The 70,162-nt window shown below is 53.1% G+C and overlaps 1 protein-coding gene and 1 long non-coding RNA gene across 3 annotated transcripts; one reads left to right on the top strand and one right to left on the bottom strand.

Moving 5' to 3' along the window:
• On the top strand, positions 14,170–22,389 carry LOC110257901. The gene is made up of 2 exons (XR_002340911.1): positions 14,170–15,850; positions 16,294–22,389. It is a non-coding gene; the product is annotated as an uncharacterized LOC110257901 (long non-coding RNA).
• On the bottom strand, positions 16,119–42,762 carry LOC110257900 (cytokine receptor-like factor 2). 2 transcript variants are annotated; one of them, XR_002340910.1, is made up of 9 exons: positions 42,402–42,762; positions 36,943–37,042; positions 34,575–34,738; positions 33,108–33,241; positions 30,938–31,100; positions 29,602–29,707; positions 26,921–27,005; positions 18,164–23,789; positions 16,119–17,914 (listed from the first exon to the last, which is right to left on the bottom strand). XR_002340910.1 is itself a non-coding variant. In XM_021080904.1 (8 exons), exons 1-8 carry the CDS (start codon positions 42,481–42,483, stop codon positions 23,517–23,519), a joined length of 1,107 nt encoding a protein of 368 aa, XP_020936563.1. In that variant the 5' UTR covers positions 42,484–42,762; the 3' UTR covers positions 16,119–23,516. The 2 variants fall into 2 exon arrangements, 1 of the variants encoding a protein (XP_020936563.1); XM_021080904.1 differs by having other exon boundaries at positions 16,119–23,789.

Here is a 70,162-nt window from a genome sequence, read left to right on the forward strand (position 1 = left end):
TCACACTTACAAAACTCAAAACCAAATGCGGGGACAGGATCTCAGCCACGTTGGCAAAGAGGGCAGTGGTCATTTCCTTAAAGATCAAAAGGGGAGAAAAAGGAAGCAAGGAGAGGGATTCGGTCAGAGAATAAAAGTGCACGTCCAGGAGTTCCCGCTGGCGCACAATGGGGTCGGAGATGTCTCTGCAGCACCAAGATGCAGGCTGCATTCCTGCCCCTGCACAGCGGGTGAAAGGAGCCAGTGTTGCCTCAGCTGTGGGTCAGAACTGCAGCTTGGATCTGATCCCTGGCCCGTGACCTCCATGTGCCACGGGGCAGCCAAAAAAGGAAAGAAAAAAAAATTGCATATCCCTCTGTCAGTGGCTATCTTTTGAGAAGAAAGGGGTACAAACATGGCCTTTTTCGATGGCTCCATCCCTTAGGAATAGACCAGGTTATAGGGAAGACTTCCTACCTGAATGAGAGTCTTTTCTTGGGAGCAATAGGGAATCTGAGAACTGGCCACTCAATGCTGGCCGTTCTCCCACCATCGTGCCAAGAACCGTCAGAACCTAAATGCTGGGCATCTGCCCAAAATGCTGACCAGGACCCTAAGGGGAAAGTAATTGTCTCTTATACACATCTACCTTCTCTGGACGTCAAGGAGAACCAGCGTTTGCAGAAAAGCTCTGCTCTTTCAGCCAGGGACACAGAGTCATTGATGCTGGTCGGCGGCTGGGTGACCTACACTGTTTTCAAGGCAGTCCTCGGCTAAATCCCTGCTGCATCTGAACGAGGAGCATCAGGCTACTAACAGCCCATAGCTGGAGCTCCCCGGGGGGTGGTGACCCATGACCACAAGCTGGGGGCTTAAAGCCAGGGGCATCCATCCTCCCCCATCCTGGAGACCAGACGTCCGAGGTCAAGGGGTCCCAGGGCCACGCTCCCTCCAGAGGCTCCAGGGGAGGGTCCTTCCTGCTCTTCCAGCTTTTGGGGGCTCCAGGCAGCCCTGGGCTAGTGGCCACCTCCCTCCAGTCACTGCCTCTGTCTTCCCATGGCTTCTCCTCTGTGTCTGTGTCTCCTCTGGTGTCTCTTAGGAGGACACGGTCCTTGGATGCAGGGCCCCCTCATCCAGGAGGACCCCCTCTCAGACCCTTCCCAGCACACTGTCCCTTCAAATGTTTAAGTCACTCCCTTTGCTTTGGTGATGCCCACGCTCTTGGCACTTGGAGAGCCATGTCCACTGGAGTGTCCCTTGAATGTCCACGAGAACGTTTTGCCAAATGTCCCATCAAGCGCCCTCCCACCTCCTGGAGGTGTGAGATGATACCCAGCGTCCCTCCCTGGGCCTTCCCTCACCTGTGCGCCTTCTCCTCATTTGTCTGTGTTTTTCTGGACGTCCCTCCATCTCTTTCACGTTCGGTTCACTCACATCAGCGCTCTGTGTTTTGCAGAAGACACAGCGCGGAAGCGGTGGGGTCTGGCTACTGTGAAGGCACATAGGCTATTTCACAGCAGGGTTTCAGAAGCTGGAACGGTGTTGTAAGTCAACTACACTTTAATTTTTTTAAATTTTTTAAACAGCAGGGTTTCTGTTTTATTTTTTCTTCCTGATGCCACAGGAAGGGCAACTTTCTTCCCAATGACGTCTCGGGAGGGGTGACGTCTTGGGGGAAGGAGACTCTGATCCTCATGCTCCTGGGAAAGGCTCCTTAACGACTGCGTGTATGGCCCATCTACACAGTGAAATACCCCCTTCACACATGACTGACTTAGGACTCAGACACCCTCAGGCAAATGGGCTGGACCAGGATATGTCTAGCTCTGCGCTACTGATATGGGGGATGCAGGATGCAGAAGGGGGTATCCTGTGCTCTGGGGGGGCGGGGGGAGGTTGAGCAGTGTCCCTGCGCTCCATCCCCCACAGGCCGCCCACCCGAGCATCCTTCCTCCAGCAGCCGTGACACCTGAACCTGTCTTGAGGCTTCACCTGCTGTCCCCAGGAGATGTCTCCCCATCCAAGAAGCCCTGTTGTCAAGGATGTTCCAGGTGGGGCATGGAAGGCACCCCGCCCCATCCCCGTGTCTCCCTGGAGTCGCAAAATACTTTCGCAGCGGGTCCCACTTTCCAGCCCTGATGCCTTGCAGCCCTTCCAGCCTCTGTGGAAGGGGAGGCTTGGTGCTGTCTCCACACCTCTGGGACCCAAATGAAGTTTTTGCACCAATAAAACAGGACACAGGGGTTGGCGTCTTAACCGCAGGGAGACTGAGTCCATCTCTGCCTCCCAGCATCTACCTGGGAAGTAAAATCCTCTCCCCGGCATGATCCACATGCCCAGGGCGAATTTCCCACTTAACACATCACCAGCCACCAGGGTTTGCAGAAAAGTCAAGTCTGACCAGAACCCCGGCAAAGAAAGCTTCCCTTTCTCGAAGAGCCTCCAGCCCTTGCATTTTTTTAAGGGGCTGGGAGGGGTGGGGGAGCAGAGCTAACCATAGAATACTTCCTTTATTTATTTTCTCCCCTAAACAATAAACTATTTAGCCAACGCCGTCCCTGGCTTCTCACCTTGGTGGTCAAGTCATTAATTATGAAGCCTGGCCGGCTGCTTTAGGCCTCTGCTGGCTGGTCCTGCTCGGGTGCAGAGAGCGGGCTGGTTGGAACAGTGCGGGGCTTGTCTGGCCTGGGGGAGGGCCTAAAAGGGCTACTGTGGCTGCGAGGCGGAGGGAGGCAGGGCAGGCAGGCGGCCTGGCATGACTGCGTGCTCTCTCTCTACGCCTGTGGAGGAGGGCGCTGGGGGGCTCCTGGACAGCGTGGATTTTGTGCAAGCTCATGCTGCTGGCCATCGGTGGTGCCCTGCCATGACTTTTCACCACGGCACTGGGGGCCCCTTGGGCTGGGGCGGGACGGCCCTGCCTTTTAGAGAACAACGCCATGCCTCCGAGCAGCCCTGTCAGCGCCCAAGGGAAAGCAGTCGATGGCAATGGCTGCCCCACCCCCAACCGTGCCCCCACCCGCCTCCCAGCTCCTTGTGGGCATTTGGGGGAGGCTCACCTGCCACCTGGACTCAGAGTCTCCTGTATCTCCAGTGTCAAAGTTTCCTTTCTGTCCCGTCTCTGTGCCATGGCCTCTGCTCCCGCCCCGGACTCGCCATCCTGTAGAAGAGGAATAAGCCCTGCACAAGCTCTACCCCTGGGAGCTGACCTCGGGGAGAACAGCACAGGCCCTCCACCCCCACCCTAGTCTGCAACACAGGACGCTGTGCATTTCCCTGGAGAAAAGGGGAGGGGGGGCCTGCCTTCCTGGGAGGGGCAGGGTCTGATCCCCCTCGGAGCCTCAAAATGCCTTGGATCCTATTTCAGAGAGGCACCTGAAATAGTGTCAGCATTTGGAGTTCCCTGGTGGCTAAGCCGTGAAGGACTTGGCATTGTCACTGCCGTGGCTCGGGTTCAGTCCCTCACATGGGAACTTCCACATGCCACGGGCACAGCCAGAAACCACTGCAGTCTTGGGCGACGTTTAGCCACCACCATAGGTACAGGACGAAACACGGCAGGCGGCTCTTCTTTAGCAGAGAGATGAGAGGCTGAGCATCCATCGTGGGCCAGTGCGTAGGCTGTGACCTCCTGTCTTCTCATCCCCCTCCCACACTTATGGGTCCGTCTTGACGTCCGTCCACGAGTGACAACTCAGGAGTCACGTGCCACCTTCAGCCACTCCCACACATGCCCGAGCATTTGCTGTTTTCATCTTGACATCACACGGGACAGATGCCCTGCCTGTGTCTAAAAGTCCCTTTTGCTGCTTCCTGGAAATGATCTGTCATGCCAGAGGGAATAACAAATGAGTGTTTGTGAACATATTCAGAAAGCTAATTTTCTTGACGTGAGTCTATTCTTCGCAGTGAAAGATTTAATGCACTGAGAACCCTAATATCACCCTGAGTGCCTCTTCTTCTTCTTTGTTTGTTTGTTTAGGGCTGCACATGCAGCATATGGAAGGTTCCAGGCTAGGGGTTGAATCAGAGCTGCAGCTGCAGGTCTACACCACAGCCACGGCAACTCAGGATCCATCTCAGGGGCCACACCTGCGACCTACACCACAGCTCACAGCCACACTGGATCCTTAAACCACAGAGCGAGGCCAGGGGTGGACCCCACATCCTCAGGGAGCCTGTGGTGTATTCTTAACCTACTGAGCCACAACAGGAACTCCAAAAATGTATTTGCTTTTTGTTTTTGGTTTGTTTTGTTTTTCATTTTTCTGTTTCCAGCCATACCAACAATTTATTTTTTAATTTTTTATTAGAGTGGATTTACCATGCTGTGTCCATTTCTGGTGCACAGCAACGTGATGCAGGCACACCCATAAAGACATGCTTTTCCTCATATCATCCTCCAGCGTGTTCCATCGCCAGTGATTAGCGCTGTACAGCAGGACCAAAATTTTGTGTATTTTGTTATTTTGTTTTCTTTTCTTTTCTTTTTTTTTTCCAGATGCCTCTTACTCATTCAGTCCTAAAGATCTTTCCTGTGGTCTTTCACGACCGTGCTGGATGTATTTTAAACTCCACCAGCCACTGAGATCCCACGGAAATTTTTTTCCTTCCCGGATACAGTTCATCATTTCAAAAAAAAAAAAAAAAAAAAAAAAGAAGAAGAAGAAGATTAGCAAAATTGTTGAATGGAGACAGAATTTCAGTTTGGGGAGATGAAAAAATTCTGGAGAAGGATGCTGGGGATGGGTTGTAGAATAAAGTAGATGTATTAATGCCACAGACCTGGGCACTTAAAAGCGATTAAGACGGTAAATTTTAGGCTATATATATTTGACCACAACAAAAGGAGACTGTTCCATGCAAAAATTCATTCGATGCTTTTACTTTTTCATTGACTTTCATTGTATATCCCGGGCTATAAAATGAACAAACCCTTAAATACGTGTTGCCCTGAGGATGCCATAAAATCCTACTTAAGAATAATATAAACCATCCTTTTTCCTGTGAGAATTCGCCCTTGCGAGGCATTCGGGCTGCAGGCTTCAACGCAAGCATTGTTTAGATCGAAAACCCTGACTTTGGCGGCAGCCAAGCTTTAGGAATTCAGCTTGTTCTGTTTTGAGTTTTCACAAAGCCCTATTATCTGGAGGGGAAAAAAAAAAAAAAAGGTACCGATTTCAGCCTTGGGATCCCCCAACCCAAGCACCCACCCAGGTCCTGTCTTGGCCCCACACCTGCCCCCCACACCACCCTGCCGTGTCCCGGAGAGCTCCAGGGCTGGCTGGCTCCGAGGCTGTTTCTTCGCATGCTAAGAAAACAGGAAACTTTCCGAAACCAATGGGCTTAAAGGGAAACGTGGAGATGCTAAAAATGCAATCATATCATTTTCACCAGACCCATTGCCAGGGGAGCTTGAAAACACCAGGATAAAATCTGCAACATTTTAACTGGAGAGGGTTTGGGAGTTAAGAAATTACGCAGTCCTCAGTGCCACCTATGGCGTTTGCCCATTAATGAATTTCAGCTGTATTGGGTAAATCACCCCGGACCCTGCATCTCAGAACCCGGCCAATGAAATCTAACACCCCCCTTGACTGTCGGGTGAAACATGGTGCCGGGTGTTTTTTCAAACAAGGAGGCTTTGAATTATCGACGTTTGCGGAAAAGGTGACATTTCATTTTAAGTGGTTTTTAATAATATATTTTTATGAGGCTTAATCCAATTGCCAATGTTCTCCTTCTTGGAAAAGCCAGCACAGGGACCATGGGCTTGGATGCGCCAAACCCAAATGTGCAGACTCAGCGGAGGGACAGACCTGGCTGGGTGTCCCTTGGGCCCCGCCCCCACGGGGCTCCGGATCCCGCCTGTGAAGGATGGCCGACAATTCTGGGTTTGCTCCAGCCTGGAAGGAAGATCGCGGGGTGGCCCCTGCGGGTCACACGCCCCGGGGAAGGTTACAGACGCTTGGTGGTGCCTGCCTCTGAGCGGACCGTGGGCAGCATCCAAAGTGGGAGTCCTGCCAGCAGCACCCTGTACAGGCTCGTGTCTGCCTCGGGCACGTCGGACTCCCGCCCCGAGAAGTCCAAGGCCTCCCAATTTGCAGTGCCCACCGCCCATCAGCAATGGTGGGGGGTGGGGGGTCACTTTGCCTAGATGCTTTCCTGGTAGCTGGCATTGGAGGAGACCAGGGAACGGGCACCAGGACACAGGGCAGAACATGGAAGGATCCATCAGCCCAGATGCAGACAGCCTGACTGTGTGGAGAGGGGGACCCCACTCGCCCTAGAGCTGCCTTAGGACGGGGGACCCCACAGGCCCTAGGGCTGTCTGTACGATTGGGAACCCTCCATGTTCTGGGACTTAGAACTGGGGGTCCTCTGTGCTCTGGGCAGTCTGTAGGATTGGGGACCCTCCAAGCCCTGGGGCTGTCTGTAGGACTGAGGAGCCTCCCTGCTCTGGGACTATCTGTGGGATTACGGGCAGAATGCCATGCATCCACCTGTTCACACTTCATCCTTAAAATGAGATGAATGCAAGCCTGAACCCCGAGAGACGGCGCTGATCAGTCAGCCACCCAGCGCAAACGCGGGGGTGGGGGTGAACTGGAAACACTGCGGAGCCTCTGCGAGGGGAACCCGCCCCCTATCCCTCTTCCTGCAGCAGCTCCTCCTTCCCCCCAGGAGCCTTGCTCCACTGCTTGGCTCCCTGCTTCTCCCTAATTCCACTTTCAACCCGACGGCTGCCGAGTTCCAAGTCCCCCGGGACGTCCTTAGGGCAAATCGCCCAACTCCAGCTGCCTGGGATCCGCGGGGAGAACACCGCCTCGCCTTAGATGAGACTGAGCTGAACCCCCAGAACGCACGGTCGGTCGGCGGGGACATCTTTGTCCCAACCCGGAGCCCCGGGGCTGTCGGCGGGCCGCCCGCAGTCACGGCCTCACCCGGCTCGTCTTGAGGGGGAGATTGGGTTCGTTTGGGACGACCCGATGCTCGGTGGGGCCCCTCTTCCACGGCCCCCGGTGAGTTGGGGGGGCCCCACAGGCGTGCAGTGGGCTCTCTGCAGCCCTTTCACTTTTCTTAAGCTTTTGGTTTTCTTTTGGTTTGGGGTTTTTTTGTTTGTTTTAACCCGAATGAGGTGGTTTTGAAACCCGCGGGCCTCTGCTGCCCCCTAGTGGCACTTTGGGAGTATGGTCCAAGGAATCCACCTAAAAAAATTTCTTCCCGTGGAACCAACTCTGAAATTACGAAAAACGGGGGCCGGTTCCTAAAGGGGTGAAGGTGCGGATGCCAGACAAATAGAAAGTCTCGGGAGCTCCTGTTGTGGCTCGGTGGGTTAAGAACCTGACTAGTATCCATGAGGATGTGGCTTTGATCCCTGGCCTTGCTCAGTGGGTTCAGGATCTGGCGTTGCCGTGAGCTGCGGTGTAGGTCACAGACACGGCTAGGATTTGATATTGCCGTGGCTGTGGGGTAGGCCGGCAGCTGTAGCTCCGATTGGACTCCTAGCCTGGGAACCCCCATATGCCCGGGGTGCAGCCCTAAAAAGACAAAAAAACAAACAAAACAAAACAAAACAAACCTGTTGGAGTTCCCTGGTAGCTCAGCAGTATAAGGATCCAGGACTGTCACTGCTGTGGCTCGGATTCAATACCTGGCCTGGGAACTTCTCTATGTGATTGGTGTGGCCATAAAAAGAAAACAAACAAAAAACAAACAAACACCCCTACCTAATCCTATGCACTTACGGGGAAATGAAGAGTAGACAAAATCTCTGTATCTCATACACTGTTTTGGCTAAATAAATACCAGAGGAGTCGTCAGGAGAGGGAGACTTTTGTGTGAATGGCTGACAAATGATCGAAGTTGTTTTTTTGTTTTTGTTTTTGTTTTTGTATTTGGGGGGACCACAACCGAGGCACACGCAAGTTTCCTGCCAAGGGTCCAATCAGAGCTGCAGCTGCCAGCCTTCACCACAGCCACAGCAACATGGAATCAGAGCCGCATCTGCAACCTACACTGCAGCTTGTGGCAACACCGGATCCTTAACCTACTGAGCGAGGCCAGGGATTGAACCTGCATCCTCATGGATACTAGTCAGGTTCTTAACCCCTGAGCTACAGTGGGAATTCCTTAATGGCTTTCTGTCACTCATGGCTGCTTTCTACCTAGAGTTCTATTGCACTTGGGGTTTTCTTTCCCTCTGAAACCCTCCCCAACACCCCTTCCTTGGTGAGCCATCTTCACTGCAGAGAGAAGGGCAAGGTGCCATCACCCCACAGACCACCAGGCACCGTCCCCGGACCCCCTGACTGCGGCCGTGATGACTCAAATGACCTCTGGAAGGAGCAGAAGGCAGGCTCCTGCATCCTCATCAACAGCCCAGGTTTGCAGGTCAACCTCGAAGAGCCCTTGCTGTCCCCTCTCAAGGGAGGACCCCATTTGGAGGGGCTCCCCTGCCGGGGCTGCCTCTGCCCGGCAGAGCCATATAGCTGGTCTTTCTGCTTCACCCCAACTCTGTCTCTGAGCCTTCACGGGGCGTTGGACAGGGGCTGCATTTCCGCTACAGTATCGCTCTTCCTTTCAGGAAAGTAACTTATTTGCAGTATTTAAGGTATGTAAGGTACCCGAGAACACACAGCGGGGAACTTTGCTCCCTGCCAGGGAAAGAGTGTGTGAGAACACAGGGTGATGCAGAGACCACACGGAGGAGGGTAATGCACTGGAGACTGCATTTGCAGGTGCATCCCCGGGCCAGCTGCGGGGGCGGAGTGGGGAAACTGAGCAGAAAAGCAATGCTTGCACCTGTGTCGACCCGCCCCCTGGGCACAGGGCTAAGAAACCAGAGCTGTGCTCCCAGGTGCCTACAGGATCAGGGGCCAGTGGTGCCCAGCACCACATCTGGGACCAGGACGGAGCAGTGGCCCCTTGGAGGGGCCAGGCTGGGGGTGGGGAGCGCGTGAGGGGGTGAGGGGGGCTCCAGGTCCAGGAAGCAGGGAAACTACCTCTAGCCTAGGAACTGCCATATGCTGCCGGCAGGTGTGGCCACAGAAAGAAAGAAGAAAAAGAGAAAGAGAAGGGGAAGGGGAAGGGGAAAGAAAAAAGAAAAGAAAGAAACAAACGCAGGGAAGGAGGGAGGGTGGGACGGAAGGAAGATTAGACACGAGAAGAACTAGAAATCATGGTTGAAGCGTTAGGAAGAAATGAAATCATTATCAGCAGATAAACAGTTGTGAACCTAGAAAATCCAAAAATAATCTAACGGTGAAGGAATCTCTAAGACAGTATATCTGGCAAGAGCTAAATACGAAATCAATATAAAAAATCACTTGTTTCCACCCACTAGCCAAAAAGAAAGCCATTTAAACATTCGAGAGAAGTTGCAATTTCGGCGAGCATAAAATCCAGGACCTTAGAAAAAATTCCAACCAAAGATGCGAAAACCCACTTGGAAGGTGGCAGGACGCCCTGCCCAGGTCCTCCGCTTCTCCTCCTCTCTGAAGCAGCTGGGTAACAGTCCCAGCTTGGCATTTCCTGAGGAGTTTCACAGAGGCTGACACCCCCACAGGGGGGAAGATGTTAACGACCTCCGACCTGCAGCTCAGAGTCCCCGGGCTTCCCGGAGCCAAAGGAGGGAGGATGTAACCCCTGTGGCCCCGCCCTGTGACCTCACCTTCCGCCAATCAGAGAACCACGCAAAGCTCCTGCCTTACCCGGCGCGCTGCCCCCAGCGCTGTCTTTAAACGTGCTTTACAATGTTGCTCCGGGAGCTCTGGGTTTTTTCAGGGCTGGAACCACCCATCCCCTTGCGTGGCCTGCGCTAAACCTTTCTCGGCTCCAAACAGCTGCGTTTCTGTGTGTTTGGCCTCGTGGTGCATCCGGCCCATGGACTTGCACTGAAACTCCAATACCAACAATTTCCAAACCTGACTGAAAATAGAATCCAGTGACGAAGCCCTGTACTTCCCGGTTAAGATGCTCTGTCTTTTAAACACCTGGATTCCCTGCCATTTAGCCGGAGCTCCCACCCAACTCCGATCAGAATTTCAACAAGTTTGGGGAGTTCCTGCTGTGGCTCAATGGGTTAAGAACCCAACTAGTATCCATGAGGATGTGGGTTCGATCCCTGGCCTCGCTCCGTGGGTTAAGGATCCAGCATTGCCATGAGCTGGGTCCTAGGTGGCAAATGAAGCTCGGATCTGGCCTTGCTGTGGCTGTGGTGCAGGCCGACAGCTGCAGCTCCAATTTGACCCCTAGCCCAGGAACTTCCATTTGCTGCGGCCGCGGCCCTAAGAAGCAAAAAAAAGGGGGGGGGGGCTTCAACAAATTCTTCCCCCCAACCCACCCACATCACGATGGACTAGCTCTTTATAGAAGGTGTGTGGAAATTCGAGAGGACTCAAAACAGTCCAAACAGAGGCGATGGAGGAGGGAAAGGCAGACAGAGAGAAAAACGAGAAACGCAGCCTATAAAGCTCCAAAATGATAAAGTTTAGTATCAAGCTGCACAATGAAGTCATCGCGCCACTGCAGGGTCTGGAATAAAACACCCAGACGCCAGGAGAGAGACCAGGACGGGCTCATGGGTGATGGACGCTGTGTGTGACAGCAGGGGGCGCTGTAGACACGCCAGGACCAGCAGCCTGGGCTTAACTTGCATCCTTCCCGCTCCTGCCACGCACAGCGCATTTCAGGGACTGATGCTGAGAGCGCCCAGAAGCTCGGAATGGGGGGTGGGCGGTGCAGGCATCCCTGGAGGAAGGCGGATTCTTTGATAACACGAGAGGACAAAACATCAGGAAAAGACTGATCTGAGGCGTTCTGCCCGGCCCAGAGGGCTCCAGGCATCTTGGGGAGAGATGGTGAAGAGTCCTCATTTGCAGCCGGAACTTTCTCCAAGCGCCTTCGGACATAACGATGTCTTTCTAACGTATCTCCCGCTTCCACGCTGAATTGCAGTCTCTTAGAATTCTGTCTGTCTGTCTGTCTGTCTGTATCTGTGTCGATTTTTTTTTTTTTTTGCAACATCTTTTTTTTTTTTTTTTTTTTTTTTTTTTAACCCTTTTTTTTTTTTTTTTTTTTTTTTAATGCTACCCTAGCCCTTGTTACTGGCGGAATTATTGTTACTTGATCTGGGGGCTAGTAAGGCTCAGTTTTAGGACAGTTTGTACCCCCCGGCCTTGCACAGAAATATGCTGATTTAGCCGGCGATCCTAGCTCCCAGCTGCTACCTCCAGGCTGGTCTTTGATCCACCAGAAGCTGCCACCCCTCGCCGCTCCTCAGGGGCCACTGGCCCGTCCACCCCACCTTCTCGTGGAGGAGAGAACAGAGTCCCCAGAAAGCACTGTTTCTTTGCAAAAAGAACCCCCCGAAAACCTGCGGCCGAACGCTTTCCGCAGGGGGAAACTTGAACACACATTATGACCATCCTTGGCTGGAATTTCTTGCGTCTTTGGTCCGTCTCTTCAATGGGGTGACAGGAAGACTACTTTACACTGAAGACATTTCTGATTCAACAGATGCTGAGCTGGGAGGCCTCCTCAGAGCATCCTTTGACCCAAAGACACAACGGAGGGGGACAGAGGAAGGGACAGAGCAAGTAATTACATCCACCCTCCCACCAGGGGATTGTAGGTGAAAAATTAAAGGATGGGAGTTCCCGTCGTGGCTCAGCAGAAACGAATTTGACGGGCATCCATGAGGACACAGGCTCAACCCCTGGCCTGGCTCAGTGGGTCAAGGATCCGGCATTGCCCTGAGCGGGCAGCTGCAGCTCCAATTCGACCCCTAGCCTGGGAACATCCATATGCTCCTGGTGTGACCCTAAAATGACAAAATAAAGAAATAAAAATAAAAACAAAAATATCAGGAAAGGTGACATTCTCCTGGACCCTGAGATGATTCGCCGTATCTTCATATGATACCGCCTTTCCGGTCATCGCCACCGTGCATGACAGGACACGTCTGACCACAGAGGGACAGGAAAACAGGCCTGCTGGACGTGGAGGAGCTGCTGATGGAAGCTTGACGTCTGCTGAGAACGAGGGAGATGGGTCTTGGCCCCGTCCCACTTTTCCTGTGATTATAATCCTGTAGCCACAAGGTTTCTTGGGCTTCTTGGGTTTCTTGCTTGTACCTGTCACAAGCACCCTATCACCTCTTTCCTTACCGGTCACTCTGCCTCGAGCTGAATGCCTTCTGTGCCCAGATGGGAGAAGCTACACCTTGCCAAGCCCTGGGACGCATTCCGCCGGCTTCACAACTGCTAGTGCGACCGAAACACTAGCCTCTGTGCCGACTAGCAAGGCAAAGATGAGAGTTTGGGGGCAAGAAGACAAAAAACTAGCTTTCTGACTTTGCCAGACTAAGGGGGACACAGCAGCTTCATCCCCTAAAGACAGTGCCCCCGCTTTGGGAAAGAGGAGGAGGTTTTACAGTTTGCGAATGGAAACCAGTCATACCAAACATCACCACCAGCTTTACCTCTGTGCTTGGAAAACCCACTCATCTTTCCAAAAAGTCACTTGTTTTCCCCTCAGTGCCTTTCCACCCACGCCCCTTTCACCTGCTAAAAAGCTATAAAAGCCCCCAAATTCTCACCCTTCTTTCTGGTTCCTCAAGCCCCAGCCCCAAGTACGTCCCTCTGGCACGTGGATGCTTTGCAGCTAAAGGTCACGAGACCCAGTAGGCTCTGGATAAATTCCTTTTTTTTTTTTTTCCTTTTTACAGCATTATCTGAGGCACAGGGAGGTCCCTGAGCTCAGGGTCCAGCCACGTCTGCAACCGACACCACAGCTCACGGTAAGGTTGGATCCTTATCCCACTGAGCGAGGCTTGGGATTGAACCCGCATCCTTGTGGACACTAAGCTGGGTTCTTAACCTGCTGAGCCACAACGGGAGCTCCCAGATGAACTCCAAAGTATTCCTTCTGGGAAGGAATTTCCCAGGTATAAAGACGAGGCCCCTTTGTAGACAGGTATCTCTCCCACACCTGGAAGAGGAGGCTTTTAGGGACTTTTATCAACAGACAAGGCTTACCCTAAGTCTGCATAACAAACCTGAAAAAACACCCTCTCTCACCAGACTTTCCCACTCAGCTCCCCATAATTTGCCTTCTCCACCCCTAGGATCCCCAAATTTGGTTTCCTTTCTTTATCTTTATCTATCTATATATATTTTTTTTTTCTTTTGCTTTTTCCGTATGCTGTGGCATACGGAGGTTCCCAGGCTAGGGGTCGAATCGGAGCTACAGCTGCCGGCCTACCCCACAGCCACAGCAACGCCAGATCCGAGCCGCGTCTGCGACCTGCACCACAGCTCACGGCAACACCAAATCCTTAACCCACTGAGCACTGAGCGAGGCCAGGGATGGAACCTGCATCCTCATGGGTGCTAGTCAGGTTGGTAACCTGCTGAGCCACAAGGGGGGACCTCCCTGGAAAACATGTCAATGCCCAACAAATACAGGATAGGGATTGAGCATTCCCAAAATATGTCCTGGATCCATGTACTGAAATGATGGACAGATAAGTCAAGAGATAGATTTTAGAGATGATGGACTGATTGATTGATAGGTATATAGATGATAAATAGGGAGAGAGAGAGAAGGAGGGAGAGGGAGAGAGAGATAGGTAGGTGATTAGATAAACAGACCAATAAATAACTAGGTATGCACGTCAGATAAGACGTATCAGATGAATGAAGAACATAAACATAGATAGAGGCATAAAATAGGTAAGAGGTAGATGGATGGATATAGATGGATTAGATGAGAGATACACGTGATCAATACATACATATAGATCCACGGTGGATAGATAGACATAATAGAGAGATGACAGATGATAGATAATTTAAACTAGGTTTTGCGCCTTTTAACCATGAAATCTGACCACCACCTGCAGCCATTAAAACTATGTTCATGAAGAGGCCGTCTTCAAACATGGAGAAACGGACTCCCATTGTGGCTCAGCGGACATGGACCCGACTTGTATCCTTGAGGATGCGGGTTCAACCCCAGGCCTCGCTCGGCGGGTTAAGGATCTGCCGTTGCCATGAGCTGTGGTGCAGGTTGAATAAGCAGCTCGGATCCCATGTTGCTGTGGCTGTGGTGTAGACCTGCAGCTGTAGCTCTGATTCGACCCCTAGCCTGGGAACCTCCATGTGCTGCAGCTGTGGCCCTAAAAAGCAATTAATTAATTAAGGAGAAATATGTTTTCTAAAATGTATATTTTTAAAAAGGCTATCTTGAAAACCATGGCCGCAATGTTATCTAAACTACATTAAAAATAACCATAGCATTTTTTAGTCTGTAGGTAAGAGTTTACTTCTTCACATTCTTCAAAATTTAAAGGAGCATGTCGATTGGGAAAAAAAAAAAATGCACAGCTTGAGAGCTGTGAGGTCAGTTTGATTGGGGGCAAAATGACCACTAGACCCTGAGAGGCAGCATCTCAGGAGCTCTGAGAAACCACTCCAAAGAGGCAGGGGGAGGGCAGAGTGTCTGATCTCGGTGAAGGGGGAGTCCCTGCCACCAAGCTCACATTGTGGGGAAGGTCCCTGCTGGCCTCGTGAAGGTCACCGCTGGTCACGAGGAGCAGACGTCACCATGAAGGATGTTGGTGGTTTTCTAGGTACGAGGAGATGCAAGACTCGGGGGCTCCTGAAATCTTCTCCTGAAAACCTCTAACCCTCTGAAGTCCTGTCCTTCCAATTTCCCCAGAGCACAGAGGCCTCACTCCTGGTCCCCACCCTGAGCTCCCGTCAGGGGGTGGGGGTCAGCGGCGGCAGCAGCTCGGGACTCAGTCTGTGTAGAGGCAGGTGCCACGTGCCCATCTCCTGTCAGCAAGTGCTTGCCCCTCCTGCCATCGAAGGAAAAGAGGCTGGGATGGAAAGGCATCAACGGTCCATGCAGGGGGACAACACGCCTTTCCCCTGGGCTCATCAGGAGCTAAAGCGTCCACGTGGATTCTTGACCCTAAACGTGAAACCAGAGGGTTCACGCTGGGATGCCTACAGCCCTGGGTTCCAGAAGGAACCAAAACGGAGGTAGGGATTCACAGAGATTGCATCATTTCTGTGGGAGAGCTAAGCGCCGCGTCCGCCCTCATAAACAGAAATGTGCTTGCCTGCGCCAGGAAATGAGCCATACAACGTATGTTGCTGGTTTATCATAATGTGTTATTCAGCCTAGCTAAATGAAACAATCCCTAAGTCAGAATTTGCGGTAAACCAGCATGGATGGAATAAGCACAGACTCACAAGTAAGACATTCACATAAGCCGGGGGAGGCAGGGAGGTGCAGAGGAGGGAAGTTTCCTTGATGGCATCAGAATAGGGAACAATGGTTTAAATGAGATAGCAGACATTCCCCGGGGAAACCCAAAGTCCTTCACACACCCAGGTGGTGCGTCCATAAAAGTATGCTGTTGGCCGCCACCAAGCCGAGGGGCTTCCACATAGGTCAGCAGTTGTCAACACTGGGCTTTTATGTTTGAAGGAATCCAGAGGAGTCTGCACCCAGCCGGAAGTCCTAAGTCGTGCCCGAGCGATGGCCCGACCTTCCATGTACGAGAAACACCATCTTCCGGGAAGACGCTTCCACCCTTCTGCTCCCAGGGGTTTGCTGATGCAAACCCACATGGGCCCACGGTGCCCACGTGCAAGCGCCCTGCGGTTCTGGTGAAGCAACTTTCCAAATCCTGTGTTTCCAGCAGGATAACGTGGGTGATCGGGGCGGGGGTGGGGGGAGGTGAGAATTGGAAAATTCACTCTTTATCAAGGTTTCCGTCCCACAGCCCCGGGAAGACGGACCAAGAGCCTGAGGAGGCAGGACGCCCTGGAGGAAGTGGCTTGCCTGTCAGTTATAAAATGTAAGGATTTGCAGGACTGTCTACACTGTGATGTGGGGGCTTCAGAGTGGGAATGTGGGAGCCTGTGGGTGTGTGTGTGTGTGTGTGTGTGTGTGTGTCCTAACTTGATTTGGCATCTGTGAACCTGGTAAAATGTTATTCCAACTGAAGACAGGGAGCCTCTGAACGCACAGCTCAGCACCTCTTAAATTCCCGGCGTTTTCTGGCGGGCACACAGAGGAGCCTTCAAACACGCCTCGTAGGGTTTTTTTTTTTTTTTTTTTTTTTTCTAATTGAAGAAAATGTGCATGTGTCGTCAGCGGCGATGCTGAGAAAACAGACGTTTTTACGACGTATTTTTCCAAAGTAACCAGAAGCCCCTCGCTGCGCCTGGCCAATGTCTGGAAACTTTTTTTTGTCCCCTATTAAAAACCTAACTGGTCCCCCTCCCCTTGCCCCCCCAGGTGGAGGAAGAACCCCACACACGGCGTCTGAGACACCTCGCCTGGCGAGAGATGGGACAGAGACGAGCCTACGTCCGAAGGCGAAGGGGGTGTTTCATCCAAAGGAGGACACACAGTGCCCACTGGGGCACCATGGGATGGTGCCATCTCCAGGACGCAGGTTCGATTCCCGGCCCAGCACAGCGGGTTAAAGGATCCGGCGCTGCGGCAGCAATGGCTCAGGTGGCAACGACAGCTCAAATCTGGTTCCTGGCCCAGGAACTCCATGTGCCATGGCGCAACCAGAAAAGAAAAAACAAACAAGACAAAAAAAATCTAAGGCTATATTTGTCTTGAGGGATTTCTGAGCTTATGTTTTCACGGCTAAATTCTGACCACACATCCAGGCTAAACAGCAATAATTCAAGCCTGGGGCATACACTTTGGTTTCTTTTTTAGGGGGGAGTTGGTTTTGGTTTTGGTTTTTTGTGGGGGCTTTTTGTATTTTTTTTTTTCTTTTTAGGGCCACACCTGCAGCATACAGAAGTTACCAGGCTAGCAGAGGAATCAGAGCTGCATCTGTGACCCACACCACAGCTCATGGCAACCCCAGGTCCTTAACTCACTGAGCGAAGCCAGGGATCAAACCAGCACCCTCACGGATGCTTGTCCGACTCTTAACCTGCTAGGACACAACAGGAACTCCCTGGGGCGTATACTTTGGGAAAATGCTTTCTGTGGATTCCACTCCAGCGGCTCATGATTCAATCCGTGTAGGGGCAGGTGGCCAGAGCCCGACTCCAGTTCACAGCATCCATGGCCTCATCCACCGTTTCCTCCTGACAGTTTAAGATCTGTGTCCCTGGGGCCAGCAAGGACTACTGATGGGCCAGCATGGCGCAGCAGCAGCATCTAGGGGGGAGGCTGGGGGGAGGGACGTTTGCCTGGCTCCCTGGCTGTAACATCAGGCATCCCGCAGTCCGGAGTCTCTCCAGGCTTCCCTGGGGGGCAGCAGGCAGGAGTGTCTGTGGACGATGAGCTTCAAGCACCCCCCTTGGGCAGCCCAGGAGCACTGGGGGAAGTAGACACTCTCCCTTCATTCCCCAGGATGGCCCAGACCCCAGCTGAGGGACACGCAGTGCAGGGAGGAGTCTGCAGCTGCAGACAGGACCAGAGTGCAGCCACAGCCACAGGTGTCCCCGTGGGGGGCGGCCACGCCCAGAACCAGGTGCCACCTGGAACACTCCAAAGGATGCCAGCGTGGACAGCACAGAAGACCCAGGGTCGTCTCTGCGGCACCAGGAGCCCCCTCCCACCCGAAACCCCGGCCAGCAGGCCTTGTCCCCTGTCCTGTGTCCAAGAGCCAGAAGGAGCCCCTCCCAGCCCCTCCATGACGTCACCCACCGGAAGCTGCCGAAACCCACCGTTTAGGGGTTGATGAAGGTTCCACGAAACCCACCGTTTAGGGGTTGATGAAGGTTCCACGGATAGATTAAATCACTGGGCGTGTTGATTCATCCAAGCTCCAGCCCTTCCTCCCTCCCCGACTTCCTGAGGGGGTGGAACTGAAACTTCCAACCTTCTCGCCGCCAACTTGGTTCCCATGGCAACCGACCCTCATCCTGAAGGCATCTAGGGGCCCCTGTTGGGGTGAAAAGGACTTACTGTAAAGAACAAAAGCTGTGCCTCCCCTCACCCCGGGGGACCTGAGAGGGTTTTAGGAAAAACAAAAGTATAGTTGGGTTCGTTTCCCCTGAGCCACAATGCGAACTCCTGTATTTCTTATTTTACCTCAATATCCCAGGCCCTCCCAGGTTCTTTCCACCACCAGCCCCATGGCCCACATGTCCCACCTGAACTGTTCAAGCTGCAGCCTCCAGTGTGCACTGACCTCCTTCCATCCAAATTCAAGGTGGAGTTCCCATTGTGGCTCAGGGGGTTAAGAACCCGACGAGTATCCATGAGGCTCTGGGTTCCATCCCTGGCCTCGCTCAGTAGCTTAACGATCCCGCGTTGCCGTGAGCTGGGGTGTGGGTCGCAGACGTGGCTCGGATCCGGCGTTGCTGTGGCTGTGGTGTAGGCTGGCAGCTGTAGCTCCGATTGGACCCCTAGCCTGGGAACCTCCATATCATACGCCACAGGTGTGACCCTAAAAAGAAAAAAAAAAAAGCCAAAAGCACGAGGACTCAGGGGCTTGCACAGAGATTCAAGACCCCAGGGCACCTGGTGCCTCAGGACTTCTGGGCGGGTAGAGCCGAGCAGCCCGGGACCTCCAGCCCGCGAGACCCCCTCTGCCCACCCCAGCGAGGGAGCAGGGGAAAGGCACCGTGTGGTTCCCATGGACAGAAGTCTGTCTGGAGAAAAGTAACGTGGACCAGGACGTGGCGGATTCCATGACGGCTTTGATGGGCTTGGGGGGGAGCGGGGGTGTGTGTGGGGGGGGTTGCAGTTCCATGTTCTGAGAGGAGGCTCTATGAAAAATGCCTGCGTCCAAAAGAAAAGCCAGAGGTTGTGGTTTCTAATAAACAGAGGCAATGTCTGTTCCAGCTGGTGGGGGATTTTGTTTCCATTCCAGAGCATCTGTAAACTCACAGTTACAGCAGAAGCTTGCCACATTGTATCTGCACAAATTTCAGAGGACACAGAAAAATACCCAAGACCCAGCATAGCCAGTGTGGGCAGCAGTGCCTGCAGCTGCAGTCTGTGTTGTGTTCACTGGCTCCATGCAATGGATTGGGCTTTCTAAGGTCAACAGATTGCATTAATTTGTTAAATCCACACCCTCCTTGAGACACAGACAAATACTTCCTTTTATAAGCCTGAAATCTGTTCACCTGAAAATAGATTTTCTGCTGTAAGCGCTACAGCTAAATGACATCCCAGGAGTGATGCCTGCCCTTAGGGATTGGATAAAGCCTGTGCCAGGCTGTACAGGGGTCTAACTACCCCAAGTCAATAGGGCTTGGCCAGCTCCTGCTTCTGTCCACCCCTTTCTTTCTGAGAGCTGCCCTGGGAGAGGCGGTAGGTTTTCACAACTGACAGGAGACCAGGCTCAGAGAAGTCCCTATGCTGCCTGAGGTCACACAGCACAGCCCAGCCTGACAGGTTTCCCGCTGCTGTGTCAGTTTCTCCACAGCTCTAGGGCTGCTGTCCCCTCCAGTCCATGCAGTGGACCGGCACCCCTTCTTTTGCATGTTCCACCTGCCTCTTCAAACATCCCGGCACCACCAGGCACACGGGTTCTTAGCTGGGTTTTTTGGGGAGCTGCACCTCGGCCCGGGACAGTCATTTCCGACACTGATGGCCAGTGATAAGGGCACGGGGAACAGCTGGGGCGGGCCAGGGGGATGTGGGCCCAGAAAAGGGGAGATACCATCTGTGACTCACGGCTGTCCTGTGTGCCGCCCGCCACCTTTTTGCATGTTTTGAGGTGTGTGCGGAACTCAGTGCCGGGGACCCCCCAGAAATCAAATCATACGGAGAACCTCCGGGGCGGGGAGGTGGGGGGCGAGTCTCAGGATGTGGGGTGGGGCTGGGGAATTCCCCTAACCCGTGACTTTGGAATTGCCCATCAGGTGACTCCAGAGACTTGTCCACCCGGCGCTGGCCAGAGCCGAGGTTTATCCATCCCCTGCTCTCCAGCGGAAGGTCCGACGGCACAAGGGACAAGAACCACCCCATCTTGCCTCAGTGCAGGCTGGTCAGTGCTCCCCCCACGCCTCTGGCGTGGCTCTCATGCTCGGCGAGATCAGCGCCGGCCACCTGCTCACTGCCCTCCCAGAGACCCCCGCTGCAGAGGCCGTGTGCGCCGGACAAGGGTGTCTCTACCGGCCCGGAACCCTGAACCTCGGGGAACTTCCCACCACCGCACGCCTGATCCGCTGGAGGACGCGCACAGTGGCCCCGGCTTATGTGTCCTGCCGAGAAGGGCGTCCCCGCCCTCAAACCGGAGCCCAGGGAGGGGCAGAAACCAGGTCCCCTGGGGTGGACCGTGCCTGCAGCACACAGCCCAGACTAAAACAGCTTTCTGGAAGCATGACTGTGTAGCCCCCAGAGCAGGCCTTCCCTGTGGCCTGGCACAGCAAGAACGCTCGCACGAGCACACACGCAAGGTCATCTTTCTCCATCCAAGTCTGTGTCAGGATGGGGGCGTGGGGCGGCCATAAGAAACACCCGCATGGGTTTCAACAGCAGGTGGTGATTCCTTTGCAGATGGGAAGACTTTGGGGGGCGGTGTGGACACCATGGGCCAGCCCCTGAGTCCTCGTGTTGGGAGGGAAAAGACTTCGCCTTTCCCCTCCCAGGCCTCCCTTCCGTCTCAAAACGCTGACTCCAGAGTTCATGACAAGGAGACATGGTGACAGCTAAAAACGAGTGGCAAGAGTCTCCAGGACGTGCAGCCCGGCCTTGGCCACGACCTAAGTCGAACCGGCTTTGCACACCTGGTCTCGTCCTTGCTGAACTGCTTCTGTCCGTCGTGGCTCCTTTCTACGTAGAGGTCTGTGGCACGTGGGGTTTTTCTTCCTCTGAAACCCTCCCCCACACCCCTTCCTTGGTGAGCTGTCTTCACTGCACAGAGAAGCCCAAGGGGCCATCCCCCCACAGACCACCAGGCACCGTCCCCAGACCCCCCGACTGTGGCCGTGATGACTCTGAAGTGACCTCTGGAGGGAGCAGAAGGCAGGCTCCCGCATCCTCATCAACAGCCCTGGTTTGCAGCTCAACCTCGAAGAGCCCTGGCTGTCCCCTCTCAAGGGAGGACCCCGTTTGGAGGGGCTCCCCTGCCGGAGCCGCCTCTGCCTGGCAGAGCCATAGAGCTGGTCTTTCTGCTTCACCCCAACTCTGTCTCTGAGGCTTCACGGGGGCCGCTGGACAGAGGCTGGGTTTGGCTGCAGTGCCTCCAGGTGTCCTCTGGCATCTGGAGCTGCCTGTGTCACTGAAAAGCCACTGGTATTGGATAAATGGTTACAGCTCTGATGGGACATTGACAGAGACAGGGTTACCACCCAACAGGTTGTCTTCTGGACTGGGCAGTATCAGGCATCTGACTTTAGGGACTTCTGTGTCCGTCCCTGCATCACCTAGTTTGAGGGAGAAATCACGTCCGTGGATTTAACCCGAATCCCCACCCTCCATATCTGATTACCTGACATCTGATTGGGCTCCTCATCCTGAAGCCTATCAGGCTTGATCATCCGGCCACACTGTCAGCAGGAACCCTCCTGGGTCAGTGTGGCCAGAACCCTCCTCACCCCTGGTTTCCTAATGTTCCATCACCCCACCCCCGACCTGTTCTCTTGAAGTCCCACGTTATACCCAGAAGGGAGCCTGGTGGTGCATGATGCCCCCTGTGCCTGCCCCAAAGTCCCAAAGCACATCTGCCACTGGTTGTTGTTTGTTTTTTGTTTTTTGTTTTTTTCTTCTTTTTAGGGCTGCACCTGTGGCATATGGAAGGTCCCAGGCTAGGGCCCAATCGAAGCTACAGCTGCCGGCCTACCCCATGGTCACAGCAACGCCAGATCTGAGCCACTTCTGGGGCTTACACCACAGCTCATGGCAATACCGGATCCTCGACCCACTGATCGAGGCCAGGGATCAAACCTGCATCCTCGTGGATACCAGGCGGGTTCTTAACCCACTGAGCTGCCGCATGAACTTCCTGTCCTAGTGTGAATTCACAGAGACCATGGAATTCCATCCCCACTCCTCGGGGGAGCACACCTGGGGGGCATGAGAAGGGGGTGTCCACGGGATACAGCCTGGAGACAAACAGCCTCCCCCAAGGAAGCAGTTCCTTCTGTGATTCAACTGCAGTCCTTGGCTTCAAGCTCTGTCCTGCTGACTGAAATCTGGCTTTACCTTGTGCCTTAAGCTGAGGGAGTTCCCTTCATGCCGGCAGCTGTAGCTCCGATTAGACCCCTACCCTGGAAACCTCCATATGCCGCGGGTATGGCCCTAAGAAATAAAAGACACACACAGAAAAAATTACAATCCCCAACACACACACACACACACACACACACACACACACACACTCCAGGTATATCTGATCCAGCTTACTTACTGCACCCTGCAGAGAGAGATAAGATAAACCCAGCGTCAGCATGAAAAAAAAAAGATCTCAATAATCTAGAAATCTAGAAACATCCTGTACGTGAAGCCTGAGGCATCAAAGTGACACGTTCCACTATCTCCACGACCATCATCGCCGGCTCACATCTCACAGCAATTCTCATGCCAACACTTTCCTTTTCTCTCAATGTAAAAAAATAATAATGCTTCACCCTGGCCAGGGTCTGTGCAAGGTGCTTTTTTTCCATTAGCGTCTGGCTGATGTATGCGTTGTACCCATGTCTGCTGTCCAGCAAAGTGACCCCGTCATACACACACCTGTTCCCTTTCTCATATTCTCTTCCATCATGGTCTCTCCCAGGGGACTTGATAGAGTTCCCTGTGCTGGACGACATTTTTTTTATCTTACTCTTTTACAACCGCACCTTCGGCATATGCACATTCCCAGGCCAGGGTCCGAGCTGCAGCTGCAGCCCTGGGTCCTTTTAAAGCACTGCCCTGGAGTCAGAGATTGAACCCAAACCCCTGCCACGACCAGAGCCACTGCAGTTGGATTCTTAACCCATCGCACCGCAGCGGGAACTCCCATGTAGACTGCTTTTACATTCATATACCTCTTAGATGCAAAGCACCGTCCAGGTCCAGCATGTCAATGCAGGAATTAAAATAGAGTCTGCTTAACAAAATGCCTCAGCAGTTGCAATAGGGATTGTTTCCTCTTTGGAGCAAGAATGGGGTGGCTGGCTGGTGTGGGCCAAGCGGGATTCCTTGCCTCCTTGGGGGTGCCGCGCCTCCCCAGCTGGGTATGTGAGCTGAGAACCTAAGGATCCAGGAACCACTTTTGAGGGATGTGGCAAATGGCCCGGACTGGCTGGGCACGCAGGAAGGACGGTGGTTTCCACGTACCCTGGCCGTCTGTCCTTACAATTTACGTGAACCCGGAAGAGGTGCCAGCTGAGAGCAACAACCAGTGTAACCAAGAGTCTGCCACCTCTAGAGAGCTGATCCTCAAGCCCTTACGTATCAGCTTCAAAGGGATGCCGCAGCTGGGCAGTTAGTGTATTGGGGGACCCAGACGCCAGCATGACGGATTCTGCTGTTGAGCCCCTGTTATCATCACTTGGGTCCCACCTCCCATAGATTCTGATGCTGGCTGCTGAGTTTGCACCCCCTCATAACATCATATAAGAGTTGTCACTCATCACAAAAGTAAAACCCTGGAGAGAGGCCACCTGACGGCCCTGTGGGGGCTGGCGAGGGAGGCGGCAGGGGTCCCCGGCAGCCTCTTCCTCCCCCATCTGCAGGCCCATGGGGCTATTCGGCATTGTCTTGGGCCTCTCGGCCTCGGCCAGCTGGACCACCACGGCCTCCTCCAGGATGCACGCCTGCTCCCTCTCCTCCGTCTTGTTCAGGTGGGTCACGTTCTGGGTGTCCTTGATCCACTCCTACATGGATGAGACACTGGGACTCAGACTCTGGGGAGCAAAGCCCCCGCCCCGTGGCCAGTGTTCCCACACCGAGGCTCCTGGGAAGACCCCCCCTGGACCCCAGGCCACCTCCTCCTCCCCCAGAAGAAAACAGAGAAGCTCTCGTGTCCAGCATCTCAGCAGGACGCCCGCAGTTTCAGACCTGCCTGGTGTCATCAGCTTCAAAGCACTGGGCCTGTGGTCACACCTCACACAAGAGGGGTGTCTGAAGGGATTTTCAGGAACCCCCAAAACGGGAAACTCAGATTCCTCCCCCCCACCTCACCCCAGGTATGTTCTCAGAGAGGGGTGACTTTTTAGAGGGAGGGTTTCTCTCAGTGGGAAACATGGGGCTCCTGGACACAAGCCTCTCTGGGTCTCTCTCCCATGTCTTGTTTTTAGGGAATAAGATTCAGCCTCCAGGCCCTTGCCTGAGCCCCAAAGGGCAGGTGCCCACAGATGGTCATCAGAGAAGGGAAGGGATGCAGAGACCCCGAGGGGCCATCAGGAGACCACCGTGCCACCTAGGGGCCGGTCCTTGTTCCCCCTCAAGGGATACACACAGCAATATCTTTGAGCTCTTCTGCAGAACTGAACCCCCAACAGATGAGAGTCAGAGGGGAGGACCCTAAACACCAGCTCTGAAGAAGAATGCGAGCTTGCACCCATCCTGACCCTTACCAGCAGCCCTATTTTCTGTTTCCAAACTATAAAACCAGCTCCTCATCTCTCCCAAAGGCAGGCACCATCTTTAAGGCATGAGCCTGCTGTGACCCTCCTTTGCCTGGCAAGGCAATACAGCTGTTTTTTCCCAGAACTGCCTCCAAGTTTCTTTCCGCACCCACGGACAGAGGCCACGTTTCGACAAGTGGGCACAGGGAGCCCCCAGGGCGGCATTTGTAACAAGTGCCGTGGGACAGCCTGATGCTGGCTGGACCGTGTCTGCAGCAGGGGCAGGAAGGGGAGGGGGGCGGGCGGGGGAGGGGCTGCACAGGGCTCTTCTCCACACAGTGACTCCTACCTTTCCAGAAACACCCCATCCCCCCGTCCCCCGCAGGGTCTCCTCTCTCCTGCTTTTAGTCCCAAGCTTTGAAAAACTTCAGCTTTTCCTTTCTTCAAGTCTGCTATGATTCAGTGCCCCCTTCTTTGTCAGGGCCTGGGACAGCACCCCCAAATTCTCCGCTTTTGAGCTGAACGCAATAGAAAATCAAGAGTAGCAGGTGGGCATTCCCATGGTGGTTCAGCAGGTTAAGAACCCAACATAGCATCCATGAGGATGAGGGTTCGATCCCTGGCCTCGCTCAGTGGATTAAGGATCCAGGGGTGCTGTGAGCTGGGGTGTGCAGGTTGCAGATGCGACTCGAATCTGGCATTGCTGTGGCTGTGGTTCCAACTGACCCCTAGCCTGGGAACTTCCATATGCTGCAGGTGAGGCTGTGAAAAGAAAGAAATGAAAAAAAAAATTTTTTTTAATTAAAAAAAAAAGAGCTGACTTCTGCTTTCCCCTTATCAGCATAAAAGCCGGGCGTTAAGTGTCCCTTTCAGAAAGGAAATGCAACTCCTTTCAGCTTCAGAGCCAACCCTTATCACCTGAAAGAACTCAAGTCCTCATAGAACCCTATACACAACCCCTATTTGTGATGCATTTCCTTGTGGCTGACGCACATCTAAGCCCCCTCACAAGCCCCCAACCCTTTTTCCTCTACCTGCTCTCTTCCACAGTCTAAGACCCTTTGTTTAAAAGGCCCATCAGCCCCCAGGCCCAACCACCTCTTTCGAGGTTTCACTTCTCTTCTGTGAGCCCCTCCCCCCATGCACCCACAATAAACCTTCTCTCTTTTTAATTGCGTTTCTGCATTTCATTTGCAGGTCCCAGGGACAGCATATCAGAGGGGAGAAGAAGGTTTTACTGGTTTTGTGCCTCCTGACACCTACGTCCTCTGAACTTCCCTTTGCTCCCCTCGGAGGGTAAGGAGAGCAGGCTTCTTCCAGAATAAAGACCCAGGGCTCATCGCCTGAACTTGCGGCGTGACTCTGTTTGGACAAAGAGTCTTTGCAGGTGTGAGGAAGCGAAGGGTCTGAGAGGAGGTCCTCCCGGATGAGGGGGGCCCTCCATCCAAGGACAGTGTCCTCCTAAGAGACACAGGAGGAGACCCAGACACAGAGGAGAAGCCACGGGAAGACAGAGGCAGAGACGGGAGGGAGGCGACCACCAGCCCAGGGCCGCCTGGAGCCCCCAGACGCTGGAAGAGGCAGGAAGGACCCTCCCCTGGAGCCTCTGGAGGGAGCGCAGCCCTGGGACCCCTTGACCTCAGACGTCTGGTCTCTAGAGCTGGGGGAGGATACCTGTGGCATGTGTTGAACCCATCACATTTGGGGCAGCCCCAGGAAACGAGCATAGCTCTGGCCCACTGTCCTGTAAAATCCACACCTGACCACCTCCTGGGGACGGGGCTGGCCCCTGCCCTTGTGGTCTCCCAGCTCCTGCTCAGCCGTCCAGAAGCATTTATCCCAGGAGTGAAATAACCACCACAACATCGGAAAGCGGAAGTGGAGGGTTTGTTGCCGGCTCCTGAGGGAACCGATGAAGAACTCAACTTCCTGATGAGATTAGGCTGGAAAATCCCGAGGCAGGCACTGACCTCTGGGACGGATGGAAAGACAAGCCACCCTCTGAGCCCCTGCATCTGCTCCTTCTCACCCAAAGAGAAAACAAGTCCACTCCCAAGAGGCTCATGGGCAATTAAAGAGGCAGCTCTTTACACGTTGGTCTTTTTTTGGCGAGGGCGGAAGACACCTGCGGCATATTGAAGTTCCTGGGCTAGGGGTCCAATTGGAGCTGCAGCTGCAGGTCTCCACCACAGAGGCAACAATGCCAGATTCAAGCCATGTCTGTGACCTATGCTGCAGCTCACAGCAACGCTAGATCCGCAACGGACTGAGCGAGGCCAGGGATCGAACCCGCATCCTCAAGAACATTGTGCTGCATTCTTAACCCACTGAGCCACAAGGGAACTCCCAGAGCAGGCATTGTTGATGACACTCTGGCGTGAAACTAGTTGGACAAAGCAAGCCTGTTGAGCAATCCCCTGCCTGCAGTGGGGCCTTACCTGGAAGTTTCCTTGGTGAGACTCAAAGAGCCCCGAGAAGGTGGATTTGGGGTCTGGAACACTGGGCATAAGGACCTTCTTAATCCTGAAATGGACACAGAGAGTCTGATCAGACAGGCTGGGGCCCCCGAGCAGAGTTGGGGACGCCCACGGGGCTGGACCCCACAAGGGGCCTGGGAAGGCGGCAGACTTTGACCTGGGGGAGTCAGCATCTTGGCAGAACTGTGTCCCCAGGTTCAAAACGTGTGCCCCAGTGCTACCTCCACAGGCACCCTGCTCCCCGAAGCCACCCCGGGGGGGACGCTGCCACCAGGAAGGGGAGCTGAGGGGCAGGGGGCCCGTTCCTGCACCTTCGCCATGTCTCGTGATGGCGAAATCACTATTTCTATCTGTGTTAGGGAGTAAACTGTCTCCTCTCCAAATTCATCGGTTGAGCCCCTCACCGCCCCCCCCCCACCACCTGACCGTCTCAGGAGGTTGAGCCCTTCAGGAGGTAAATGAAGGTGCAATGAAGTCACGGGGGGAGGTGGGGGGCGCGGGTGACAGCCGTCAGGAAAGCCACCCCCATCATATGTCCCTTGGGAATGCTGATTCCTTGGAACTGAGGTCACAAGAGAAACAGCAGACATGACAGAAGTTCTTTGCCCGCCCCCCTTCATCTGCCTACACACAGAGCCTCAGTTTGCCTCTTTACATTAAAAAAAAACTTCCACCTGTAAACTTGACCGCCCACCCCCACCAGGAAATGGACGGTGGGTCACAGCACGGAGATGGCATTGATGTAATTCCTCCCTGGAAACGTTGTCTGCCTGCAGTTCCCCTACTCGCCTCTTAGTCACTTTTCTGCAACTCGCCCCTCCTAGAGGTCCAAACTCCCTTTTCCTTCATCCAGTGACTGCTCCACAAATGAGGGCCCTTCGTTAAAATGGGCCAGGCGCCCCCAGGATTAACCGCATGAGTTTGTATCCTTTCTGTGAATCCCTCATGCATGTAAAAATATGAAATCAGTAAAGAGACGCTTGCCTCTTCTGTTACTCTCTTGTGGCTCAGTTTAATTCACAGGCCCCCGGATGCTGAACCTAAGAGGTTCTCATCGAATAGGATGCTAATCTTATGTGACTAGGGGTCCTTACAAGAAGAGGAGATCAGGACACAGACATACTGGATGATGACCCTGTGAGGACACGGGGAGGAGACGGCCGTCGACACACCCCAGAGAGAGGCTCTGGGGAGTGCTGGGGGGACCAGCCCTGCCCACCCCTGGGTCTCAAACTCCAGCCTCCATGACCAGGAAAAATAAATGTCTCTTATTTTAACCGCCCAGACTCTGGTTCTTTGTTAGAACACCCCCAGGACAATAAACAATTGATTTCACCCCTCATTGCAAACAGGGGCTTCTTTGAAAACAGGACAAGTGTTGGTTTTTTTCCAAGAACTGCACCCCTGTTTCCCTCAGGGGTGATTTCAGTTTTGTGTGAAAAGTGCCGGATATATCCCTTATCAGCACCCTTATCTGATGGCTTCATCTACTCCCTGGCAGAGACCCATCTTGGTGGCATCTGTTTGAGCTGGTCAAAGAGAGATTAGACTGAAGAAATAATGGGTGATTTGCAAGAATTATGGGCAAACACCCCTATCCTGTTTCCAGCTATGATGGAATGTCCTTGAATTGGTCTGACTCAGCCTAGCTCGCCCAGCACACGTGGCTCAGAAGGGCGGTCCACCTTTCTCCATGCCTCACTCCAGCTGTTTCTATGGAAACTTCATCGTAAGAAACAAAGATGGCACCCACAGCCTTGGGCATCGGTTCCTTCAAATCTCATCAACAGGCACACACCAGGGTGCAAGGAAGTTTAAATAAAGATGGAAATAGCAGCGGTTACATCACGGTCTGGACAGCGAGTGCAGAGAAGTCTTTTAACATCATATTATTGAAAAGCTCTCTACACGCTCAAAGAATGTTGTTTTGATATATCTGTAACTGGATTTATAAACCAGACAAGCTTTTCTCATCCAATTCTTCTCACATCCCTTGCCACATTGTCTACTTTAACACATCTCAATAGAAATTAAAAGTTGTTGTCAGTATCTGTCATTCTAATGTGATAGGAGAAGTCAGCTTGATGGGGTGTGTATGTTTGAAGCAAGGTAAGACTCTCAGGAGTTCCTGTCACAGCTCAGAGGCAATGAACCCAACTAACATCCATGAGGATGAGGGCACAAGCCCCGGCCTCGCTCAGTGGGTTAAGGATCCGGCGTTGCCGTGAGCCTCACAGACGAGGCTTGGATCTGGTGTTGCTATGGCTGTCATGCAGACTGGCAGCTGTAGCTCCAATGTGACCCCTAGCCTGGGAACTTGCATATGCCGCAGGTGCAGCCCTCAAAAGACAAAAATAAAATAAAATTTAAAAAGGCAAGGCTCTCATAAGAATGAACGTTCATATATTCCACTGTCTCCACAAGAATTTTTCTCAATGAATTCTGCAGACACCTCTGCACATTGGGTGTTATTTTTCTTTCACTTTTCTTATCATATACCATAGGCAAAATGTGTGTTCCACGGAAAGTGATACTCAGCTAAATTAAACCACATCAGACACTTCTTCCCCCCGACTCCCAATCCATGGACATGTTGGGAATGAAGCCCACGTGCCTGAGGGTTCCGGCGGGGTGACCCTTACCTCTGTAGTTTCCATAAAGACAGAAAGAGAAGGGACACTGTCAGGAAGACGATCATACCAGTAATTAAAAGAAAATTTGGGGACAGCCTCTTGTCCTGGCACGAATCTAAAGGGAAACAGAACAAGTGCTCTAAGTTTTCAGCATGATATCAGATCATGCTCCAACCGCCCCCCACCCACCCACCTTTTTTCGCCTTATAAATGTCAGGGTCAGGAAATCCTGATTTGGGTGCAAAATATCCCAGAAAGAGAGATGGTGACACCAGACAGATACACATCAGGCTCGAGGGAGTACAGGCTCAACCCACTGCCCTAGGGTGTGTGCACTGCCCAGGCTGTTGGAGACCTGGGCTGCATTTGGCTCTCTATCCATCTGTCTTGTCTTCAGTCTATCTAGGTATCTATCACCTATCTATCTATCCTATCCTTTAGCTGTCATCTCAAGCTATCTGTCATCTGCCATCTGTCTATCTATCTTCTATGTATCTATCACCCATCACCCATCTATGTCTATCCATCTCTCTGTCATTTATCTATTTACTTATCTACATCTGTCATCTATCTGCCATTATCTATCATCCATCCATCTATCATCTGTTTATCTACAGATCTATCATCTTCCATCTATTTATCTATAGATCTATCTATCCATCTATCATCTATCATCTGTTTATCTATAGTCTATCATCTATCAGCTATTTATCTATAGATCTATCATCTATCACCTAGTTATCTATAGATCTATCTTTCCCTCTACCATCTAGTTATGTATAGATCTATCATCTGTCATCGAGTTATCTGTAGATCTATCATCTAGTTATCCATAGATTTATCTAGCCATCCATCTAGATATCTATAGATCTATCATCTATCATCTATTTATCTATAGATCTATCATCTAGTTATCTATAGATTTATCTATCCATCCATCATCAAGTTATATCTATAGATTTATCTATCCATCCATCATCGAGTTATATCTATAGATCTATCCATCCATCACCGAGTTGTCTATAGAGACATCTATCCATCCATCACCGAGTTGTCTATAGAGACATCTATCCACCCATCACCGAGTTATCTATAGAGACATCTATCATCGATTCCTATATCCACAGAACAACATTCATAAATGATACTATCCTTGCTGTGTTCCTAAAAATGAAAAACCAAGAGTGGCCCAAACACAAAGGAAACAAGAAGAGGCATTGCTTCCACACTGACCTCTGGAGAAGGACTTGGGGTCACCAGAGTTGTCTGATGCCCCATTCCAACCCCACCCCCAAGGTAGGGCGCTGGCCTGGGCTGTGCAGTGAAGCCGTGAAACAAGCATTACCTCTGAGCTTCCCCTGCTGCTGATGCATCACCTGCGACCAGTCGCTTGGGTATGTGTCAGGGCCGTAGCTGGACTCCAGTGTTTTCACTCTGGCCCGGAAGAAATAGCACTTCTCAGCATCCAGATCGCTGAGGGTGACATTGCAGGTTTTTGCCTCGTTGGACTGGAGGAAAAACAGAAAGAACAATCCATGACCGACCCAAACTTTTTTTTTTTTTTCTTTTTGGGGTTATACCCAAGGCATAGGGAGGTTCCCAGGCTAGGGGTTGAATCAGAGCTATAGCTGCTGGCCTACACCACAGCTACAGTAATGCCAGATCCAAGCTGCACCTGTGAACTTCACTACAACTCATGGCAACGTCGGATCCTTAACCCACTGAGAGAGGCCAGGGATTGAACCGCATTGTCATGGATACCAGCCGGGTTAGTTTCCGCTGCACCACGACAGAAACTCCCGACCCAGATTTTTTAATCTTCCATCCAGGGCTGTCACAAGACTCCTGGCCATGTTTCCCACTCTCACTTCCTCTCTCTGCCCAGGTCCTTATTCTCAAAACAACAGCAAAAACACACGTGGCAACACTTCAACTCTCTTCTACAAAAAGAAAAGAAAATCTTTATATCAGATACAATGACAAATGCTTTTGAAGCGTGATTATGATCTTCCTTAAAACAAATTTTAAAAAGTCAGGCGTTCCTGTTGTGGCTCAGTGGAAACGAATCTGACTAGCATCCATAAGGATGCAGGTTTGATCCCTGGCCTCACTCAGTGGGTTAAGGATCTGGCATTGCCGTGAGCTGTGGTGTAGGGCGCAGATGGGGCTTGGACCTGGCATTACTGTGGCTGTGGTGTACACCAGCAGCTACAGCTCCCCTTCGACCCCTAGTCTGGGAACCTCCATATGCCAAGGGTGAGGCCTTAAAAAGACAAAAAGAAAAAGAGTCATACTTTTTAAAATTGAAGTATAGTTGCCAAACATTATTATATAAGCACAGGTGTGCAATATAGAGATTCCCATTTTTTAAAGCTGATCCTTCATTTATAGTTATTGCAAAATCCTTGAGTGATGATTTTTAATGAGCATAAAAGTAATACATGCTTGCATTTACACCTTTAGAAAACTCACATACACACACACACAAAGCAAAATAAGGCGCTCAAAACCCTGTTTATTGTAGGTCCAAGATACAATTGCTGTCAATGAATTGATATCATTTCTCTCCTTCAGGGAGCATTCATGGACCACAATGTTTAATGTGTGCATTCCTTCTTGTCCTTAAGTATTCTTTAAAACCCCTTTTCATGGCTCTGAAGTATTTTGTTATGAACGTACCATAATTTATGTGACTCTTTCCCTGCTCTGTGGTATATACGTGGTCCCCAAGGCCATGTACCTATTTCAGAGAATGGTTCAATAGACGCCTTTGGGCATACAACCTCATCCACATTTTTAATTATTTCCTTTCTTTTTTGTTTTTTTGTTTTTTGTTTTTTGTTTGTGGCTGTGCCCTTAGCATACAGAAATTCTAGGGCTAGAGATCAAACCCTTCACACAGCATCCACCTGAGTGGCTGCAGCAACAATACCAGATCCTTAACCCACTGAGCCACCAGGGAACTCCTGAATCATTTCCTGAGGATTGACATCTACAAAGGGAGACGATGGGTCAGAACCAGGAGCATGAATATAGTCCCAAAATTTCCTGATGCTCAGCGTCATGAAGCAAGTATCCTATTTTATGACTGGCTATTGAGGCAAACTCCAGGAAATTCTTTTTCTTTTTTTTTCACCACACTCGTTGCATATGGACGTTCCCAGGCCAGGCATCACATCTGAGCCACAGCTGCAACCTGCACCCCAGCAGTGACCACACCAGATCCTTAATGAGCTGCACTGCAGCAGGAACCCCAGGATCTTTCTCTGTTCACTTGTATTTCTCTGAGAAGCAGCAATTCTGTGCTCCCGGGTCCAGCCCCAGGTCCATTCCCCCCCCCCTTTTATCAAGGGTTCCCTCCTGGTTCTCTGACAGATAACTGCCTTTACCCTCAGAGGATCAAGTCCTTAAGATAAACCTTAGCAGCTCCATCTCCATGTGTGTCCTTCTGTCTCCACCGTTTGCCCCTGAGAGGTACTCACTCTGCCTGGCCTGCGACGACATCCCGGCCTCACCTGCCACTCGGCGTCAAAGGTGGTCTTGTGCTGGATTTCATAGAGGAGACCTCTGTACCGCAGGTCAGAGCACGTCACCGTCACGGCTCCCTGACGCCACTGGAAGGTCAGCCCCCGCGGGGACCTGGGTTTCACTGAGGAGAAACAGCACAATGACCAGCACCTCAACGAAGATAAACAGTCCATGTCTCCAAATTCACAACCCCTCCTCGAATGCCTTCTGAGATCTGGGGGGGTTCTGGGCTTTGTGACACTTCACAATACAAGTTTGAACCAAGGACCTCCTGGAAGAAGCTCCTTGAAACAGCTGGAGAAATTTTCTTTCTTTAGTCTCTCTTTTTTTTCTTTTCCTTTTTGGCTTTTTAGGGTTGTACCCACAAGTGAATGGAAGGTCCCAGGCCAGAGGTCAAATCAGAGCTGCAGCTGCTGGTCTACACACCACCTCTTGGCAACGAGGGATCCTTAACCCACTGAGCAGGACCAGGGATTGAACCATGGACATCCTGTCAGGTTCTTAACCTGCAAAGCCACAGCGGGAACTCCAGGAAACGTCTCTGTATCTGCTGTGGGAAGAAGTGGGTCCCCACCAGGAAAAGACATGTTGACATGCTGGCCCCGTGAACCTCAGAATATTGGGAATGAGGGTCCTTACTGACGGAATTCAGGTAAGAGGGGGTTTGCGGGAGGAGTGCGAGCTCGGATGCACTATGATGGGTGTCCCCGTACGTCGAGAGGCACAGGGACACATAGAGAAAAAGGCCACATGACGATGGAGGCAGACGTGGACGTCATGCGTGGACAAGCCCAGAAGGGCCAGCAGCCCCTGGGAACTGAGAGGAAGACGGACTTGCAAGGAATCCTCCCTCAGAACCTCAAAAAGGACCCAAGCCTGCCAACCCCTTCACTGTGGTCTTCTGCCTCCAGAACTGGGAGACCCTGAATGCTGTTGTTAGGCTACCCCGTTCCCCGTCGTTTTTAGAGTTCCCGTTGCGGCTCAGAGATTTAAGAAGCCATCGTAGCATCTGTGAGGATACCAGTTCTATCCCTGGCCTCACTAGGTGGGTGAAGGATCTGCGTGGCTGTGGCATAGGCTGGCAGCTGCGGCTTTGATTCCACCCTTAGCCTTGGAACTCCCATATGCCTCAGGTGCATCCCTAAAAAAAAAAATAAAAATGAAAAATAAAATAAATCTTTTTTTTTTTTGTATGGCAGCCCAAGGAAACCTATACTAGCTCTATGGCTGATTTTTTTTTTTTTTTTTTTTTTTTTGAGTAATGGGTCCATAGTTCCGACTGGATGCTGAGAGGGCCCTGGGATATCCTGTCCTTCCAAAAAAAAAAAGAGAGAGAAAAGGAAGGACCACCATCTTCCAGAAACCTAGCAAGGCAGGAGTGTTTGGAGAAAGGGTTTTGCTACAGTTGTATCACGTTTCCTGATTCAAGACCGCCCGCCCCCTCAAGCACCTACGGTAACTGCTGATCCACTGTGTCTTGTCGAGAAGAGAGTCTGTTCCGTGCCTGATGGAAAAATAGAGAAGTTCATCTTTTTCTACGGCCAGGATGCACCCGGTGGTGGAGCCTTGTCGAAGGGTGTAGTTGGAACACTCTCTGTAGTCCTCGTTGTCTCGTAATCTGTGGTTTAAAAAGAGAACGATTCAGCCATCCCTAAAAATGACAGCTTCAGGGCCATTCCTTTGATCCAGGTCGGTGCCGCAGACTCAGACTCCCTGCGATGATCCCATGACAACTCCAGCAAGACGGGTCGAAACCAAAAAGTGCCTCCGTTCCTCAAATGTCTACACCCCTTGAATGGATCCTATAGGGGGCTGAGGTGTGGTCATTCGAAGGGCGTGTCTACATCCTAAACCAGAATCTGGGAAGAGAAGCATATTGGGAAATTCGATTTTTACAGATGTAATTAAGAGAACGATCTTGACATAACACCATCCTGGAGAGGGTGGATTCTTCATTCAGCAGAGGTGGTTTTCCAAGAGGCACAGGAGGAGACACAGAAGAGAAGCCACGGGAAGGGTCTGAGAGGAGGTCCTCCTGGATGAGGGGGGCCCTCCCTCCAAGGACAGTGTCCTCCTAAGAGACAGAAGAGGAGACCCAGACACAGAGGAGAAGCCACGGGAAGATGGAGGCAGAGACGGGAGGGCGGCGGCCACCAGCTCAGGGCCACCTGGAGCCCCCCTAAAGCTGGAAGAGGCAGGAAGGACCCAGCCCTGGAGCCTCTGGAGGGATCACAGCCCTGCCCACAGCTTGACCTCAGATGTCTGGTCCCCATGAGTGAGGTAGGATGAATTTTCCTTGTTCTAAGCTGCCCAGGTTGGGGTACTTTGCTGTGGCTGCCCCAGGAAGTGAATTGATCTGCAGAGTAACCAAGCCTCTAATTTGAGGGGGCACTTTTAATACAGACGTGCCAAGGCTGGTGTTCTGCGTGGTGTTGAAAAGAAGCCGAGCACCCAGCCTGACACCACCTTTTGCTCCATCCTTGCAGACCTGAGATCCAAGAGGTGATGGGGTGAAGAACCCCCTCTTCATGGCTGAAGAAACGGGTGCTCAGAAATATCTTCTCTGTGACACCACCTGTTTCACATCTAGCCCCGTTCTTCTTCCTGTGCGTGTTACTTTCCAAATAATTTCACCTTAAAATTTCCCTTGTCTGGACACGTTCCCGTTTATCTCGACACTTTCCCGTTTATCTCATGTGCTATCAAAACGTAAAGACTCAGCCAAAGATCAAACACCTCTTCTGCAGAATTGAAACACCCTCCCTCCCTCGTTTACACCCATGTCATTGAGTGTATCTGGCAAAGCAGATTAACCCATACAAGGGGCCCACGTTTGGAAAGGGGGTCCCGTAACTTGGTATGAAAAGTCTAAGAATATTTAGCTCAGCTGGGGCTTCATACCAGTTATATTTCAGGGCAACAAAGCTCCAGTAAAAGATCGCTGCTGAGACATTGTAGACGGCCCTGGGGGAACAAAGTGCATGTCCTCTAAGAATTCTGGACATCTTTCCAGACACACCTTTCATTCAAAATGATCCAGGCGCCCCTGTGTTCACGGCAGCACTATTCACAGTAGCCAAGACATGGAAACAACCTCAATGTCCATCGACAGAGGAGTAGATTAAGAGTATGTGGTCTGTATACACCATGGAATACTACTCAGCCATAAAAAAGAACAAAATAATCCCATTTGGAGCAACATGGATGCAACTAGAGACTCTCCTACTGAGTGAGGTAAGTCAGACAAAGACAAATACCCTATGATATCACTTCTATTTGGCATAGATGAACTGACCTACAGAACAGAAACAGACTCACAGACACAGAGAACAGACTTGTGGTAGCTGGGGGGTGGGTGGGGAGCAGGAAGAACAGGGAGTTTGGGGTTAGTAAACGAAACTAACTGATCCCTGGGCTGGATCAGCAATGAGGTCCTGCTGTCCAGCCCAGGGAACTCTATCCAGTCTCCTGGGACAGACAATGATGGAAGATCATATGAGAAAAGGCACATATATCTATGTAGAACTGGGTCACTTTGCTGTAGTGCATAAATTGACACAACACTGTAAGCCAAGTATAGTAAAAAAGATTTCTTTGAAAAGAATCTAGGTGGTTTCACACAAGAGCCAGTCATTCCTCTGCTGGCTGGTTCGGGGGCTGTGGCTGTGGCTGTGGTTGTGGTGAAGCCTGGACACACACGTATGCACAGTTTCGCATTCTGATTTTTCACACCTTCACTTCCTGGCCCTCCCTGTTGCTGACACCGTCAAAGAGGAACTATTTTAACAAAAGTCACAGCTTTCCCTTCCCATGGGCGCTTACTTGTAGAAGAACGTCCAGTTGGCTCCTGAGTATTCCGTCGCGTTCCATGTCACCTGCACGGTTTCGAAATTAAAGTTGATGATCTGAAGCGGCAATGCCCCTGGGTAAAAAGAGGCCAAGAGGGTAGACTTTGAAGCAATGCCGGAAAGAGTTGGAAATTTGTAAAAGGCTGTCAGGATTCATGTTTTAAGAGTGATATAGTGCTTTTTGAGAAATTCTGATGATATATTTTCTTTAACCCAATAGATCCAGAAGGTTGCCATTTCAGCATGCAGTCTCTCTACCTGTCTATCATGATCAGTGAAATATGTTATATTCTTATTGTGAACCCAGTCTAGCGTGCGTTTCATTCTGTTCATCCATCCATCTATCCACCCATCCATCCATCATCCACCAGTCGTATTTCCATTGCATGGATGGACCACAGTCTGTTCATCCATCCATCCATCCATCCATCCATCCACCCATCCATCCATCATCCACCAGTCATATTTCCATTGCATGGATGGACCACAGTCTGTTCATCCATCCATCCATCCATCCACCCATCCATCCATCATCCACCAGTCATATTTCCATTGCATGGATGGACCACAGTCTGTTCATCCATCCATCCATCCATCCATCCATCCATCCATCCATCATCCACCAGTCATATTTCCATTGCATGGATGGACCACAGTCTGTTCATCCATCCATCCATCCATCCACCCATCCATCCATCATCCACCAGTCATATTTCCATTGCATGGATGGACCACAGTCTGTTTACCCACAGAGATGACCTTTAGAATTTTGCTCATTTATTCTCAGACCAGGTTGTCTGTAGGATCAGAAATCACATGTATACCTTCACGCACAGGTTTCCAAGTCTAGAGCCTGAACAGTTACGTCAAGAGATATCACAAGGGCTTTCCTGGCGCCACAGCAGGTTGAGGATCTGGCATTGTCACTGCTGTGGTGCAGGTTCAACCCCTGGCCCTGGAAACTTTTTATTTTATTTTATTTTATTTTATTTTGGCATGTGGATGTCCCCAGTGACCAGAGCTGCTGCAGTTGAATTCTTTTTTTTTTTTTTTTTTTTTGTCTTTTTGCTATTTCTTTGGGCTGCTCCCGCGGCATATAGAGGTTCCCAGGCTAGGGGTCCAACCAGAGCTGTAGCCACCGGCCTCCGCCAGAGCCACAGCAACGCGGGATCCGAGCCGAGTCTGCAACCTACACCACAGCTCACGGCAACGCCGGATGGTTAACCCACTGAGCAAGGGCAGGGACCAAACCCACAACCTCATGGTTCCTAGTCAGATTCGTTAACCACTGCGCCACGACGGGAAATCCTGAATTCTTAACCTACTGTGCCACAGAGAGAACTCCAACTATTCTTCGATTTCATTTTTTTATTTTTTATCCTTTTAGGGCTGCAGGTGCAGCAGCTTATGGAAGTTCCTGGGCTAGGGGTCGAATCGGAGCTGCAGCTGCTGGTCTACACCACCACCACAGCAATGCCAAATCCAAGCCACATCTATGACCTACTCTGCAGCTTGTGGCAATGCCAGATCCTTAACCCACTGAACGAGGCCAGTGATTGAACCTGAATCATCACGGATACCAGTCGAGTTTTAAGCCAGTGATTAAGATCCTGCTGTGACTTAATCCACTGAGTCACAACAGGAATTCTTTAACATCTTCTAATTAAAAAAAAAAAAATCCTGGAGTTCCTGTCGTGGCTCAGTGGTTAACGAATCTGACTAGGAACCATGAGGTTGTGGGTTCAATCTCTGGCCTTGCTCAGTGGGTTAAGGATCCAGTGTTGCTGTGGCTGTGGTGCAGGCCGGCGGCTACAGCTTCGACGGAACCCCTATCCTGGGAACCTCCATATGCCGTGAGAGCAGCCCAAGAAACGGCAAAAAGAAAAAAAAAATCCTTCTTTAGAAGGGTTTATCCATCATTGCGTCAGAGACACAGGCCCAGCAAGGATCCCACGGGGAGCTGCCTCACCATCAGCTTCTCTGTTTCCGGGGTCCAGATGGGTGCGAAACCCCTGGTACTTTTGTAAACCGCCTTTGGTTTTGTAAAGTCCTTTCAAAAGAATTTTCCCCAGAAAACCACAAAGGCTGCAGGCAACCTGGAGCTGAACAGTTGCACATACAGTGGGCATCCCCTGTGCAGAGGCATCCCTTAAGAGACCAAAGTTTCCCTTCATAATTCAGAACCCGCTGCCCAACTTTAAAAACTTTGCACCACGGGCCTTCGCTCTGTGTGAACGGAGGGACTTTACACCAAGAAACTGTTGGGTATTTCCAGGGGGTAGGAAGTGAGGTCGGGTCAAGACACGGGATGATGGGGAAAACCATGGATGCGAAAGTTAGACAATTTCATGTCAAGTCCGGGACCGCTTCCCTCTGCAGAGGATAAGGTCCCGAAGCAGCCTTGGCCGTGACAGAGACAACAGGGCTTCAATCAGAGAGGAACATCTTTGAGTCCCATCGTCTGTCCTCAATGCAAGCGCTGAGGGCTCGGGATCCAGTGATGTAAGAGCGACCACTGGGGCAGGTCCCTGATAAAATGAGACATGAGGACTTGGGTGGAGGGGTGAGGGTGCAGAAGAGGGGCTCCACCCACCTGCTGCCTCTGAGGTCTCGATGTGGTCCCTGCCCGGTGTCCCAGTCCTGGGGGCTCTGGGCTGGACAGACAATGACCCAGAACGCGCAGTCCCTGACCCTACCCACTGCAAAATCCCGTTCCCCTGGCTGAGTGAGAACAGGTGCCAGGGCTGTTCCTCCCTCCATCCATCTCTCTCTTTTCCCTTCCTTCCTTCCTTTCTTTCCTTTCTTTTCTTTTCTTTCTTTTTTCCTTCCTTCCTTCCTTCCCACTGGCCTTGCTCACTGGTTTAAGGATCCGGCATTGCCACAGCAGAGGACTAGGTTGCAGACGCAGCTCAGATCAGGCGTTGCTGCGGCTGTGGTGTAGGCTAGCAGCTGTAGCTCCAATGTGACCCTTAGCCCAGAAATGTGCACATGCTGCAGGTGTGACCATAAAAAGAAAACAAGCTTTTTTCCTTTTCTTTCTTGGATCAACGGATTCATTTTCCACTAACAGAGTCTTTCCCCTTTAGAACAATTTTTAGAGCCACCAGGCACTCTCAGGTCACTTTCTCCTACTGTCCCCTCCCAAGGGGGACCTGAATCCCTGCTGCATTTGGCATAAACATCTGGGCTCAGCTGCAAACATCTCAGAGTTATCATGGGTGTCAGGAAATGCATGGTGTTTCTTCAACTTTGTTCAAGTTCAAGCTCTCCCTTCCCTTCCCCTCTGTCTGTCCCCAGCCCCAACTGTCCTGGTTTCCCTGATGGTGCCCCAACCCTGCTCCATATGCGCCTGTCACCCCAGTCTCTGTGTCTCCCCCCACAAACACCGTAAACACCATTCCAGCCCCCACGGTCATGGGCCAATGATACCGTCTACAGACGGACTGAAGGTTGAGGGGGGTCTCATTTGTGTGGCTGGTGTGGCTGGCAGGCAGGCTTCCCCATCACTCCTGAGCCTTTCATGAGCCTCTGTCTGCTTGCTCACACACACACTCTCTCTCTTTCCTCACCCTGCCCTGTTCTTTCTACGCCAACTGGTGCATAGATGGACGCAACACCGGATCCAAGTGGTGTCTGCGATCTAACCACGGCTCACAGCAACGCTGGATCCTTAACCCACTGAACGGGGCCGGGGAATGAACCTGCGTCCTCATGGATATAAGTCAGGTTCATAACCTGCTGAGCCACAATGGGAACTCCCCATGGGCACATTTTTGTGTTGTGCATCAGCGTTATGCCCCATTGGAAACACAATGACCTCGGATGGAAATACAATCTGATAGCCCGATGGAGTCATTAAGTCAATTTATTGGCTGGAAATGGATGAACTGGGTAGCAACGACCCAGTGTCAGCAGAAAGAAGCAGGTTCCAAGGAACCACCTGGAATCCATGGCCACCGGGAGCTCCAAGCACAGTCAATTCCCCCGTCCCTTGGCCTCTGTCACTGGCAGACGCAGGGCCGGATTTGGCCAAGAGAAAACAGACCAACGGGCATTGCAAAAGCTTGGGAAATGTGCGGGGGGCCAGCCTGGGGGCCACACCACATTCAGGCTCCCCTACCCTCCTCTCTGTGTCCCCTAGAAATCCAGTTTGCAACCCTGAGGCTGCAGCAAAGGGCACCCTGGGGACGCTTCCCAACCAGGCAGGCAAGCAGCCAGCTCAGACACTGGAAGTCGAACATGGATGAGTCGTGGGGACAGTTCAGAAGCTAAATGTCATGAACGTGCCATCACCAACTTCCATCTGGGCCACCGTCAAGCTAGAAAGACAAATCACAGCTGTCTGGTGCAAGACAGCAACGCCGGCCCCACAACCCACCAGCCTCACCAGCTCCACCAGCCCCACCAGCCCCACCAGCTCCACCAGACCCACCAGCCCCACCAACTCCACCAGCCCCACCAGCCCCACCAGCCCCACCAACTCCACTAGCCCCACCAACCCCACCAGCCCCACCAGTTCCCAACAGCTCCACCAGCCCTGCTGGGACCTATTCCTTCCCACTTGCCCCCTCCTGTTGCTGCCTTTTGACAAAACTTGGCAACAATTTTCTGGAAAAGCCCCAGGAAGTTGGCTCTGAGGACAGAGAGCAAGGTAATTTTGATAGTCATCTTCGGAAGGCACGGCCAGCTGTGGGGGTTCAAGGATGACCCCTCAGACAGATGAACAGTCAGGGTAACCCTCATCTTTCTTGGGGCGCCATGGGGACACGATGTCACCCCAGGAAGGTCGCTATTAATTTAAACAAACGCCTCCACTTCTTTGGAGGCCAACAGAACAGTGAAGCAGCCCAGTTTCTCAATTTTCCAATCGAACCTAATCCTGAACTCAATCCAGAATGACTTCTCGCAGCAACATGGGTGCAACTACAGGTCGTCTTACAAAGGGAAGTAAGCCAGACAAAGACGAACACCCGATGGCATCACTTCTACGTGGAGTCTAAAACGTGGCGCGAATGAACTTATCTCCAGAACAGGAACAGACATACAGACGTGGAGACCAGACTTGTGGTTGCCCAGGGGCGGTGGGAGGGAGTGGGATGGATGGGGTGTGTGGGGTTGGTAGCTGCAAACTATGACATGGAGCATGGAGAAGCACATATGAGAAAGGGAATGTGTATCTATGTTATGAATGGGTCGCTGGGCTATACACAGATATTGGAGCAATATTGCAAATCAACTGCAATTAAAAAAAAAAAAGAATGAGTCCTTTGCAACAGGCAAACAGGTTTGTAGAGACTTAGACACCTGTGCACGCTCTGGTCACTTTCACAAAGAAAAGAGTGCAGTGGTAAACGCCACCAACAAAGAAACAGAGATGTGAAAAGAAAGGGCATTTCACACAGACACATCGCCGCATCTGCACGCATGACTTACCCGGCCCCGTTTCTCCCGAGGCGCTCAGATGTCCCAGCAGGAGGACCGCTGCCGTCACCCAGGGCAGAAAGACACACCTCATGCTCGCAGAGGGGAGGGAGAAGGTTGGAAGGGACTTCGAAGCATGACTGATGTACAGAGGTCACCCTGCTTTTAAAAGGCAGAAAGGAAACTCGGGAAATGACTACAGGAAACAGTCATGCTTTATGTTAAAAGATGACTCCGGTCAAAAAAAACGAAAAAGTGTGGGATCATTTTTTTTCAGCCCCGCCATTGGCTTTTGCAGCCCCACCAGACACACCTCACTGGAAACTTTATCAGATACGGCGCTTCCACACCCAGGGTTCTCCCCCCCGTGGTGGGTGGCGAGCCTCTTGTATTTGGAGAGCGCGTTATAAGTGGGCTCCTGCCGCCCTCGTCTCACTGAGGTTTCCTGAACCACCGGTGTGGGCTGGTCCTCCAGGGACGGGAGACGCGGTCCCCCTCGCGCTGGCCTCAAGCCCAGCAGCAGGGAGCATGGCATCCAAAAGGGACAATGCTTGGGGACTTGCCGAAGCCCAGTGGAGAACTGTCCCCCGGATGTTACCAGGATTTGCAGGCGGGCTTTGTCCCCCTGAAGAAAGCCAGGGTTGGCATCCATAGAGTGGCTGACCGTCAAATATTAGGACCCCAAGTCTGCCTCTGAACGTGCCCCCAGGAGTGACTCTTAGGGAGGACAAACAGGAATCACTGCCTTTTAGACCGAAAAGCCAGGTCCCCAGAAGCTGACAGTGGGCGGATGGACTTCAAATCACTTATTTCAGCGCAGGCTGAGACGCGGGTCTTCCTGGCCCCGGAACCAAGTGCTTCCACGGTGGGCGAACTTCTGGAGGTCAGAGACCCAGCACGGCTCTCCCAGGGCTAACCTCCAGGTGTGAGCAGGGCTGGTTCTTTCAGAGAATCTGCCTTCTTGCCTTTCCACCTTCTGGACCCTCACCTTCCTCAGCTCACGGGCCACATCACACCGAACCCTGCGTCTCTGCCTCTGACCCTGCTGTTTGTGTCTTATAAATAAGGACGGTTGTGCCCCCTCCCCGGACAAGTCACAACAATCTCCCCATCTCCAGATTCTTCATCGCATCTGCAAAAGCTCTCTTGTCACGTGTGGTTTCCAGAAACTGTGGCATGGATGTCTTTGGGGACATTTTTCTGTCTTCTCCACAGGGATTAAGACATGGACTCCCAAGTGTGATAGATAACAGGCTGATAGACAGATGTGCAGATATATACATCTATGCATTGAGGATGGAGAGAGGATAGGTAAATAAATCTAGATACATACAGATAGTGACGCAACTGCATAGACGGATAGAATGTTACATAGCTACAAAGCGACAGAGAAAGTTACATAGATAGAAATTTATACAGATAGAAAGTTACACAGATAGAAAATTACATAGATAGTTACATAGATGATAGCGAAGGAGAGAGAGATCATTTATTAATACAGAACAAATACATAGATAGGTGGATAGATAATACATAGGCACGCAGATAATTGATACATAGATGATAGAGTGTTTTATGCTAGACAGAGTTTCTCAGCTTCAGAACTGCTGACACGGGGGCTGGAGGACTCTGATGGGGGCATCCTGTGCTCTGTGGGGGGTTGAGCCGTGTCCCTGGTCTCCGCCTACCCCGTGCCAGGCACACCCTCCCCCCACCAGCCAGGCATCGCCAAGCATCCCCTTGGAGAGGGGACCGTTATCCATCCCTTCATCTCCCCAGACCTTCCCTCCTCCCCGTTCCCCGGGGAAACTGGAGCTTCTACCTGGTTCTCTTCCAGGGCTGCCCCGGCCCTGTGGGACCTGTCCATTTCAAAAACGTTACATCAAACGGGAGCCACCCTGGTGGAAGACACAGGGAGAAATGGCCGGGGAGGCCCGCGTGAGGTCAGGGAAGTTTGCCAAGCGTCACTGTGGCTTTTCTGCAGCAGGAACTGTGATCCGGTGAGATTAGCATTTTAAGGGACCAGAAACATGTGGTCCCCCGAAAGGGGTACCTGTAGCTCCTCCAGTCAATGAAATGAAATTTGTTTGCCCTTCAGGGGGACCCATGAAGCAGAAAGAGAAATTCAGAATCCACGCTGCTCTCCAGGACTTCCTGGTAAACTGTCATAGTCTCCCCCACGATTAATGGCCCTGGGACACTGCAACGCTCTGATAAGGGTGACGCAGGGGGTCGGCGGGCAGGGGAGCGGGGAGCCTGATGGCTGGGCTTGTACCATCTCGATCTCGGTGAACCACCTAGTAAGCTCTTTCATTCCCTGCCCTGCCCTGCCCTTCATGGGGGCATAAACTTGGGATGATTAAGGAGGAAAAGGGCAGGCAAACCCTCTGCTCCCCCCTGGATTCCAGACGGAACACAACACCACGTGAGTCCTGAGGGCCGTGGTCCTCTCTCGTGGGGATGACAAGTTTCCCCCTTCCCTCCACCCTCGCCGCTCGAAACCACAGAGCAGCCGGGCTCTGCGCATCCTTCACCACACCAGATGCACGATGAGTCAGCGAGCCAGAGCTACGCAAAGCACGGAGGTGGTGAGACGCGGGTTCGGGTGGACCTAAACATGCCAGGGCCTCTGTTACGTACTCTGTGCACCACTGGCCATGCCCACCCCCCACCCCCCCGTGCAGAGGTGTGATTTTGGTTGTTCCATGAATGCAGAACAAATCATCCCGAAACTTAGAGGCATCAATAAACAGTCACCTGGGAGTTCCCGTGGTGGCTCAGCAGGTTAAGAACCCAACATAGTATCCATGAGAGTGCAGGCTCAATCCCTGGCCTCACTCCGTGGGTTAAGGATCCAACATTTCTGTGAGCTGTGGTGTAGGTCGCAGGTGCAGCTCGGATCTGGTGTTGCTGTGGCTGTGGTGTCGGCAAGCAGCTACAGCTCTGATTAGACCCCTAGCCTGAAAACTTCCATATGCCCAAGGTTCGGCCCTAAAAAAGGAAAAAAGAAGAGACACCCAGCAGCCTCCCAATTCTGGCAGGTCACAGGGCTCCCATGCTCCCCTTGGCATTGTCTGGGGCTGTTGTCAACAGGAGGCTTGATAGCAGGGAAAGTTCTGGAAAGCCCGCTCCCACACCCCACCACAGGGCTGGCTGAAGAGGAGCTGATGGCTTGACCGAGACCATCAGTGGCTGGGAGACAGGCGTGGATGGAATGTTTTAGAAGGTCCTGTTGCCTCCGCCTCCCGAGACTGGCCACAATCAGCCACAGGCCAGCCAGACTCAAGCAGACACCAACCCCTCTGGCAGCACTAGATCCTTAACCCACGGAGCGAGGCCAGGAATGGAACCTGCGTCCTTGTGGATACCAGTGGGGCTCTTAAGCCACTGAGCCATGACAGGAGCTCTAGGAAATGGATGCTTTTATTCCAGTCAAATGAGGGATTGTCTCTGAGCTCTTTGGCTGTCAGAAGTCAAGGCACCATGACATAATTTTTTTTTTTTTGACACAGGCAGTGTGCACTCCGTCCCCAGGCAGAGCCAGCTCTGTTGCAGGAGGTGCTCGGGATTTCCAAGAGGCACTGCATTCTCACACCAGGTTAAGATAAGACCGGTCCATCGCCATGGCAACGCCTCCCGTGTGGCTCAGGATGCCCCCCCCCCCCGCTTGTCTGGGCGCCTCCTTGGGTCAGAATGTGCAGGCTGACACCCTGTCTTATCTCTCCCCGTCCCGGCCTGCTTCTCCACCCACCCAGCGCTGCTGGGTGCAATGGCAAAAAGGCCCGGGAGCCGAGCGGTTAGCTATCAGCCTCAAATCAGCCAAGCTCTCTCGGCAGCAGAACTCTTACATAACAGAAGAGCTGGTGCCTGCAGCATGGGCAGCTGTGAACACAGCACAGTGGCTTTTTCACAGCCCAGAAGGATAGGGGAAGGTCTCTGTTTTTTCTTTTGCGGCAGGGGTGGGGGAAGATTTGAAGATGAGCAGCAGTGCAGATCCAGAACCCTCCAAACGGGCTTCAGTCCATGTAACCAAGCAGGACCCTGCGAGGCCTTCCCAGAGGGGCCACCGACCTATGACCTCCACCTGCCTTTGGTCTGTACAAAAACTTTGGTCGAAGAATCAGTTGAGGAGTTCCCTGATCGTGGCTGATCGTGGCTCAGTGGGTTAAGACCCCGACTAGGAACCATGAGGTTGCAGGTTCGATTCCTGGCCTCACTCAGTAGGTGAAGGATCCAGCATTGCCATGAGGTGTGGTGTAGGTGACAGATGCGGCTTGGATCTGCTGTTGCTGTGGCCCTGGTGTAGGCCAGCACCTGCAGCTCCAATTCGTCCCCTAGCCTGGGAACTTCCACATACTCTCGGTGTGGCCCCAAAAAGCCGAAACCAAAAAGGAAAAAATCAACTGAATCCGAGAATTGAATAAAAGGCAACGAGTCAAGCAGGACAGGATAGGAAGGGTTCAGCCCTTCAACAAAGTCAAGGACTTTGGTTCTTCCTCCAGGACCGTAGATCATATTCTGAGCCGTGTCCTTGGAGCTGTTTTGCAGGTGCTGAAGCCCCCGCGGAGGTGGGGGGAAGAAGTCCAGTGTGTGCTGCCCACCAGCACGGAGACCCCAGACCGGCTGGAACCAGAAGGTGGATGATGCTGACTCCCAGTGACCTCACCGCCCACCCATCAGGAAAATGACCCCAATGTGACCACGCCCTGCTCCTTGACACTGTGAGCCCTCACTGCCCCTCCAGGGGGGCACAGTCCTTGAGGCACTAGCCTGCTGTGCCCCCTCTTTGCCTGGCCACTCAAGCTGCTTTTTCTGCCAGCTCTGTCTCTGCATTTCCATTGGGCATCGGTGCACAGAGGCGGCCGAGATGCCGGCAGCACCCAGGCGTCCTGATGCGAGCCTCGCCCACATGTGGTTCCCTCGGTCCACCACTGTCTCTGAGCAGCGGCCGGCGGAGACCAGCGGCGAGACCTTGGATCAGTGCACAGCTGTGACATCACCAGCCAGAGGAAGCACACTCGTCTCGGCCGGAGGGTTACCACACGGAGCACGAGGCCCTGCCTCTGCTGAGTCATGTTCCGGTAGTAAACAACCTTCTCAAAAGGAGATTTGAGGAACAGCTTTTGTTCTTTGTCTGGGCTTCCTGCCTGCCCCTAGTCCACCCCTCCCACCCCCAAGCCCAGCCCATCTTCACAGAGAAGTACCAGGCGGAGGAGGGGGGGAGCTGGGCACATCGGGAGAACCACAGAGTTCCCTGGTGGCCTAGTAGTTAACGAGATGGTGCTATCCCTGCTGTGGCTCTGGTCACTGCCGCAGCGCGGATTCCATCTCCAGCTCAGGAATTTCCAATATGGCTCAGCAGGTTAAGAAACTGACAGGTATCCTTAAGAATTCAAGGTCCATCTCGGGCTTGCTCAGCGGGTTAAGGATCCAGTGTTGCATGAGCTGATGGGTAGGTTGCCCGTGTGTCTTGGATCCCGTGTCACTATTGCTGCGGTGTAGGCCGGTGGCGGTAGCTCTGATTTGACCCCTGGCGTGGGAAATTCTATATGTGGCAGGCATGGTCCTAAAAAGGAAAAGAGAGAGAGAGAGAGAGAGAGAGAGAGGGAGAGAGAGAGGGAGAGAGAGAGAGAGAGAGAGAGAGACAAACAGAGAGAGACAAACAGAGAGAGACAAAGTCAATTGCATTATATGATTGACTCTTACGGGGATGGAAAGATTCAATTGGAAGAAGAAAAAACTGTCGAGGGAGGGAAAAAAACCAAAGAACGTTTTCCTCCATCCTCTCAGGTGCTGTCCCAAGCACCTTGCAAATTAAACTGAGAGCTGAGGGTAATAGGGAAGAAGAAAGCAGTATTTCCATGTGCAGCATGTCTGAGTTGGGGAGACCCTCCGGGATGCGTAATTCAAAGGGGTGATTGCAGTGAGGCGTTAAGCATTTTCTCTACCTGACTTAGCAGCCATACGGAGGTGGGGGACATGCTTTTGGAATGATGAGTGGGTTTTCAGGAGAACCAACGCGCTCTAAGAAAGTACATGCATGTTTGTCTACACAGATGTGAGTGCTTTTCCACCTCCGCCCCAGCCAGAAAAATCCCCTGAAGATTGGGGCCGGTGGCGGAGGTAGGGTGGGGGGAGTTTTCCTGCCCTTTTACCTCCCTGGAGGAGCTCCCCCAGAAGAGGAATTTATGGCGCCTTATTTCTAAGAAGCCAGGCTTTTGGTCAGATTAGGGAAGCGGCCAGAAAACTTTTTTTTTTTTCCTCTGCATCTGTTGAATCTCAAATGTCTTCAGCTTAAAATAACTTTGCTGCCACGGTGGCATATTTGAGGGCGGGGGCGGGGGGGAAGGCAGTGAAACCACATGCCCTTTGCAGCCTTGAGCTGAGGAGACTCCAGGAAACACGGGACCCTCTTGCAGGAAGGAGGCGGACTGGCTCCTGGACCCCACGCCACCCCCATCCCGGGCTGTGGCCTGGACTGAGGTTGACAACCCAGCCCGGCTCAATCCCAGGTGAGGGGCTGAATTGCAGCTACCGCCACGGCAATGCCAGATGCTTAACCCCCTGAGCGGGGCCAGGGATTGAACCTGCGTCCTCACAGAGACTACACTGGATCCTTAACCCTCTGAGCCACAACAGAGGTCCAAATGGCTATTTTTTTAGGAGTCAGCTTTGGAATCTGAAAGAGAATGGCTCTGTGGACCCAGATCCCTGAATCACTTCGTTATACAGCAGGTAAGACCACGACCTTGCAAATCAATGCTACTTCGATGAAACGTTAAAAAACAAAAAAGTATAAAACTAAAAGTCCGAGTTTAAATGTCCCTGGAACCTAGCTGCGTCTCACTCACGCCCCCATCCAGCAAGACCCTTGGGTCCCCAGAGGAAAGGTGCTCGGCCAATCAGGACAATGACTACACGGGGCGCCGGGCACCCAGCTTGAGTCTGTGTTGAAACGAATACGCGCATAACAGCAAGACACCTCCCACCCCATCCAGTGTAGACATGGCTTTCTCTGCCCACCTTCCCCCCTGGGGCCTCGGCCTGAGGCCACCCAGAGCTGGTGCCGCTGGGGTTTGCAGCAGAGCCGCAGAGGCTGGGATTCTGGGCTCAAAAGCGGTCCCCTGGAAACCACTTTTGGGGTTTGTTTGATGCGCGGACCGCAGAACCGGCACAGATGCTGCAACTCGGCATCCTGAGTAGCCAGGAGGTGAGTTTCTAGCAAGACAGAGTCACCTGGAAGACTAGGGAAGAAGGAAATAGAGCAGTTCCCGCCGTGGTGCCCTGGGTTATGCATCTGACTGCAGCGGCTGGGTCACTGCAGAGGCGCGGGTTTGATCCCAGCCCAGTGCAGTGGGTTAAAATATACAGTGCTGCCAGGTTTGCAGCATAGATCACATCTTCAGCTCAGATTCAATCCCTGGCCGGGGAACTTCCATATGCCCCGGGTGAGGCCATAAAAAATCAAACAAAAGAATAACAACCAAAAAAAAAAAAAAAAATGAGGAAATTGACCCAGACGAACCCATACATAAGTCTTCTGGGCTCAGGCAGGGGTGGGAGGGAGGCTGCCGTGTCCTGTGCAGGTGGCCAGCGCTGGCCTCTGCCACTGACAAGAACATGGATGGGAGAACGGTGGATCCCTCTGGGGCTTCGCCTTCCCTCCCTGCAGCAGCCGGGGGCCTCTGGGGAAGGTTCTCAGATTCTTAGGAAGGTTCCTTTACCCGCCCCCAACCATCCCCTCCCCTCAAACATAACCAGTCCTTTACCCTGAAGTAAGAGCCTGACCCATTCCAGCCACCTTCTCTCCCCAATATAAAACGTTCAGAAACAGGTTTTCAGAGAGTTCCCATGGTGGCTCACCGTGTTACAGACCCGACTCGTATCCATAAGGATGGGGGTTCGATCCCTGGGCCCACTCGGTGGGTTAAGGATCCTGTGGTGTAAGTCACAGATGCGGCTCAGATCCTGCGTTGCTATGGCTATGGTGTAGACCTGCACCTGCAGCTCCCATCTGATGCCCGGCCTGGGAATTTCCATACCAGAAGCTGTGGCCCTAAAAAAAAGAAAGAAAGACAAAGAAAAAAGAAAGATGTTCCAAAAAGAATACATACATGTGTATGTGCCTGGGTTACTTTGTTGTACAGCAGAAAATTGACAGAACACTGTAAACCAGCTATAATGGAAAAAATAAAAATCATTTAAAAAAAAGAAAAAGAAGAAAGAAAGAGGAGTTCCCGTCGTGGCGCAGTGGTTAACGAATCCGACTAGGAACCATGAGGTTGCGGGTTTGGTCCCTGCCCTTGCTCAGTGGGTTAACGGTCCGGCGTTGCCGTGAGCTGTGGTGTAGGCTGCAGATGAGGCTCGGATCCTGCGTTGCTGTGGCTCTGGCGTAGGCTGGTGGCTACAGCTCCGATTCAACCCCTAGCCTGGGAACCTCCATATGCCGCGGGAGCGGCCCAAGAAATAGCAACAACAACAAAAGACAAAAAGACAAAAGACAAAAAAAAAGAAAAAGAAAAAGAAAGAAAGAGGCATTCAGCTGGGACCGAAAATTTTATTTGCCCCGAGGATGTTCCCACATGGGTGAGCAGGTGAAGTCAGACGGGGATTTTCAGCCTCAGGATGCCGGGTGTCTGGGGCAGGACTACGGGGGCACCTCATGTGCACGCGGGTGGGGGGGGGGTAGGGTGGCCAGGGTCCAGGGTCTCCACTCTCCAGATGCCAGCAGCCCCTCCCCCACTTGTGACAACCAACGATATTCCCAGCCATGGCCAAGTGTCGTGCAGTCTGAGGGGCAGGCTCTGGACCACACGTACCCAGGATGGGATGGTGAGATGGTCTTGGGAGCTAGTGGCTACAGAAGCATCTGGATGGACATTGCAGTGGGCATCCAGGGCCAACCGAATTGAGCTAAAGCCCATCACAGTATAGCCTGCAGGTGGGCCTCATCTAATCAGGTGACGGCCTCGACGGCAAACACTGAGGTTTCCAGATTTAAAAAAAAGAAAGAAAGAAAGAAAGAAAGCCTTCTGTATCAAGATCAGAAGGAGTCTGTGGTGCAGCAGAGAAGTGGCCTCGTAGCCGAAAAGCAGCCTCTGTCCAGTGGCCTCCGTGAAGCCTCCGAGACAGAGTTGGGGTGAAGCAGAAAGACCAGCTCTATGGCTCTGCCGGGCACAGGAGGCCCCGGCAGGGGAGCCCCTCCAAACGGGGTCCTCCCTTGAGAGGGGACAGCAAGGGCTCTTCGAGGTTGAGCTGCAAACCAGGGCTGCTGATGAGGATGTGGGAACCTGCCTTCTGCTCCCTCCAGAGGTCACTTCAGAGTCATCACGGCCACAGTCAGGGGGTCCGGGGACGGTGCCTGGTGGTCTGTGGGGGGATGGCCCCTTGGGCTTCTCTGTGCAGTGAAGACGGCTCACCAAGGAAGGGGTGTGGGGGAGGGTTTCAGAGGAAGAAAAACCCCACGTGCCACAGACCTCTACGTAGAAGGGAGCCACGACGGACAGAAGCAGTTCAGCAAGGACGAGACCTCGTGTGCAAAGCCGGTTCGACTTAGGTCGTGGCCAAGGCCGGGCTGCACGTCCTGGAGACTCTTGCCCCTCGTTTTTAGCTGTCACCATGTCTCCTTGTCATGAACTCTGGAGTCAGCGTTTTGAGACGGAAGGGAGGCCTGGGAGGGGAAAGGCGAAGTCTTTTCCTTCCCAACCCAAGGACTCAGGGGCTGGCCCATGGTGTCCACCTCACCCACCACACCTGGGGTAAAACTGTCCTTAGCTGGGGTCCAGCCGCATTTGGCCCCTGTCTGTCCGCCCCCGCTTTCCGTGGCTCTGGCTTCCCCTGTGGCAAATGTGCATGAGGATGAGCCATGGGGAGTGGGGCGGGAATGCATCTGTGGGTGTTTGTGGGAGGCATCACCTGCTTTGGAGTCACTGTCACTCTGACTCCCGGGGCCCTGCCACCCCACCAGGGCCTCTTGTACAGATATGACCGCCACCCACAGTCCTGACTCAGGGGCACATGAGCCCAAGGCTGGCATGGAAGGGTGCCTCAGAGCCTCACCCCACCTCCTGTGCATCTGGGCTTCCAGCTCCTCCTGGATGCTGGAATGTGCCTTGGGGGTGCACCCTTGCTCGCTTCCAAGGCTCCATATTCCCTTTGGCTTTTGTGTATCATGTCCCCAACTTTCCTTAAAGACACTCTCTCCCCAAAATGTCGACACGGAGCTTGGATCTGCCCTCGCAAGCGAAGGACTGGATTTTCTAATCGCGTTGCTGAAACTCAGCCTCTGTCCACGGGTGCCGAATAGAAACGCGGAGAGAGACTTTTGGGTGAAGGGGGGGGGAATAGTTTTATTGCTTTGCCAGGCAAAGGGGGAACACAGTGGGTTAAAGCCCTAAAGACGGCGCCCCCCCTTGGGGAAGCATACAGTAAAAAAGAAAAAGAGAATTCTGGATAAAAGCAGGGTGGGGGCAGTCATGCCTTCTTCTTTCTTTGGGAAAAGCTTAGTCATGGAAGCTGGTGTCAGGAGATCTCAGCCTGATTCTGGAGCGTGGGAGGGGGTGGGGGCGTCTTCTGGGTCATTGCCTAGACCATCAGGACTCGAGAAAACGGCATCTGGATGAGAGATTAGAACCAACCCAGAAAGTTCCTGAAAAAACACTGTCTGTTAATGCTCTTTACCCCACAGGCCGTTGTGCTAGGATGCCTACTTTTTAGCTTTTACGAGGGACTGGGTTTAGGGTGCAGTTAAGCCCGGGAGGAGCACAGGGAAGCACACTCAGCGTTCAGTTTTAAAGTATTCGTTTCTACAAGAAGCATAAGGCTGGAGCTCCCATTGTGTCTCAGTGGTACCAAACCTGACTCATATCCATGAGGATGCGGGTTCAATCCCTGGCCTCCCTCGGTGGTTAAGGATCCGGCGTGACCGTGAGCCATGGTGTAGGGCACAGATGCAGCTCGGATCTGGCGTTGCTGTGGCTGTGGTGTCGGTTGGCAGCTGCAGCTCCGATTCAGCCCCTAGCCTGGGAACCTCCATATGCCACAGATGCGACCCTAAAAAAGACAAAAAAAGAAAAATAAAAGAAACATAAGGACTATCACTTTTTTCTTAGGTATATCAGATGCCTATGTCATTAGGTGTATCCCTTGAGGGGGAACCAGGACCTGCCCGCAGGTGGCACTGTTGTCCCCCGATGGCCCCTCGGGGTCTCTGCATCCCCTCCCTTCCCTGATCAGCACCTGTGGGCACCTGCCCTTTGGGGCTCAGGGAGGGGCCTGGAGGCTGAAGCTTAGTCCCTAAAAACAGGACATGGGGGACACAGAGAGGCTTGTGTGCCCAGGAGCCCCCTGGGGCCCTTCTCAGTTCCGAGAGGGCTTTCCGCAATCCCAGGAAGCCCGCAGAACTTCTGCTCTCCTGGTTTAGAAAAGCTGGGTGGCTCTGCCCTCCCCCTCCTCCGCCCGGCTCTCCCCTGAGGGGTCCTGGGTCTGTTCCCAGGGCCAGAGCAGCTGTCAGGTTGGCTCAAAGGTCCTGCACCTCCCAGAACCCATGGCCCAGGTGCACGTCAGCAGGCTACTCACCAGACTTACGCACCTAAAAGTTTGCAGAAATGACCCGGGATCATGAGATGCCCTGATTCCCGAGCCCCAAGACCTACCACGTTTCTACACCCTGTGCAGCTCTGCTCTGAGTCAGGAGGAGACCACGGACTTCCAGAGCGTGCTTTTGGGGAGACTTGAAGGGGAAAGTGAGGGCGATCAGGCTGAACGTCTCTGTGGAGGGGTCTTTCAGACCCCTCACCCCAAACCCTGCAGCCCTGACACTTCCGCTGCTGTGGCTCCAGAAGCCTGGGCTGCCTGCTCCCTCTTCCGTCTCATTTATATGGAAAGACTCGGGGTGGCAGGGAGGAGACTTGAAATTAAGGTTTTGGATGCTGTTTAGCTGTGTTCATCTGCAGAGTCTGTGTGTGTGGGGAGGAGGGGTGGCAAGGAAGATGCAGGCTTTCCTGGCTTTGCCTCCTCGGCTGGTTTTTTAAATTTTTCTTAGTGGACATCCGAAGCAGTGCCAGACCTTCTCTGTCACTTTCAGTAGAAGGTCACAGCCCCAGGAAGGGGCTGCAAGTCTCACAGCACAGCCCGAAGGGACACAACCAAGGTTAATGATCTACCTACCACCAGAGACACAGCAGGGCCCTGTGGGCTCCTGGGCATAAGCCGTTTTGGGTCCCCCGTGTCTTGTTTTCAGGGAATAAGTTTGAGCCTCCAGGCCCTTCCCTGAGCCCCAAAGGGCAGGTGCCCACAGGTGCTGATCAGGGAAGGGAGGGGATGCAGAGACCAGGGAGGGGCCGGCAGGGGACCTCAGTGCCGCCTGGGGGCAGGTCCTGGCTCCCCCTCAAGGGCTACACGCAGAACAAAGCCTTTGAGCTCTTGTGCAGAACTAAACCCCCAACCAATGACAGCCAGAGAGGAGGACCCCCAGGACCTGTCCTGGGGCCACCAAACACCAGCTCTGGAGAAGAATGCAGGCTTGCATGGGAGGGGGAGGGAGTGGGCTGGACGGGGAGTTTGGGGTTCGTAGATGCAAACTATGACACTGAGAACGGATCGGCCAGCAAGGAGGTCCTGCTGTCCAGCCCAGGGAACCCTATCCAGTCTCCTGGGCGAGACCCAGACGGAAGATAACAATAAAAAAAAGAATGTGTGTCTACGTGTGTCTGGGTCACTGTGCTGGACAGCAACCATGGACGCAACACTGCACGTCGACTCTAGTTTCATAAAAAAAACTTTAAAAAATGAAACTATGAAGAACGCTAAAAAAACAAACAAAAAACCCTTGCACGCACCCTGATCCTTATCTGAGGCCCCGTTTTCCACTCCCAAACTATAAAACCACGTCTGTGCTCTCCCAAAGGACGACCCCATCTTCAAGGCAGGAGCCTGCCGCGGCCCCCTCTGCCTGGCAAAGCAGCAAAGCAACTTTTTTCTCCTTCACCTGACACTCTGTCTCCGCCTTTCTGTTCGGGACCGGTGGACAGAAGCCACACTTCGAAAGTGGGTCTCAGCCCCCGTGTCTGCGACCCAGGACTCTGCTCTACTTCAGTTGGATACAAATGGAAAGTGTGCAAAGAAATGGAGCAGGAAACAGAAGAAAGACAATTCGGGAGACGAGAAAGCGACGTTGGGACATGGATGGATGAAGCAGAGATTCTGAAACTGCGTCCTGTATCTGACTCCCCGGGGTTGGGGGTGGGGTGGGGGCAGGTCTGAGAGAAAGAGGGACCCTGGTGGGGCCTCTGCAGCTCTAGTGTGCCCCCAGGGGTGCTGCAGCCATGTCCCACCCCCTAGGAGAGGGTGGTGGTAAGGGTTGGGGTGGCAGAAATTGCAACTGGGGGCGCGTTAACCGCAGTCTCGAAATTCAGCTTTGACCTCAGCATCTTCTGGAAAGTGTGGTTTTATCTTCCCAGGCCCTGTGGGTCTAGGTGAACTCTGACGCCGAACGCCTGGGGAGAACTTTTCCAACAGAAAAACCCAGGTGTCTGAGACGTCACGGAAACCTAAGGGACACCTGTGATCTTCCGGGAAGCAACCCTGAGCTGCTGGGCCCATGGCCCCCCTCCCTTAAGGAGCCCCGTCTTCCACGTCTTGGAAGATGGAGGTCAGGTCCTGGGCTGTTAACCACAGGATTCTGAGGTCTCGGTGAGGGCTGGACATCTGGGGTGTCTCTGGGGGTGAGGGATGGACATTTGGGCTGAGTGGGGGTTCTTGGGGTGAGGGATGGAAATGTGGGGTGAGTAGGGGTCTCTGGGGTGAGGGAGGGTCTCTGGGGTGCAATGGGTATGATCAGAAACCCAGTCACTCTTGGAGTTCCCTGGTGGCACAGCAGGTTAAGGATCTGGCATCGTTGCTCAGGTTGCTGCGGCAGCAAGGGTTCAATCTGAGGCTGAGAACTTGCAAATGCCTTGAGGGCAGCCAAAAAAAAAAAAAAAAAAAGTGAAAAGGCCTCCCTTCCACCCCCTCGTCTCTTGCAACTCACCTCCCCCTAGCAGTTACCATTTTTCCAGGAACAGAAGCTCCGCACAGGCAGAAGGGTTGAGGCTGGGAGGGGGTTTCCGAAGCTGCACAAACCTTGGAGATAAGCCCAGGAGATAAAGATGCTCATCTCCGATTTCAATTAAAACAAAAAACAAAAAAACAAAAACTCTTACTGAGCATGTTCTGCAAACACCAGGAAAAAAAAAAAAAGAAAGAAAGAAAGACGGTCTGTGTGTCCTCAGACACCTCCCCTGGGCCCGCGTGGCAGGGGACGGGGAGAAAAGCAAACTCCGAAGGAGGCCTCCCGGGTGGGGCCGAGCGGCCTCTCCTGGTCTCCCCGAGGAGGAGGAGGACGGAAACCCCAGACTGAAGGTCCCACAGTTAGTTTCCCTCCCGCGTTTGCGTCCCAGGAGAAGTGGCAAGTCGAGAAGCGCCGTGGTCCAGCACGACCCCCGTGTCCAGTGGTCGCTGTCCCAGAGGGTGCATGCGAGACTCTCTAAATCCTCTTTCCCCAGGAGGATTTGCCCCCAGGCGGGCTCCTGAGTCCTGCCATGGGGGGGTCCCTTTCTCTGCCAGCCTCTCCTCACAGCCCAGCCCTCCCGGACCCGGTTCTCAGGGAGCGCTGCTGACCCCTAGCGACCAAAACTTGCCAATCGGGGCAGGACCCCAGGACCGGAAGCGCCCCTCCAGCCCCCAGCGGGACCTGAGGGTGGAGGGCTTTCCTGCAGCTCCGGATCTGCTGAGTCTGGGGGACGGAACACCCCGTTGTGGGTACAATTGTGTCCGACGCAAAGATGCTGTGAAATGAGAATCCCTGACACCTGGAAACAGGATCTTATTTAGTTAGAAACGTGGTCCGTGCAGGTGTGAAGAAGGGAAGGGTCTGAGAGGAGGTCCTCCTGGCTGAGGGGGTCCCTCCATCCAAGGACAGTGTCCTCCTAAGAGACACAAGAGGAGACGCAGACACAGAGGAGAAGCCATGGGAAGACGGAGGCAGAGCTGGGAGGGAGGCAGCCACCAGCCCAGGGCCGCCTGGAGCCCCCAGACGCTGGAAGAGGCAGGAAGGACCCTCCCCTGGAGCCTCTGCAGGGAGTGTGACTCTGGGACTACTTGACCTCAGGCACCCCAGGAATGGGAAGATGGACGGATGTTTAAAGCCTCTTAGTTTGCAGTCATTTGGTACCGTCACCCCAGGACGTTCCTACAATCCTGCTGCAACGACGGTATCACGTGTCTGAAAACAAATGACCTGTTAAGAGCGAAAATCCCCAAATGACGTGCCTTTCTTTGCCTCCTCTCCTGCACACACAGGCCATGGCCAGCAGGTGGCGGTAGAGTTCCGGGGAAGAAGCCACTTGCCTGGTGGCGTTTTTGCCTTGAGATACAGCTGTTTGCGTAAAATAAGAAAATGAGTGAAGACCACCCTCTCTGACGCCCCTGTGACCCCCCCCCCCCGGAACCGTCAAGAAGCAATAGGTACAACCTTGGGGCAGGATCCTGGTTCCCTCTCAAGAGATACACATAATACAGGCATCTTATGCCCCTAAGAGAAAAGTTACATTCCTTATGTGTCTCGTAGACATGAGACCTTTACACCTGAACTCCTCGGAGCCCTTCTGCGTCCTTCTCTGTGGCTTCACTGCACCCTAAACGCAACACCCACAAGCTAAAGATTACACACCCATAAGCACAGCGGCCTGTGGGTTGAGGACGATGGGCAGGTGATGTTTCTCAGGAACTTTCCTGGTTAGTTCCAGTGTCTGATCAGCATCCCCTTTTCACGGGTACTGTTATTCTCGGCAATAACCCAGCAGACCGCCCCCAGCACCAGGCCGAGATCTGACTCCAGCTTCCACGACGAAGATTCCCCCACAGAAAGAAGCATGCACATCTGCCCAACCCTCATTCTTATCTGAAACCCTGTTTTTCTCCATTTGACTGTAAAACTCCCCACAATTCTTCCCCCAAGGAGGGTGCTGTCTTTAAGGCAAGAGCCTGCTGTGGCCTGCTTGGCCCAGCAAAGCCATAAAAGCTATTTGTCTCTCCTTCACCCCAAACTCTGTCTCTGAGGTTTACTTGGCACCCGTGGACAGAGGCCGAGTGTCGGCAACCGCCAGCGTTGACTCCCGGCCTCACCCTTCACCCCGAGCCCTCTGCTCACGGAGACCAGGGTTGGTCCTCGGCCGGTAGGATTTTCTCACAAACTGACCGCTTCCCAGGAAAAACCCAGTCATCAGCCTCCCCTGCAAGACTTCGGGGCTGAACAATTAAGGAGTGAGATGCAAGCCTTTCAAAACATGCGAACCTGGAGTTCCCATGATGGCTCAGAGGCTCCGTGAGGACTCGGGTTCGATCCCTGTCCTCGTTCCGTGGGTTAAGGATCCGGCGTTGTCGTGGGCTGTGGCGTAGGTGGCAGATGTGGCTCAGATCTGGCGTGGCGGCGGCGTAGGCTGGCCACTGTAGCTCTGGCTGGACCCCTAGTCTGGGAGCTTCCATATGCCGCAGGTGCAGCCCTAAAAAGAAAAAGAAAACAAGCAACCCCCTAAAAACCATATATTTTCACGCTTCCCCAAACTAGAGCCACCTTTCCCATCGAGGGAGAGCAGCAAAGAGAAAACGGGGTGAGGACGGTTGCGGGGGGAGCCTGCGCGCCTGGGCTGTCTGTCCTAGAGTGGTGGGGAGCAGAGGGAACCCCAGATCTGAAGCCAAGCCGCGTGCTGTCCCTGGCGTTCTGAAGACACAGTTGTGTCTGAATTTCACCCTTCTGATAAGGTCGCTGGTCACCTTGGATGAAGGACCCGCCCTCCTGAACACACACACACACACACACACACACACACACACACACACACACACACACACTGAAGCTGGGGGCAGGGCCTGGGGGCGGGGCCTGGACGGAGGCGGGGTCTTGTCTCCGTCAGGCCTTGAACTGGAAGCTGTGGCCACGAGGGGACAGCAGTGCTCTCCGCAAACGCGGTCCAGGCGGCTGCGCTGCGACGTCAGTGAAACTTGACCTGGGGGCGTGGGGCGGGGAGAGGGGCGCCGAGAAATGGGGCGGGGGGTGGCCTCATGTCCCTGTGGGGCCCTGAAATGGAAGTTGTGGCCCCTAAGGGTCAGTAGTGCTCCGTGCTCCAAGGAGAAAGTGGATGGCCCCGGGGGCGTGGGGCGGGGAGGGGACTGAGTGGGGCGGCTGGTCGGGGGCGTCCTGCTTCTACAACCCCCAGGGTGAGGGGTAGGTTGGGAGCCCCTCTTCCCACGTTTTCAGAAGCAGGAGGAGATTAATCCTGGAGGCTGGAAAGCAGGCCAGGGGGACACCGGACAGAGAGGGCGGCTCAAAGTGAAACCCAGCAGGGCCCGCTGGGCTCCTGGGCACAGGCCTTTCTGCCTCCCCCATGTCTTGTTTTTAGGGAATAATCTTCAGCCTCCAGAACCGTCCCTGAGCCGCAAAGGGCAGGTGCCCACAGGCGCTGATCAGGGAGAGAAGGGGATGCAGAGACCAGGGAGGGGCTATAGGGAGAGGACAGGGTCCTGGTTCCCCTTCAAGGAACATGCGCAAGAGTCTCTTGGAGCCTTGCTGCAGATACAACCCCACCAGATGGAAGAAGTAGGAGAGGAACTGTCTTCACTCCAGGAAGGAGGCGGACCGGCAGAACCAGTCCTCCAGCCACTAAACGCCAGCTCTGAAAGACGCTGCAACTGCCTCTACCCTCATCCTTATCCAGGGCCCTATTTTCTGCTCCCCAACTACAAAACCACCTTCTCATGTCCCACGGGAGGCACTGTCTTTAAGGCAGGCGCTTGCTGTGCCCTCCTCTGCCTGGCAAGGCAATAAAGCTGTATTTCTCCTTCCCCACAAACTGTGTCTCCACGTGTCTGCTTCCGCGGCGGCGGCGGCGCCGGCAGCACCAGCGGACAGTTCCTTCCGGGACCAAGAAAACCCTCTGAAGGGACACTCTCCGGGGGGTGGGAGTCCAGGAACAGACCCTTGCCGTCAAAGGCAAGTTCACGGTGAGGCCCAACAGGCACAGGGAGCCTCGGAGTACCATCTACTGCAGGGCCGACCAGGGAAAACAGGGGGCTGTGCTCAAAACCCCTCAACTCCCTGATGGTTTGGGGGGAGCGGGTCTCCCAGCAAATTTGGGGTGATGGTGACGCCGGCACGATGGTACCGGCGTCCGGGTTCTTGTTCACAGCAGTCAGTGGAATGAACTCTGCAAACACACAGGTGGCAAGCAAGCAAGCGAGGTTTTTATTAAAGGAAAGCAGATGGCTCCCAGGGTTGCTGGGAGCGGGGAGCAGCGCCCCCCTTCCCTATTGGCCTATAGGGGTTTTTATTCCTTAAAGTTGGGGGTCGGGTACCGGCGTGGGGGCCAGAGAGACGCGGTTTTCCTCCATTGTCTGTATTCAGTTACCTCCATCAGTCTTCCTGCAATCGGGCTTTTGTGTGCGTGGTTTTTGTTTGTTTGTTTGTTTTTTTACCATTCCTCTCATTCCTCTTTTATCTGTGGAGGCCTGGGCTAGAGATTCGCATTTTCTAGAGGAAACAAAGGCTGTGGGGAATGCGCATTTCCTATAATAAAACAAAGCCTGTGGGTTAAGGATCCTGCGTTGCCCTGAGCTGTGGCGTAGGTCACAGGCCTGGCTCGGATCCTGCGTTGCTGTGGCCCTGGTGTAGGCTGGCAGCTGTAGCTCCGCTTGGATCCCTAGCCTGGGAAGCTCCATATGCTGCGGGTGCGGCCCTCAAAATGCAAACAGACAAAAAAAATAAAAAATAAGGCCTGTGGAGATGATACTCCCAGGAGCCCTTAAGCCACACATGTTATCAGCGGCCACATCAAAGAAGCGTGGAAGCCCAAGCTCCTACACGGACTCCGGACTTGGGATTCTGCCTCAGCGGCTGCCGGTGTGTGGCCGGTCTTCTGGTGGGTGTGGAGGTTGCAGGGCAGTTTTCCAGGAATCTAGTCTCAGTGGGTGGAAGAACTCAAATTCTGGTGTCTCTGCCTGGAGGGGACACCAGGACCTGCCCCCAGCCTCTGCCCCCAGGCTGCCTAGTTTCCTGACCCTGGTCCCGCCCTGGTCTCTGCACCCCACCCCCCATCCTGGCCCCTCCCTGCATCCCCTCCCTCCCGTGACTGGTGACTGTTTGAACCTGCCCTTTGGGGCCCAAGGAAGGTTCTGGAGGCTTAAGGAAGCTTATTTCCTATAAAAATGTGGGGGATGACATAGAAAGGCTTGTATGCCCCAGAGGGCCTCACAGGGTCCTGCTCAGTTTCATCCTGAGGACTTGGGGGGTTGGGGAGGGGGGTGAAACAGCTTGAAGCATCCTAGGAGCCCTGGCTGCCTGTGCTGGGCGGGACTGGATGCCTGAGGGTGAGAAAGGAGGCAGGGAAAGGCCACAATCTTTAAAAAGAATGAGAGGCCTTCTCGTTGTGGCTCAGGGAGTTAAGAACGTGATAAGTCTCCTTGAAGATGCAGGTTCGATCCCTGCCCTCGCCCAGGGGGTTAAGGATCCGGCCTTGATGTAGGGCACAGATGTGGCTTGGATCCCATGTGGCTGTGGCTGTGGGGTAGGCTGGCCGCTACAGCTGCAATGTGACCCCTAGCCTGGCACTTCCATATGTCGCAGGTGCAGCTGTAAAAAGAGAAAAAAGCCGGGGGGGTGTGGAGAAAGAAAGAAAGAAAGAAAAGACGTGTCCATTGTGCATATGAAACTGGTGGCGCTTAAGACTTGAACCCCGCCAGAACGCAGGTGGAGACTTGAGCCCATGTGTCAGGACTCAGCCCAGCCTCAACCCAGATTTGGACTTGAACCCATAGTTTTTAGTTGTTTTTGGCTCTTTAGGGCCGCCGCCCGTGGTGTATGGCAGTTCCCAGGCTAGGGGTCAACTCAGAGCTGTAGCTGCCAGCCTACACCCCCGCCACAGCAACGCCCGATCCTTAACCCACTGGGCGAGGCCGGGGATCGAACCTGCGTCCTCATGGATGCAAGTCAGATTGGCTTTTGCTGAGCCAAGGCGGGACCTCTGAACCCACAGTTTTAAATTGGAAGCCTTCACTGGGTGTCTGGACTTCATATTCTCTGCGCAGAAGGAATTGAGTGAGAGACAGAAGGGAGAGGCAAGAAATGGCTTTATGAAGGTAGGAGGTTTGGGAGAGGCCAGCGGGCAGGCATGGAAGCTCTGCCCGGAGGATCCAGGGGGCTAGAGTTGTACCATCTGAGAGGAGTGGGGAGGGGAAAGACGGCCTCTTCCTCTTTCTCTGGGTAGTAGCTCCCCCTTGATAGCCAGTAAGAGAGACTCGGACCCTCTAAAGTCCAGCTGGGACTCTCCTGCTGCTTGTTCCAATCAGCAGCAGGGTGGTCCCCAAACTCCAGCCCTTGGACTGAATCTGAATGCAGCCTCCTCCCACCCCCACCCCCCACCCGACGACCTGAGGCACTTCTCGCACCTCCACCAGCCTGGCAAGCCTGCCTCAGGTGATGGCTTTCTGGAGCAGTTATTAACTTACAGTGGTCTCCCAAAGTCCCCAGCTTTCCCTCTCTCTCCGCGGTTCCCCACTGGGTCCTCCACAGCTCCCCGGGCCGACGCCCTCCCTATGCACACACCGCAGACTGGTTCCAACCCACTGGGCCCAGGATGGCAGATGGTTTGACTTCCAGGGGACAGGCAGCCTCAGGACACCCTTGCTGCAATGTGTCTGCATCTAAGCCACACGCCCACAGCCGGCGAGACCGTTCCCCGGCCGACCACAAAAGGCCAAAAACTGGGCCCAGGCCCAATTTCTGGAAACCCCCAGCCTCCCTGGAATAGTTGCAATAATTCACTTGTTACCCTTTGAAATCACTCAGCACATAAATCTCCCCGCCTCCCACACACAGTGTTCTTGGCCACACCCACATCTCGTGGAAGTCCCCAGGCCAGGGATGGAACAGGAACAGATCCCTGACCGCTAGGCCACCAGGGAACTCCTCATCAGCCCACATTTTGGGGCCTCGGGTAACCGTGGGCTCCTGGGCACAAGCCGTTCTGGGTCCCCATGTCTTGTTTTTAGGGAATAAGATTCATCGTCCAGTTTCAAAGGGCAGGTGTCCACAGGTGCCCATCAGGGAAGGGAGGGGATGCGGAGACTGGGGGGGGCATCAGGGGACCTCCGTGCCACCTGGGGGCAGGTCCTGGTCCCCCCTCAAGGGCTACACACAACAAAGACTTTGAGCTCCTGTGCAGAACTAAACCCCCAACAGATGGCAGGTGTTAACTCCTTGATGATGCTTCTTCATTCCTGAAAGAGGGAGGACCCCCGGCACCAGTCCTGGGGCCCCTAAACACCAGCTCTGAAGAAGAATGCAAGCTTGCACCCACCCTGACCTTTCTCTGCGGTCCTGTTTTCCACGCCCCAAACGGTGAAAAAACCTCCCCATCTCTCCCAAGACAGGGCACAGTCTTTAGGGCAGGAGCCTGCTGTGACCCTCGTGTGCCTGGCAAAGCGACAAAGCTGTTTTTCCTCCTTCACCCAAAACTCTGTCTCCACTTTTCCAGTGTCAGGCAGAGGCGGCATTTGGGCAGCTCTAGTGCCTCCTGAGACGGCCCACAGTCTGTCTTTGCCAATAAATCGCCTTCTCTCCCACCGCTTTGCCTTTCACGGAAGTCTTTCGGGGCTGAGATGGAATCTGAACCTCGGTCGGGCCTGAGACCAGGTGCGTGGCTTTTAATTGAACGACGGCGGGTTCAGCAGTTCCCGCTGTGGTGCGACACTGTCTCTGGAGCGCTGGGACGCAGGTTCGATCCCCGGCCCGGCCCTGCACCATGGTTTCAGGATCCCGAGTTGCCCCCGTTGCAGAGAACGTTGCAACGGAGGGCTCCGATCTGATCCCTGGCCCGGGAGCTCCACGTGCTGTGGGGAGGCCAAAAACGGAAAAGAAACAGTAAGAAGTGTGTTCTGATGAGGCCCTGCGGTGCGGCACGGGGAACTCTGTCCAGTCTCTCGGGATCCATCGAGACCGAAGACAGCAGGAAAAAGGCAGCCTCGTCTGTGTGCGATGGGGCCACTGTGCAGGAGCAGAAGTTGGCACAACGCACTACATCAACTAGACTTTTTTTTTTTTTTTTTTTTTTTTTTTTTTTTTGGTCTTTTTAGGGCCACACCTACGGCATAGGGAAGTTTCCAGGCTAGGGGTCGAATCGGAGCTGCAGCTGCCAGCCTACGCCACAGACCCAGCAACCCAGCATCCGAGCCGCGTCTGTGACCTACCCTGCAGCTCACAAATCCTGAACCCACCGAGCGGGGCCGGGACTAGAACTCCCTCTTCTTATGAATATCAGTTGGCTTCCTTCCTGCTGAACCACAACAGAAACTCCCTAAACCAACTATCTTTGAATTAAAAAAAAAAAACAAAAAACCAGCAACCGTGGGTTCAAGTTCCAGTCTGGTTTTTCGGCCGGCGATGCATCCTGGCCTGTGGATTCGAGCCCCCATCTGAGCCATGCGGCTTCACCAGGGCTGGGGACCCCGAGCAGCCTGCGAGTGTGAGGGAGGAGGCGGCTGGGAAGCTCGGGAGTGGGGGCTTCAACTCAGGATCGTGGAAAGCCCACCCCCGGAGGGTCCTGCTTCTCAGGGTCGCCTCTCCCCTGAATTCCTGTCTCTGGCGCGTGGGACCTGAGGCTTGTTATCCTGCTGACCTCACCGGCAGGATACAGGCCTCATTTCTGCATTTCATGGCCCCAGGGGTGGGCGGAGGGCGTGTCTCCTGCTTTGTGTTCTGTTTTTTGTGTTTTGTTAATGGCTGCATTGTGAAGCAGGTCTGCTTTCCTTCTGATCGTGTTCCTGAGTCACCCTTCCAGGTACAGTGGACTTGGAAACCGGCCCAAAGTACCCCGTGCCTACTGTTTCCTAGTGGGATTTCTGAACCAGCCTGGGGAACCACCCTGCTCCATGCCTGTTGAAAGGCCACCCCCGTCTCGGGCTCCCGTGGGAAGGATCAGCCTGAGGGGATCCGTTCCTGAAGCCTCACCTCTAATTAGAAAAGATGCACATACCCCAATGTTCAAGGCAGCACTATTCACAACAGCCCAGACCTACAAGCCTCCTAAATGTGCATCAACAGATGCATGGACAAAGAAGATGTGGTCCATATATATATATATGCAATGGAATACTACTCAGCCATCAAAAAGAGTGACATCATGCCATGTGCAGCAACGTGGATGCAGCTAGAGGTTCTCATACTGAGGGAAGTATGAGAAAGACACCTCTCATGGGAGATCACCTGTGTGTGGAATCTAAAATGTGGCCCAAATGAACTTACCGACAAAACAGGAACAGACTCACAGACGTGGAGGACAGACTTGGTTGCCAAGGGGGAGGGGGAGGATAGATGAGGAGTTTGGGATTAGCAGATAGATGCGACCATGGATAAAAGAGATAAACAGCCAGGTATTCCTGTACAGCGCAGGGAACAATATTCAATATGTTGTAATAACCTATCCCGGAAAAGCATGTGAATTTATATCTTCACATATATATATAAAATATATATCCCTTTGTTGTACACCTGAAACCAAGAGAACACTGGAAATCAACTCCTCTTCAATGAACAAATAATAAAACAGGAAGTTCCTGTTTGTGGCTCAGTGGGTTAAGAACCCAACGTAGTGTCTGAGGGCATAAAGGTTTGATCCCAGGCCTCGCTCAGTGGGTCAAGGATCCTGACCTGCCACAAGCTGCAGGGCAGACGGCAGACTCGGCCCAGATCCGGCATCGCTGTGGCTGCGGTGTAGGCGGGCTGCTGCAGCTCTGATTCAAATCCTCCTCCAGGAACTTCCATGTGCTGCAGGTGTAGCCCTAAAAAGCAAAAAAAGAAAGAAAGAGAAAGAAGGAAAGAAGGAAGGAAAGAGAGAGAGAGAAAGGAAGGAAGGCAGGAAGGAAAGTCAGTCTATATCCATATATGATAGAATCACCTTATTGTACATCTGAAACACAACATTATGAATCAAGCCCAACTAAAAAGTAATACAATACATAAAAATACCATAACGACTAAAGAAAAAAGAAAAGAAACTCAGCCCAGCCTGCTCCTTCCCCGGAGACTCCCTTCCTGAGGCTGAGAGGAGGCAGGGCTGCTGATCGCATCCCCAGGAAGCCTGAGGTCAGGCATCCGGAAGTTGACACACTGTCTGAGGCTATTTGAAAATGTGTCACAAAGTCTCCACTGCCACGGTTTCTGAGAAAAGGTGTTACAACTCATTAGGGCTCCACCCTCCCCAGAACGGCCGCCCCGCCAAGGTCCTGCTTCTCCGTAGTGGCCGCCCCCACCTCTGCGATTCTCCGGGAGAGGGACGGATGGGCCCCTTTCTCTTCTCCGACCCGTTGGGGAGTTGGGGGAGGACGGAAGAGTGTGACCCTGGGGGTGGGAGCCGGTGTCCTGTCGGCAGAAAGGCAGAGGGGACGGCTGGGTGGGCTTCTCCGCTTCTGGCTGGGACACTGGAGCGGGAGGACCCTGCGGAGGGGGAGTCCAGAGCTCTGTGGGGGGCGGAGCAGCTCCGTCGTCGTCTCCCCCCACCGCAGACCAGGAGCCCCCTCCCCCATGGCCGTGACAACCAAACTGTCCCCAGACTTTGTAGTACGTCCCCTGGGGGAAAAATTCAGCTCTGGTTTTGAACCCCTGCCACAGACACACACACAGACAGAGCGATAGCTTGATTGATGAATGAGGGCTATAGGATGGACAGATGGTAGATTGATAGATCGATAGACAGGGGAGACAAATTAGACGGACTTGTGGCTGCCAAGGGGGTCGGGGAGGGATAATTGAAGAGTATTGCTAGATACACACTATTATACATAAAATACATAAGCAACAAGGACCTCCTGTCCGGCACAGGGCACTGTAGTCAATATCCTGTGATCAACCATCACGGAAAAGAATCTGAAAAAGAATCGATAAATGTACGTGCATAACTGACTCCCTTTGCTGTACATCTGAAGCTACCCTCCCTTATAAATTATAAATCAACTCTACTTCAATACAAAAAAAATGAACAGACCAATACGTCTTTTTTATTTTGGGGGGGGGTGGATTGAGGGTCACACCTGCAGCATGTGGAGATTCCCAGGCTAAGGGTGAGATTGGGGCGGCAGCCACAGCAACACAGCATCTGAGTCGCATCTGCAACCTACACCACGGCTCACGGCCATGCCGGATCCTTCACCCACGGAGCGAGGCAGGGGATGGAACGTGCGTCCTCACGGATACAAGGCGGGCTCGTTACAGCCACAACGGGAACTCCAAAGTGTCTCTTCTGATGACTCAGGCTCAACATTCTGCCGGAGGGTCTAGCCAGGCCACTTAGGCAAACATTTTTTTAAACACTCACATTTTTTAAAGCATGGGCATCTGAAAAGAGAAGTAAAGCTCTGTCTGTCAGCAGGTGACGACTGTGTATAGAAAATCTTAAGAAGTCTACTAAAAAGGCTCAGATCTCACAAGCAGATTCATTCGGTTGCAGATACAAGAGCAGCATGCCCAGCCACGCCGGTAACGGGCCATCCAAAAATAAAGAAAATAGGTCCATTGGCGTTTTCCCTGGTGGCACAGCGGGTTGAGTCAGCATCCACTGTTATCACTGCTGTACCTTGGGTTGCTCCTGGGGCACAGGTTCAATCCCTGGCCCCAGGCGTTCCATGGGTGCAGCCAGAAAAAGAAAAAAGAAAACAATGCCATGTACAGCGGCATCGAAAAGAGTAAGAGACATCGGTTCTTCCTGATAAATAAATAAAATAGCTTTACTGATATGCAAATAAATTAGTTTAACAAAAGAGGGCAAGGCTTGTACACTGAAAGGTGCAAATTCCTGCGGAACGAGAGGGAGGCAAAGCCCTAAAGAAACAGAAGGACGTCCTGTGTTGGATCAGAACCCTTCATCTTGTCAAGAGGTGAAGACTGCCCAGAATCTTCAGATTGGTCTTTGGATGGAATGCCATTCCTGAGAAAACCCCCGTTGCCTTTTTTTTTTTTTTTTTTTTCCTTTTTTCCTTGCAGAAATGGACAAGCTGACCTTCAAATGTATAGAGAAATGCAAGGGTTCTGGAGGAGCCCAAACAAGCTTGACAAAGGACCAGACAGCAGGACTTAGCATTTCCTTGGATGGAGTGATGGGGGCTGAGGCTCCTCCACCCAATGCCACAATGCCAGCCTTGGAGATCTGTCCCCAGGCCCTGGAGCACCTCCAGCCCAGGACAGAGGGCAGGGTGGGAGTGCCAGGGCACACGGTAATGTTTCCTTCCTTGCGAGTTCCTGGAAGGCCAGGGTGTGTCTGTCCACGTCCACAGTCTGTTCTCAGAATCTGCCCTCTCACAAAGGTTACCCTGAACCTTTCACAGGAATGAAAATATTCCACACCAGGAAACACCCAAGCCCCAGAGAGAGAAAGGAAATCTGAGAAAGCATTGAGCACCCTGTCCATGTTACAGAGTCCTGTTGCCAGCACCCTGGTAGGTTGGTGGTCACTTTGGGGAATGCTGGTATCATTCCCCTGCTCCCTCCTCCATGCTCTCCCCAGGGTGTCCCAGAAGGACCTTTACAAGCCACCCAAGACCGCTTGTCCATGCCCTGGTGGGAGCTCTGAGCAGATCTGAAGAAGCCAAGGCAAAAGCCAGCCCAGGCGATGAAAGAGAAGAGGTCCAAGAAGCATCCGCTTCCCTGTCCAGACCATGAGTTATTCAGCTTCTTCTGCATGGGTCGGGCTTGAGCAGACATCGCAGCCTCCGGGATGGTGAAGAAGGAGTGTGTCAGGGTCCCCAAGACCACCCTCGGGTTCCAAGAGTCCCGAGAAGGACTCGTGTAACTCAGCCCATCTATTACATTCACCATTCTCGTTTAATAGGGGAAATGGACCCGGAGCAAAGTCATCCAAGGCCACGGGATCCAACTCAGGAAGACGGCCTTCTCCCCGCGGATGCTGGCGCCCAACGGCCAGACGAGAGGACACACCTGGTACCTGGTGTGAGTGGATTTGGTGAACCATGTGCTTCCACTCTCAGGGACGATGGTCTTCTCTCTGGGGATGCTGAGACTGGGCGGTGAGATGAGAACCAGAGTGAACCTGGTCTGTGGGGACTGGGGGAGCCACCTGGTCCAAGCCTTGGGAAGATGACCTTCTCCGCACTGAGGCTAAAAGCGGGCAGGGAGACGAGAACCAGGTCGTGCCTGGTCCGTGTGGACTCGAGGAGCCACCTCGGGAAGCTGCCGTCCATGTCGATGGTGAAAGTGGGCAATGAGACAAGAGGACCCAAGAGGTCTGTGTGGACCTGAGGAGCATCTGGTTCAACTCTAGGGAGGATGTGCTGCTCTGCATTGATGCTGAAACTGGGCGGTGGGACAGGAAGAACCACCTGGTACCTGGTCTGTGTCGACGTGAGGCGTCATCCAGGCCAACTCTTGGGACCTTCTCCACACCGACGGTGGATGGGGAAGGTGGGCCATGAGATGAGAGGACCCACCTGGTACCTGGCTGAGCAGCCTCATGAACCACCTGGCTGACCTCTGGGAAGATGACCTGCTCGGGGTCACGGGGGGAGGGGGGCAGCTCAATGGCCAAGGCGCAGTCTGTCCAGCTGCCTTTCACTTCTGGATGCTCAGAGGTCACCTGCCATCTCTTGACCACCTCCCCCTGTGCTTTGCACAGACACCAACATCTTGTGTGTCCCCCTGGCTCTCCTGTGCCTGGCTTTTCTCAGCACCTTCTAGA

Source organism: Sus scrofa, chromosome Y (genome assembly GCF_000003025.6).
Source record: "Sus scrofa isolate TJ Tabasco breed Duroc chromosome Y, Sscrofa11.1, whole genome shotgun sequence".
Lineage (NCBI taxonomy): Eukaryota > Metazoa > Chordata > Mammalia > Artiodactyla > Suidae > Sus > Sus scrofa.

What these genes read in the sequence shown, in the direction of transcription:
- LOC110257900 (XM_021080904.1), bottom strand. Translation starts at nt 42,483, where the DNA reads ATGAGGTGTGTCTTTCTGCCCTGGGTGACGGCAGCGGTCCTCCTGCTG. An exon ending in ACAGTGGATCAGCAGTTACC is followed by an intron (nt 33,242 to 34,574) that starts GTAGGTGCTTGA and finishes GTTTCTCCTCAG; the next exon opens with TGAAACCCAGGTCCCCGCGG. An exon ending in CCTTTGACGCCGAGTGGCAG is followed by an intron (nt 31,101 to 33,107) that starts GTGAGGCCGGGA and finishes TTTTTCCTCCAG; the next exon opens with TCCAACGAGGCAAAAACCTG.